Source organism: Macaca thibetana, chromosome 4 (assembly GCF_024542745.1).
Source record: "Macaca thibetana thibetana isolate TM-01 chromosome 4, ASM2454274v1, whole genome shotgun sequence".
Lineage (NCBI taxonomy): Eukaryota > Metazoa > Chordata > Mammalia > Primates > Cercopithecidae > Macaca > Macaca thibetana.
The window spans coordinates 130,489,024-130,561,112 of NC_065581.1; positions in this window are offsets into that span (position 1 = coordinate 130,489,024).

Consider the following 72,089-nt stretch of genomic DNA (forward strand, 5'->3'; position numbering starts at 1 on the left):
CTATCATGGGGAGGGGGGGAGGGGGGAGGGATTGCATTGGGAGTTATACCTGATGTAAATGACGAGTTGATGGGTGCAGCACACCAACATGGCACAAGTATACATATGTAACAAACCTGCACGTTATGCACATGTACCCTACAACTTAAAGTATAATAATAATAAATAAATTAAAAAAAAAAAAAAAAAAAGAATGATTTTTTGTTTTTCCCCCACATTCAGAGGAGTTGGAACATTGGGCAGGGGAATGTCTCTGGCATCAGAAAAAGGGAGAGCGGGCAGTTGGGGTTTGTTTGGAGACAGGTTTGCCTTCTCAACCTGCTAAAGGCCAAAAGGATCATAGCCGGAAATGCTTCCCCCCAACCTCTCCCCCAGCAGAAAGCTTTTTGAGCTTTGCTATAGAAAGAAGGGGAGGAAAGCCAAGAAAAACGCCTCACCAAAATGAGGCTTTTTCTTGGCTTTCTGAAATATCCATGCAAGTTGGTAGCTTTGTGAGCTCCTGGTCTGTGCATCCACTACATTAATGCCTTTAAAGCCACCACCTTCAGAGGCTTCATTGCCTTGCCTAGGTTAGCAGGGCTGGATGTTTACATTCAGGGCTCTGAATGAAAATGAAAGCATTGCCTGTGTTACATTTATTTATTTGTTTGTTTGTCTTGCTCTGTTGCCCAGGCTGGAGTGCAATGGCATGATTTTGGCTCATTGCAACCTCCACCTCCTGGGTTCAAGTGATTCTCCTGCCTCAGCCTCCCGAGTAGCTGGGATTACAGGCATGTGCCACTACAGCCGGCTAATTTTGTATTTTTAGTAGAGATGTGGTTTCACCATGCTGGTCATGCTGGTCCCAAACTCCTGACCTCAGGTGATCCGCCCACCTTGGCCTCCCAAAATGCTCAGATTATAGGCGTGAGCCACCATGCTTGGCCTATTTATTTATTTTTTTTGAGATCGGGTGTTTCTCTGTTGTCCAAGCTAGAGTGCAGTGGCATGAACCCAGCTCACTGCAGCCTCAATCTCCTGGCCTCAAGGGATTCTCCTGCCTTAGCTTCCCGAGTAGCTGGGACTACAGGCATGCACCACCATGCCTGGCTAATTTTTTTAATTGTCTTGTAGAAATGGGGTCTCACTTTGTTACCCAGGTTGGTCTCAAACTCCTGGGCTAAGGCCATCCTCCTGCCTTGGCCTCCCAAAGTGTTGGGATTACAGGCATGAGCCACTGTACCTGGCCCAGCTGTGTTACCTTTTGTTACCTGCATATACACAGGCCTCCAAGAGAGAACCTCTATATATCTGCATCTCACCTTTATTCCTGCAAAAAGGAAATTTTCATTGCCTGGAAGGACCTACATGGAACTTACAAGAGATTGGCCTCAAATCTGACAAGCAGGCCCCTGAACAAGCTTCATATCATTGAGTGAAGAAAAAAGTCAGCTGTTTGTTTTATTCCTTCATTAATATCTGCAAAGTTTGCATTTTGCCATTCAGGTTTTAAATAAATATACCCAGTGATGGACATTTACGTCAGTCACTTAAATTTTCCTCCGAGTATCTCAAGCCTGTGAAAGGGCCCAGAATGAAAGGCAACTGTTTATCAAGGTCTTTCGTCTCGGATTTTCTCAGACAGTCTCTGATCTGAGATTTACTGTGATATGAAAAACCAGCTCACAGTCATCTGGGGGTGCCGTGCCTCACTTTAAGAGAAAGGAGATGTCTCGATATCCTAACCTCGTGATCCACCCGCCTTGGACTCCCAAAGTGCTGGGATTGCAGGCGTGAGCTCCGTCTCTACTAAAAATACAAAAAGTTAGCCTGGCGTGGTTGTGGGCACCTGTAGTCCCAGCTACTTGGGAGGCTGAGTCAGGAGAATGGTGTGAACCTGAGAGGCGGAGCTTGCAGTGAGCTGAGATAGTGCCACTGAACTCCAGCCTGGGCGACAGAGCGAGACTCCGTCTCAAAAAAAAAAAAAAAAAAAAAAAAAAAAAAAAAAAAAAAAAAAAAAAGAGAAAGGAGATGTTAGAGCATTTCCAATAGACTTCTTTGCTTTAAAGGTATTCAGGACAGGTCTGTTCTAAATAAAGGTTCTCTTTTGCCTTTAGAGATCATTTGCATGTACTTTTTCATAAACGAGTTTACTAACTGTGTGCTGCTTAGACTCTAGAACTTCTGAGAAGAAAAAGACTGTACAAAAACTCTGGTGAATTCTAAGGGGACCCTTGTTGGGGGCCTTGTGGCTTAGTAATAAAATCCCCATTATCCTGCCCTCCTTCCTGGCTAGATATTTCCATCCTGACAGAGGCTTCTGAGAGCCTAGAGCAGGTGACGTGGGGAGGTGCAGCTGGAGAGCTGGGGTAGTGGTGCAAAGAGCCAGCCCGGTCATGGGCTTTGGCTGTCCTGAGGACTGAGCCTGCAACTACCACAAGCTAGATTTGTAGCCTTGGGTAACTTTTTCAACCCCGATGAGTCTAGGTTACCTCACGTGGAAAGTAGACCTGGTCACACATACTTCACATGGTTGTGGTCAAAAGTCAACTTCCCTCTCCCTCTCAATCCCTGGTTTTGCTTGGATAACCCCTCCCCAGCCTGTCTTCCCCTGCTGAAATGTCACTTCTTCCAGAAGCCCTTTCTATCTGGCTGAGAATCTCTCCTCCTCAGGACCCCAGCTTGACTTTCTCCTGTCATAGCTCCTTTCAGGCTATATTATATTATGTCTCTTGCCCATTAAACTCTGTGAAGACAGGAAACAGGTATGTCGTGTTTGCAGTTCCTGGCATTGTTGGCTCTTGCTATTTGTAGAATGGAGTTGAATGGACGCACGTGAAATAACCTAACAAACATGTGGCCTATGGTGGTGATCCCTCTCCTGTCCTTGCTCTCTCTTTAACAGGTTACAACTCTAGGCAGACAATTAATACTGTAGTAGTCACTTGCTCACACAGCTGGATTTCTCTTCTGACCAAATCAATACCTAAAGCTAGAACTTTTTGGTTTCTCTGTTTCTATAAGCTCCTGTCTGTATAAAATTCCTTCCTGTTTGCATCAAACAGCTTGGTTTTGGAGGTTTTCTGAAACTTTCTTAAAAACTGACCATTTGGGCCAGGCATGGTGGCTTACACCTATAATCCCAGCACTTTGGGAGGCTGAAGCGGGTGGATCACCTGAGGTCAGGAGTTTGAGACCAGCCTGGCCAATGTAGTGAAACCCCATCTCTACTAAAAATGCAAAAATTAGCTGGACATGGTTGTGGGTGCCTATAATCCCAACTACTTGGGAGGCTGAATCACTTGAACCCAGGAGATGGAGGTTGCAGTGAGCTGAGATTATATTATTGCATTCCAGCCTGGGAGAAGAGAGTGAAGCTCCATCTCAAAACACACAAACAAAAACCTGACCATCTGATGTGCTCCTCTGAGAGTGCCCATCTTAGGAACCAAGAAGGAGCTGGTTGTTTGGAGATAAGAACCTGGATAAGTCCGTCACAGTGGTGGGGAGAGGAGGAGAGGAGCAGGGCAGGGGCTGGGGGAGACACCATGTTGGATTGTGGGGGAGACACCATGCAGAGGGGAGGGGAAGATATTTGGCACGAGGGGTACTGACCTGGCATTCCCCATACATGTTTGACAAGTGGAAATACTGAAAATAAGATGATATGTGATGGTTCATCACAGCTGTTTTCTTCTGAATAAAAAGGGTGAGGACTAGGAAGAGGTAAAATAGAAGAGTTGTGGTCACAGGGAAGTGAAAACTATTGCTCTACCACCATCTGGCCTTAAAACCATATGGGACCTGTGCTGGAATAACAGTGCTGCTTATTTTTGTCATACTGCTTGGCCTCACCCGGGCCTGCCCATTCTTGTCACCTGGCTCCCATGGCTGCAAAACTTGGCTGGGTTGGAAGAGTTTAGAGTCAGTTCTATTGTCAATTCTTATTGTCAGTTCTTATTGTCAGTAATGATTAACTTCATGGCTAGCTATCACTGAGAGATGAAAATTCAAGTAATTCTCAGGCTAGTAAGGTAATCCCTACCTTTCACTATGGATTACTGGAAAAATTCAGTGAGGAAAGGTAAAGGGAAAAATGTAGATAAGTCAAAATTCCCTCGGAGGATGGAAAATGAAGGAGTTTCCCTGTCGCTACAATTAATAAACACCACCTACACTAAGATCTACGTGTTACGAAATGGTAGAAGTTGAGAAGCAACTTTTAGGATTCAGTGACCTGGATTTAAGTGAGCGGTGGCTGAGGGTTGGGTGGCGCATACTCAGCTGTTGACTGCGTATGAGCAAAGTGGCTTCATTTGGCAACGTGTCCCTTCACTCCCTGATATAAAAGCATAAAGGAAACAGCTCTCCTTAGCTTTCTTCACTCATGTTTCCCACATGCTTCTTTCTATCTCTGTTTTTGGTTGTTGTCTCACCAGTTTTACATGTACTGCTGAGTTAACTGATTTTCTTATAAATATTTGTGTATTCCAAGGACTGTGGCCACCCCCATCCCAGTACTCATTGTTATTCTCTCACCTTCACTGACTCAGTACAATTCCCTCCACTGTACTGGTTGAGATGTCTCCTTTAGAGGCTTGCTTCTCTGTGCTTAAGGCATTACATCTGGTGTAATACTTCCAGTGACCAACACCTTTAGCTCATCTCACTCATCTTCACCATAAATGAGCATGTTGGATAACCCAGGTCTGCATCCAGAGAGAAAGGGTGGGGACGAAGGGAAAGGGGAAGGTGATCTGAGACCCTGGAATTCTTCATATGACAGGTGCAGTGCAGAGTGGGAAGCACATGGTGTGCTCAGCATAACAACTGGGTGCCAGAGGTGGCCTGAAGCTTGGCCAGAGAGTACTGAGTGGGGAAATGAGGGCCAGCCTAGCAGGAAATGACACTGCCTTGCTGTCACCCCTGTGGACGGCCCTTCTCCTTTGGATTGGGAAGGGTTAAATGAACATTGCTTGTCTGACGACCTAGCTGCATTGTTTATCCGCCTGTGTTGAGAAAAATGTTCTTATGCCTTTGATCACCTCATCTTTTTCAAAAAACACTACTTAAAATGTTGAAGAGGTGTCTTCAGTTGAAGGGGATTCTGATTTATTTGTACTTGAAAAAGAATACGAAGGAGAACAATGTCAAGGTTCCCTGTGTAGAGATGAAGGCAGGAAAACAGGAAAATATGATGGATGTCTTCTAAATGAGTATCCCATGTTATCCTGCAGCTCTCCACAACTCTCACTGTAAGGGGATAGATAATGAGGAGAGAGAAGATTTAAGAAGATGAGAAAAAAAAGATCAGAGGGAAAAGTCCATGCCATACACCAGGGTGCGCAAAATCCCAGAATAAAATGCAATTCTCCCAATATTGGATATGATTTCATTGAGAGGCCTAATGCCCCTTAATGTAGCTCCTGTAAGTTTGCATCCTAGATAACTGCCTTGTTGTCATTTCTTAGTGTTATGGACTAAGGAGTGACAGCATTCTGCATTCCTTAGCATCATACAATGGTTTGTTCATATTCGTTGTTTACCAGTTAGTGGTAAATGCCCTAATTGCTTATGAAATCAAAGCACACCTTTCTAACTAAAATATTCTAACCAATATAAAGAATATAACTAAAAGAGTTTAAAATATAAATGAGAATTAGGTTCAAATCTCTCTCAGTTTCTACCATTTGGATCAAGGGGGAGGCAGACATCATGAAGCTTGTTATTGTATTCCCCAGGTTAAATTTTCATTTCTTCAGTCAACAAATATTTATTATGTGGGTAAGGACCTGGCACAGTACAAGGCACAGCGGTGTGCAAGCTGGACCCTTTGCTCACCCTTTTGTCACATATGTTCTGTTGGATGAGACAGACATTGATTAAATAATCACACAAGTCTATGATTACAAATGGGAGAATGAGCTATGAAGGGAAGGGCTATCCATTTATTTACTTCCCTACAGAAAAAGGTGCTGATGTTTCAGCAATGCCAGCCCTGAATGGAACAGGTTGGGCTCTGAGGAGACCTACATCTAATGATTACGCTTTCTGCTGCAAAGTTGGAAAGAGAGGAACGAGGATGAACTGAATTGCTGAAGACTTGATTGAACAGTAAGAATTTTGTTACACTCAGGGCAATGTTCTTTTGGCTAATAAAGCCGCTATTGGAATAAAGAAGTATTCCTCTTCTTGGGTCGCTGAGTGTTCAAGTTAAACTGACATTATTTTGGCTGCAAATCTATCAGGTTGAGGCATTTTTAAGATCCATCCTTGCAGAAAAATTAGCTTTACAAAGGCTCCACAGAATTTCAGATGATATTAAACTGCTTTCCATTCATTAAGTATAACATTTAATGCATTGAAATGAACACTAGTGATAAAAATTTAATTAAGATGATAATTAGCGTCACAGCCAAAATAAAAATATATAATTAACATTAAAGTCACTATAAACACATATTTTGACACTTCAGTGGGATTTTTAAAAATGTCTTCAATAAATTCTCAGGAAATTAGATTTCCAAATTTATGGCAAAATGATACTTTATTTATTTTTTGAGATGGAGTCTCCCTCTGTGGCCTAGGCTGCAGTGCAATGGTGTGATCTCGGCTCACTGCAACCTCTGTCAGCTGGGTTCAAGCAATTCTCCTGCTCTGGCCTCCCAAGTAGTTGGGATTACAGGTGCCTGTCACCACTCCTGGCTAATTTTTGTAGTTTTAGTAGAGACAGGGTTTCCCCATGTTGGCCAGGCTGATCTTGAACTCCTGACCTCAAGTGAGCCACTCACCTCAGCCTCCCAAAGTGCTGGGGTTACAGGTGTGAGCCACTGTGGCTGGCCTTGCAAAATGATACATTGTAAGTATATATACTTGATGAAATATTTTGTTAAGTGCCAGACTTTATACAGTAACTTTACTATAAATTGAAGTGGCCATCTGGAATTTTTCATACTTAAAACAAATACCAGAAAGTTAATTTGAAGACTAAAATCTATTACTTCCCTTAGGATCATATTGGCATAGAATTTTAGAAATTTAAATTTGTTATGTCTATATTTATAATTAATTGTTACCCCATGTCAGTTTTCCTATTTGGACTGTTAAAACTTTCTCTTTCTCCTGATGTAAGATCCCCACACCCACCACCTCTTCACTGTTTACCATCCCCTTTTGGGACTTCATGCACTCATCTGAATAACTTGATTTCAAAGGTCTGTAAAGTATTAATGCAGTAAAGGAATTTTGTAATTTATTCCAGTGACAGAGCCTTTATAGATATTTCTGTCTGTAAGAGGCATTAGTTTAGCGCTCAAATGAGGACTTAAGTCATAGCCACACACATCAGACTGGGCTCATTGAGTAACGTCTCATGGTTCTGTTTTAATAACTTCTTAGCCTTAGTAGATTTATGCTGGCCAGGCTGACGTTTTATTTATAGCCCGAATCATTTACACTAAGCCAGAAGGTCTGGACATTCTCAGGAGGCCATCAGTCACTCTAGTGACTAGGGCAAGTTTGACAATGTCTGTCATCTTTCACATTATCCAATCTCCAGTCTGTATATAAAGAAAGGAATGACTTGCTTTGTAAAAGATGAAAGGCAAAGGTGGTTTCCAATCATATAAGTAAGAGCAGGTTATAAGGATTTGGCCTTAAGATGGGATCCGGTTTCTTTAGTCACAGACCACGCCTATGAATTTTGTTTCTGTTGCAGTTTGACAGTGTTAGACAAGCTGTCAACAGTAGGCCTTTTCTTCTCAAAGAGTTTGTACATGCTTACCAGCAAGTCCTGGGTTCTAGAATTCTGGGTCCATCTACTCCTTTCCCACGCCAGTTCCCAGCTTTGGAGATACATACACCTATACTCATCACCAAATATGAAATTAAATCAGAGGAATGAATTGAATTGACAGAAAATATAGATATATTGTTTCTATTTTATTTTATTTTATTTTATTTTATTTTATGAGACAGTGTCTGGCTCTGTTGCCCAGGTTGGAGTGCAGTGGCACAGTCTCAGCTCACTGCAACCTCTGCCTCCCAGGTGATCCTCCTGCCTCAGTCTCCTGAGTAGCTGGGACTATAGGCAGGTGCCACTATGCCCAGCTAAGTTTTGTATTTTTTTTTTTGGGGGGGGGGTAGAGTTGGGGTTTTGCCATGTTGCCCAGACTGGTCTTGAACTCCTGGGCTCAAGCAATCAGCCTGCCTCAGCCTCCCAAAGTAGTGGGATTGCAGGTGTCAGCCACTGCCCCCAGTTATTTATTTCTATTTTTTATTTGTAGTAGTACTTTTGCCTATTATTGAAAGAAGCCACAAGAAATAGCCAATTAAGAGCCCTCCGCCACTAATATTAGGGGGTAGTCATGCATCATAATCCTCAGCATCAGATGAATAAATACTGAAAATATTTTGCTTTCTTTGGGAAACCAGGGCTTTTCTTCTGATGAACAATGTGGCGAAACAATGACATTGACAATATTTCCATTTTTACTTTGGGTCACAAGGAACTCAGACAATTTGCGAACCAACCCTTGTTATCTCTGGGCCTTTTGGCTTATGAAGTGGAGTCCTATTTTTCCCCCTCTGATTCTAACAATATAGTCTGATTTATAGCTTTCTTGATGTTTATTTTTATTTTACTCTTTTATGTATATATTGCTTTTAAAGTCACCTCAGAACCTTTGTGATTTAAGAAAGATTATCAATCAATCCATAAGTAAGGGTAGGAGTTTCCAATCATTCTCCTAAGTCCCATTTTCTGACACTATTTCTTTTTTTAATGTATCTATTTATGAGGTACATGTGCAATTTTGTTACATGCATAGATTGTGTAGTGGTCAAGTTGGGTCTTTGAAGATATTAGGCCGGACGCAGTGGTTCACACCTGTAATTCCAGCACTTTGGGAGGTCAAGGAGGGTGGATCATGAGGTCAGGAGTTGGAGACTAGCCTGACCAACATAGTGAAACCCTGTCTCTACTAAAAATATAAAAATTAGCCAGGCATGGTGGCACACACCTGTAGTCCCAGGAGGCTGAGGCAGGAGAATCGCTTGAACCCAGGAGGCGGAGGTTGCAGTGAGCCGAGATTGTGTCACTGCACTCCTGCTTGGGTGACAGAGCGAGACCTTGTCTCAAAAAAAGAAAAGATATCCATCACCTGAATAATGTACATTGTACCCATTAAGTAATTTCTCATCATCCACCCTCTCCCCACCCATTCCCTCTCACTTTGATGCCTCCATTGTCTATCAATCTACTCTCTTCATCCATGTGTGTAGATTTTTTAGAACTACTTATGAGTGAGAACATGCAGTGTCTGACTTTCTAGTGACACCGTTTCTTACAAATGGTCAGGTCCTATGTGTTTTTGGATCAGTATGTCAGGAGGAGGAGGCTGGGTGGAAAAAGTTGGATTTTCTTGAAGTTGGCTTCTCTTGACACCTCCCACTGTTTAAAGAGTCAGCTCATTTGTCTCGGAGCCAAACTGCTGAGATTCTCAGAGCCATTCCTCATTTTCTTGGAAGTGAAGGGATTCATGTTTGAAAGAGGCAATTTATCTCTAAAGGGGAAGCAAAAAGACATAACTTGTGTAGTATAAAATCTTGGGAAGTTCTAGGATTATTTCATATTCCTATTTCTACAGGCGACCAAATTCAAATAGTATGTTTTATTGAAAATAAGGTCAGATTTATTTTCATTGTTTTGTATCTTCGGTAGAGTTCCAGTTTCTTTTCTTTTCTTTTTTTTTTTGAGACAGAGTCCTGCTGTGTCACCAGGCTGGAGTGCAGTGGCATGATCTTGGCTGACTGCAACCTCTGCCTCCCAGGTTCAAGCAATTCTCCTGCCTCAGCCTCCCAAGTAGCTGGGATTATAGGCACGTACCACCACGCCCAGCTAATTTTGTATTTTTAGTAGAGACAAGGTTTCACCATGATGGCCAGGATGGTCTCAATCTCTTGACCTCGCGATCCACCTGCCTAGGCCTCCCAAAGTGCGGGGATTACAGATGTGAGCCACTGCGCCCAGCCGAGTTCCAGATTTTACAACGTAAAAACAACTGAAAGTATATTGGGTTCGCTTCTCGGCCTTTTGGCTAAGATCAAGTGTAGTATATTGGGTTAAGTGACAGCTTTGCATGTGCCAAATCCCAGGGCAGCCTCTCTTTTTCCTGTGGAAGTCCCTGCTCAACCTTGAGTATCTTTCCCCAGTCTCTCACCCACTCCATTCCCAGGGCCTTTTGCCTCAAATAGCAAAAAACACAATGACAGGTTGAAGAGAGACTACAGAAGAAAGTAGAAAGTGTTATATTTTACTATCCTTGAAGGCACTTTTTTCCCCCTGCTTTATAAACAAAGGGCCCTGTATTTTCGTTTTGCACTGGGCACCACAGATTATGCAGCTGGCCAGGCTGAGAACTTACAAGAAAATGCTATCTCCAGCCAGTGACCCGTCAGCTCTGTATAATCCTCCTACTGAAAAATATCTCCTAAAAAAGTCAAGAGCAGAAACTTTATTTATTTAATTTATTTTTTGAGGCAGAATCTCGCCCTGTCACCAGGCTGGAGTTCAGTGGCATGATCTTGGCTCACTGCAACCTCTGTCTCCTGGGTTCAAGCGATTCTCCTGCCTCAGCCTCCCAGGTAGCTGGGACTACAGGTGCCTGCCACCATGCCCAGCTAAGTTTTGTATTTTTAGTAGAGACAGGGTTTCACCGTGTTGGCCAGGATGGTCTTGATCTCTTTACCTCATGATCCACCTGCCTTGGTCTCCCAAAGTGCTGGGATTACAGGCATGAGCCACCATACCTGGCTATAATTGTTGTCTTTTGAGAAATATCTATTCATGTCCTTTGCCCATTTTTAAAAAATAGGATTCTTTGTTTTTTCTTTTAAATTTGTTTAAGTTTCTTGTAGATGCTGGATATTAGACCTTTGTAAGATGGATAGATTGCACAAGTTTTCTCCCATTCTGTAGGCTGTCTCTTCACTCTGATGATAGTTTCTTTTGCTGTGCAGAAGCTCTTTGGTTTAATTAGATCCCATTTCTCAATTTTTTGCTTTTGTTGCAATTGCTTTTAACATTTTCATCATAAAATCTTTGACTATGTCCTGAGTGGTATTGCCTGGGTTTTCTTCGAGGGCTTTTATAGTTTTGGGTTTTACATTTAAGTCTTTAATCCATCTTGAGTTAATTTTTGTATAAGGTGTAACGAAGGGATCCAGTTTCAATTTTCTGCATATGGCTAGTCAGTTCTCCCAGGACCATTTATTAAATAGGGAATCCTCTCCACATTGCTTGTTTCTGTCAGATTTGTCAAAGATCAGATAGTTGTAGATGTTCAGTATTATTTCTGAGTTTTCTATTCTGTTCCTTTGGTCTATGTGTCTGTTTTTATACCAGTATCATGCTGTTTTGGTTACTGTAGCCTTCTAGTATAATCTGAAGTTGGGTAGCATGATACCTCCAGCTTTGTTCTTTTTGCTTAGGATTGTCTTGGCTATATGGGCTCTTTTTTATTTCCATATAAATTTTAAAATAGTTTTTCCTAATTCTGTGAAGAATGTCAATGGTAGTTTAAGGGGAATAGCATTGAATCTGTAAATTACTTTGGGCAGTATGGCCATTTTCATGATATTGATTCTTCCTATCCATGAACTTGGAATGTTTTTGCATTTGTTTGTGTTCTCTCTCATTTCCTTGGAGCAGTGGTTTCTAGTTCTCCTTGAAGAAGTCCTTCACTTCCTTTGTTAGCTGTATTCATAGGTATTTTATTCTCTTTGTAGCAATTGTGAATGGGAGTCCATTCATGATTTGGCTCTCTGCTTGTCTGCTGTTGGTGTATAGAAATGCTTGTGATTTTTGTGCACTGATTTTGTATCCTGAGACTTTGCCAAAGTTGCTTATCAGCTTAAGAAGCTTTTGGGCTGAGATGATGTGATTGTCTAGATATAGGATCATGTCATCTGCAAACAAAGACAATTTGATTTTCTCTCTTCCTATTTGAATATGCTTTATTTCTTGCCCTTCTTGATTGCCCTAGCCAGAACTTTCCGATACTATGTTAAATAGGAGTGGTGAGGGAGGGCATCCTTGTCTTGTGCTGGTTTTCAAATGGAATGCTTTCAGCTTTTGCCCATTCAGTATGATATTGGCTGTGAATTTGTCATAAATTGCTATTATTTTGAGATATGTTCCCTCAATATCTAGTTTATTGAGCGTTTTTAATATGAAGGGATGCTTAATTTATTGAAGACCTTTTCTGCATCTATTGAGATAATCATGTGGTTTTGTCTCTAGTGCTGTTTATGCGATGACTTACATTTATTGATTTTCATAGGTTGAACAAGCTTTGCATCCTGGGGATGAAGCTGGCTTGATTTTGATGTGCTGCTGAATTTGGTTTGCCAGTATTTTATTGAGGATTTTTGCATTGATGTTCATCAGGGATATTGGCCTGAAGTTTTCTTTCTTTGTTGTATCTCTTCCATGTTTTGGTATCAGGATGATGCTGGCCTCATAAAATGAGTTAGGGAGGAGTCCCTCCTTTTCAATTGTTTGGAATTGTTTAATAAGAAATGATATGAACTCCTATTTGTGCCTCTGTTAGAATTCAGCTGTACATTCACCTGGTCCTGGGCTTTTTTTTTGGTTGTTAGGCTATTTATTACTGCTTCAATTTTAGAACTCATTATTGGTCTATTCAGGAATTCAACTTCATGCTGGTTTAGTCTTGGGGGGTGTATATGTCCAGGAATTTATCCATTTCTTCAGATTTTCTAGTTTATTTGTGTAGAGATGCTTTATAATATTCTCTGATGGTTGTTTGTATTTCTGTGGGGTCAGTGATGATATTCCCTTTATCATTTTTTTAATTGTATCTATTTAATTCTGCTCTCTTTTCTTCATTAGTCTAGTTAGTGTTCTATTTTATTAATTTTTTTTCAAAAAGCTCCTGGATTCGATGATTTTTTGAAGGGTTTTTGTGTCTCTATCTCCTTCATTTCCTGCTCTGATCTTGGTTATTTCTTCTGCTAGTTTTGGGGTTTGTTTTCTCTTAGTTCTCTAGTTCTTTTAGTTGAGATGTTAGGTTGTTAATATGAGATCTTTCTAGCTTTTTGATGTGGGCATTTAGTGCTATAAATTTCCCTCTTAACACTGCTTTAGCTGCATCCCAGAGATTCTGGCATGCTGTCTCTTTGTTCTCATTAGTTTCAAAGAACTTCTTAATTTCTGCTTTAATTTCATTATTTACCCAGGAGTCATTCAGGATTAGGTTGGTGCATTTCCATGTAGTTGTGTGATTTTGACTGAGTTTCCTTATCTTGAGTTCTAATTTGATTGTGCTGTGGTCTGAGACTGATATGATTTCAGTTCTTTTGCATTTGCTGAGGAGTGTTTTACTTCCAATTATGTGATCAATTTTAGAGTAAATGCCATGTGGTGCTGAGAAGAATGTATATTCTGTTGTTTTTTGGGTGGAGAGTTCTGTAGATATCTATCAGGTCCACTTGATTCAGAGCTGAGTTCAAGTCCTTAATATTTTTGTTAATTTTCTGTCTTGATGATCTGTCTAATATTGACGGTGCTGTGTTAAAGAATCCTACTATTATTGTGTGGGAGTCTAAGTCTCTTTGTAGGTCTCTAAGAACTTATTTTATGAATCTGGGTGCTTCTGTTTGGGTGTATGTATATTTAGGATAGTTAGCTGTTCTTGTTGAGTTGATCCCTCTACCATTATATAATACCCTTATTTGTCTTTTTTGATCTTTGTTAGTTTAAAGTCTCTTTGGTCGGAAACTAGGATTGCAACCCCTGCTTTTTTCTGCTTTCCTTTTGCATGGTAAATTTTCCACCATTCCTTTACTTTGAGCCTATGTGTGTCTTTTCATGTGAGATGGGTCTCTTGAATACAGCACACCTGTGGGTATTGACTGTTTATCCAGCTTGCCATTCTGTGTCTTTTAATTGGAGTATTTAGCCCATTTACATTTAAGATTAATATTGTTATGTGTGAATTTGATCCTGTCATCATTATGCTAGCTGGTTATTTTGCAGACTCGTTAATGTAGTTGCTTCATAGTGTCATTGGTCTGTATACTCAGTATGTTTTTAGTAGTGGCTGGTAACAGTTTTTCCTTTCCATATTTAGTGCTTCCTTCAAGACCTCTCACAAGGCAGGCCTGGTGGTGTTGAATTCCCTCAGCAGTTGCTTGTCAGAAAAGAATTTTATTTTTCCTTCACTTATGAAGCTTAGTTTGGCTGGATGTGAAATTCTGGGTTGGAAATTTCTTTAAGAATGTTGAATACCAACCCCCCAATCTCTTTGGGCTTGTAGGGTTTCTACTGAGAGGTTAACTGTTGGTCTGATGGACTTCCCTTTGTAGGTGATCTGACCTTTCTTTTGGGCTGCACTTAACATTTTTTCCTTTATTTGAACCTTGGAGAATCTGAGGATTATGTGTCTTGGAGTTGATCTTTTCATGGAATATCTTACTGGGGTTCTCTGGATTTTCCGAAGTTGAATGTTGGCCTGTCTTGCTAGGTTGGGAAGTTTCCCTGGATGATATCCTGAAGTATGTTTTCCAACTTTGTTTCATCTCCCTGTCTCTTTCAGGTACTCTAGTCAGTCATAGGTTTGGTCTTTTTACATGATACCATAGTTCTCAGTGTTTTTTTTTCTGGTCCTTTTCATTCTTTTTTCTCTAATCTCATCTCCCTGCTTATTTCAGCAAGATAGTCTTCAAGCTCTGAGATTCTTTCCTCCGCTTGGTCTATTTTGCTATCAATACTTGTTGCATTGTGAAATTCTCGTGTTGTGTTTTTCAGCTTCATCAGGTCATTTATGTTTCTCTTTAAACTGGTTATTTTGGTTAACAGATCCTGTAATGTTTTATCATGGATCTTAGCTTCTTTGCATTAGGTTAGAATATACTCCTTTAGCTCAGTGAAGTTCGTTATTACTGACTTTCTGGTACCTACTTCTGTCAGTTCATCCGTCTCAGCCTCAGCCCAGTTCTGTGCCCTTGCTGGGGAGGTGTTAGGCACTCTGGATTTTTGAGTTTTCAGTGTTTTTGTGTTGATTCTTTCTCATCTTTGTGAGCTTAACTACCTTTGATCTTTGAGGCTGCTGACCTTTGGATGGGGTTTTTGTGGGGTCTTCTCTGTTGATGTTGTTGCTTTCTGCTTATTTTTCTTTTAACAGGCCCCTTTTCCATTAGGCTGCTGTGGTTTGCTGGGGGTCCACTCCAGACCCTATTCACCTGGGCCGCTCCCATACCTGGAGGTGTCACCAGTAGAGGCTGGAGAACAGCAAAGATGGCTGCCTGCTCCTGCCTCTGGGAACTCTGTCCCAGAGGGGTACCAACCTGATGCTGGCTAGAACACTCTTATGTAAGGTGCTTGGTGACCCCTGTTGTGGGGTCTTACCCAGGAGGCATGGGATTAGGGACCGGCTTAACAAAGCACTCTGGCTGCCCCTTGGAGGAGTAGGTGCACTGCACTGGGGGGAATCCTCCAGATTGCCCAGACTCTTCAGAGCCCGCAGGTGGCAAAGACTAAGTCTGCTGAACCATGGCCACCCCTCCCGTCTGGGGCTCTGTCCCAGAGACATCAGAGTTCTGTCTGTAAACCCCTGGCTGGAGTTGCTGAAATTCCTGCAGGGAGGCCCTGCTTGGTGAGGAGGGATGGATCTGGGTCCTACCTAAAGAAGCAGTCTGGCCATGATCTGCCATAGCCAATGTGCTGTGCTGTGGGGATTCCTCCTGGTCCAAACTGCCCAGTCTCCCTGGCACCAGCAGGGGAAAATGGTCAACTGGAGCTGCAGTGATTTTGGTTGACCCTATCCCTGGGAACTCATTTGTCTTAAGCAGTCTCCCCACTGCTGCTCCTGGCCACAACCCAAGCGGCTGCTGAGGGTCTTCACAGCTCTGTGCTTGGGACCCAAGGGCCTGGTGGTGTGGGCTCACGAGGGGATCTTCTGATCTGCAGGTTGCACAGATCCATGGAAAAAGTGTGGTTCCCCAGGTGGGGTAGCACAATCACTCACACCTCCTTGGCTGGGGTGGGAGCTCCCCTTGCCCCATGCAATGTCCAGATGGGCGGTCACTCCACCCTGCTTTTCCTTGCTCTCCGTGGGTCATGCCAACTGCCTAGTCAGTCCCAATGAGAGAACCTGGATAACTCAGTTGAAAGTGCAGGATTCACTCACTGTTTTCATTCTTCTCGGTAGGAGCCACTGACCACAGCTGCTTCTAATCAGCCACCTTGACCCCTCCCAATAAATATATTTTAGATGTAATTTTACTGGTTTCTTTTTTACTCTTAAAAAGGATATTAGAACCTTTATATTACATAGTGGCTTGCATTTGTTACTCATATTTGTGCCTCACATTATATATATATTTATTACACATTTATTTATTATTACATTATTATTTATTATACATACATTTATTATATATACATTATATATTTATTTACTTATTATTTATTTTTATTTTCTTAAGGTAGAGTCTCTCACTGTTGCCTAAGCTGGAGTGCAGTGGTGCCATCTCGGCTCACTGCACCATCAAACTTGTGGGCTCAAGTGATCCTCCTGCCTTAGTCTCCTGGGTAGCTGGGACTACAAGCACATGTCACCATGCCTGGTTAATTTTTTCTGTTTTTTTCTAGAGACAAGATTTTTCCATGTTGCCAGGCTGGTCTTGAACTCCTGAACTCAAGTGACTCACCTGCCTCAGCCTCCCAATATGCTGAGATTACAGGTGTGAGGCACCACAGCCAGTTACACATTATATTTGTATTGGACAGCACTGGCCACATCCCTTTTCTACTTATTTTTCCATCTATGCTCATTATCCTCTGTCTTATTCTTTCAGGAACAGTTTAAGTGATTAATATATTAAAATTGCCAGTGATTCAGGCTACAGTATGTGTCAATCTAGTAATGCATCATGTTACCACTGCTAGTTAACACTGAATTTTAACTGGGATCCTTAATACCTTATTCTCTTGCAATGTTCTCTAAGTTTAGCTTACATCAGTATCCCCTGGAGGGCTTGTTAAAATGCAGATCAGATTGCTGGATCCTGCTTCTTAACTGTCTGATTCAGTTGGTCTGAGGTGGGGCCAAGAATTTTATTTCCAGTAAGCTGGTGATGCTAATGCTGGTTTGGGATCCACACTATGAGAATGTTCTTGTGACACTCAACCATGGCTGCACATCATAATCGCCTAAGTACCCTCAAAAAATTACCTATGACTGCCTAAGCCCCACCTCCAGAGACTGTAATTTAATTGGTTGGAATGGGGTTTGCACAGTGGTAGTTTTAAAAGCTCCACAGGTTAGCCTATCATGCAGCAGGATTGAGAATACATTCAAAAGCAGTAATAAGTGGGAGTTATAGGTATTGGGACAAGGCCAGAGTAGAGATGCTTTTCTTTACTCTTTTTTTTTTTTTTTTTTTTTTGAGATGGAGTCTCGCTCTGTCGCCCAGGCTGGAGTGCAGTGGCCGGATCTCAGCTCACTGCAAGCTCCGCCTCCCGGGTTTACGCCATTCTCCTGCCTCAGGCTCCCGAGTAGCTGGGACTACAGGCGCCCGCCACCTCGCCCGGCTAGTTTTTTGTATTTTTAGTAGAGACGGGGTTTCACCGTGTTAGCCAGGATGGTCTCGATCTCCTGACCTTGTGATCCGCCCGTCTCGGCCTCCCAAAGTGCTGGGATTACAGGCTTGAGCCACCGCGCCCGGCCCATTCTTTACTCTTTTTTGAGGGAGGAGGTGTTTACTCTTTACCATAACCTGGTGGGCAAATAGGTTGACTTGCACTTTTAATTTCATAGTAATAAAGCTGAGGTTAAGGAAAATACAATGATTTGCATTGCACAGGAAGATAACAGAAGCTCTATGCTCTCTCTTCCTTATTTTCCAACATTCCTGATAAACCACTGATATGAAAGAGGGTCAGGACCTAGGCATTTCAGGTTGCTCTTTCATATTTCCTTGTGTGGCTAACACCTTTCAGGGCCTTTTGAAACACATGGCTCTGTCTGAGCTCTGCAGAAATATCTGATTTACTTCAGGGAAGCTTGGCATCAAATGAAGTTACCATTTTTACTTTCCAGTCTGGTGTGTTTGTCAAGAAGATGCATTTTAAAAATAATTTAATCTCTTGTGTTTGCCTTCAAGCCTGGGGAAACATGAATATGAAATCATTTTAATGATGAATCATCAGATTAGCATAGCCTTGACTTTACTGAGTCACCCAGTGTGTGACTCGTGTTGTTGGATTTACATTGTTTGAAGATGGATTGCTGTGGCTTATGGAAGTGTTGTATATTCTTCTTAATGTTTGAAAACCATTCTTCTTAATGTAATCCCAGCACTTTTTGACCATCCTGGCGAACACGGTGAAACCCCGTCTCTACTAAAAAATACAAAAAACTAAACCATTGCTTACAGTTTAAATAAAAGTGAGCTGAGATCCGGCCAAAAGGCAATACTCCGTCTCAAAAAAAAAAAAAAAAAAAAAAAAAAAAAAAAAAAAAAAAAAAAAAAAAAAAAAAAAAAATGGTTACATAATGAAATAAATGTTATATTGTTATCGTATGTAGGTATACATTAACTCTGGCAGAGAGAAAGGCTGTAGTTGTTAAGGTTATGGCAGTTCTTAAGGTTTACTTGAAGTAGAGTAAGTCCTTCGTTTTGACTAGATCAATAATAAAGATGTTTTTTTCTCAACAAATATGACTGATGTACATGAACAGCCATCCCCAGGATGTTATTCTGAGTTGCTTCTCAATAGTTTGGATGAGTTTGAGTGATGGTTACCTTCTCCTTGCTTTTTTGGCCACTTGTCATTCTCAAGGCGACTGTGAAGATTAAGAATGTAAGCATTTTGGCTGGGCGCAGTGGCTCACGCCTGTAATCCCAGCACTTTGGAAGGCCGAGGTGGGTGGATCATGAGGTCAGGAGATTGATACCATCCTGGTTAACACGGTGAAACCCCGTCTCTACAAAAAGTACAAAAAAATTAGCCAGGCGTGGTGGCGGGCGCCTGTAGTCCAAGCTACTCCGGAGGCTGAGGCAGGAGAATGGTGTGAACCCGGGAGGCGGAGCTTGCAGTGAGCTGAGACTGTGCCACTGCACTCCAGCCTGGGTGACAGAGTGAGACTTTGTCTCAAAAAAAAAAAGTAGGCATTTTTTAGGCCAGGCATAAAAAATGGCTCACGCCTGTAATCCTAGCCTTCTGGGAGGCTGAGGTGGGAGGGTTGCTTGAGACCAAGAGTTCAAGACAAACCTGGCCAACATAGCGAGAGCCCACCTCATGAAAAAAAAAAAAAAAGAATGTAAACATTTAAAAATTCAAATTCCTTTGGCTTATTTCTTGAGTTTTACCTTAGATTACAGGGGTTATGCTAGTTCTCAATACTTAAAAACATTTTTAGGCCGGGCATGGTGGCTCATGCCTATAATCCCAGCACTTTGGGAGGCTGAGGAGGGTGGATCACAAGGTCAGAAGATCGAGACCATCCTGGCCAACATGGTGAAACCCCGTCTCTACTAAAAATACAAAACATTAGCCGGGCGTGGTGGCAGATGCCTGTAGTCCCAGCTACTGGGCTCAGGAGGCTGAGGCAGGAGAACCACTTGAACCCAGGAGGTGGATGTTGCAGTGAGCCGAGATTGTGCCACTGCACTCCAGCCTGGCAACAGAGTGAGACTCCATCTCAAAAAAAATATATATATATATATTATTTTCTCTTCTCCCTTAGATATATACGAATTAATTTCCATGTTTTCTAGGTTCTAAATTTAATATCACACCATTCCATTTGCCTGTCATTTTTTCTAGCAGACATGAGACGTAGACTTGGAGCCAGACACACTTGTTTATAGGTTGCTATAGCTGTGGTGCCACTCAGGACTTTGTTCTTTAGAACAATGATCACCTTTTACCTTAGTTATTACTCAAGATGCATTGAGAAGATATCTTCACCAACCAACAGTAGGCTATTGGATGATAGAAACCAATCTTGTAAGTCAAGGCATCCAAGGTAATATGCTGATAATTTTAACAACATCGATTAAAATGACCAGAAATAGATATTCTTTTCTTGGGACAACTTAATGAAAGATGTTTTAAAGTATCTGACCTTTCCACATGTTAGTGATGCACAGGAAATGAAACTGATTTGGGAATCTAAAATAAGCACCCTAATGAAGTAATGCATAAACTTACCGTCTCTAATATAGCGGGTAAATAAAATCTCTGAATACTCATTTTGACCCATAATATCCTCTCTTGACACACTGTTTCATGAAGTTAATAAAAACTGTGGGAATGATAGGTTTGAATTTTGTCCCTCTTTTATCCCTAAACTTTAACTGGTGAAGGTGCCATTGATCAGCAACATGTTTAAAAGGACTCTAGTAGTTATGCAAAGAGCCCACTTTTTTTTTTTAATGTATAATTGAGTTTAGCTGAAAGAATGGAGTGTGAAAAGACTTGGCAGACATCATCAAACCAACTCAATGTAAATAATTTGTGAATAACAGTAAGTCTGCTAAAACAATCTGGAAAATTTAAAAAATCTGTCTAAGACCTACATAACTGTATACACCAGCAGGTATCTTTAGATTTCCCCAGAATGCCGTTTGGTGTATGTGTCTTCTGGTCTGTAGTAGACAGGCACTCTTAGGAAACCCAGCGTGAATAACAGAAATCCAATACAAACTCTTTGTTTTTGAGATAGAGTCTTGCCCTGCCCTGTTGCCCAGGCTGGAGTGCAGTGGCGTGATCTTGGCCCACTGCAAACTCTGCCTCCCGGGTTGACACCATTCTCCTGCCTCAGCCTCCCGAGTAGCTGGGACTACAGGAGCACGTCACCACACCCAGCTATTTTTTTTTTTTTTGTATTTTTAGTAGAGACGGGGTTTCACTGTGTTAGCCAGGATGGTCTTGATCTCCTGACCTCGTGATCCACCTGCCTCGGCTTCCCAAAGTGCTGGGATTACAGTTGTGAGCCACTGCACCTGGCCACCCAATACAAACTCTTTAAAGCAGAAAAGAAAATGTGTGGAATCCAAGAGCCCAAATACTGTTTTCAGGGTTCTGCCTCTTTTCCTCTTGCTATTCCTGACTGCTTTTGCACATTAGCCTCATTTTTATCTATTGTAGATGACTTATTTCTAGGGTTAGGGACAATGGTTATAGGCAGCTACAGATTTCCTTTTTCTCAGAACTTGCCACCTTTGAGAGAGAAAGGCCCTTTCTTTTACAACTTTTACATGAGAAATCTCAGCCAAGACCCAGGCTGATCCGCACACACTCTGGCCTCCCGCCACGGGAGATAGGGAGAGGGTCGGGACAGCTGCATTGAAACCACATAAATTGCAGTCCTTTTGGGAAATAGCTGTGCTGGCTTCCAGAAAAGAGGGGTGTGCTGGAGGCACAAAATACAATAAACAGCCACTATTTGTCCATCTTATTTTCATTTTTATAAGCTATAAATTTAGTGGCAAATATGTTTGTCTGTTTAGTGATTTCTACATTGATTTTTGGATGTGTGTACATGCATGTTTTTGTTTTGCTTTATTTTGTTTTAGATCTATGATTTTGTTTTTTCCAGATAGGGTCTCACTGTGTTGCCCAGGCTGGAGTGCAGTGATGCAATCATGACTCACTTCAGCCTCGAACACCAGGGCTTGAGTGTTCCTCTTGCTTCAGCTTCCCTGGTAGCTGAGATCATAGGTGCATACCACCATGCCTGGCTAATTTTTTAAATTTTTCTTTTGCAGAGATGAGGACTTTCTGTGTTGACTAGGCTGCTTTCAAACTCTTGGGCTCAAGTGATGATCCTCCTACCTCGACCTTCCTAAGTGTTGGGATTGCAGGCATAAGCTACCATGCCTGGCCAATGGTTGTATTCTTTAAAGGAAGGTTCAGTTTTTACTGGGAAATATATTCGCCCAAATTCTGAGCTCAGTTTGTCCCCAGAGTTTGTCCTTGGAGATGCTTGGGCAGCTGTGAACTGGAAATAGTCTGGTGATGGAGACCATAGAGGTGGAGGCGAAAGAAGTGCAGATACAGTGTGCAAGTGGGGAGATGAATTCTTATTTTTATGACACTACATTAAAAAATCTTAAATGTGAGCAAATTGTTCTCTACTGATGCAAAAAAAAAAAAAAAAAGATATATGGACTATATTTTTAACCAAAATATATAAGTAATCTTAAATGTTACACAAATTTTTTATCTGACCTCACGACACTCTGGAACTCTGAGGAAGGTACATTTCATAAGTAGAACCTAGATGTGTTATGATGGCTCCATAAAAAGAAACTTTCTGATAAAGGAGGCAGGAAAACTAGGATGAAGAGTCAGAGTGGTTATAGGAACTCCTCAAAATAACTTGTCCTTTGGGAAAGGAGGCTGCTTTGCCAGTCTGGCAGTGGCAAATGTGAAATGAGATTATAGTAAAACGCCAGGGAAAACCCAGGGTGTTTGGTTTGAAATAAAATTGAATAATAGTAGGCCGGGCATGTTGGCTCACACCTGTAATCCCAGCACTTTAGGAGGCCGAGGCAGGTGGATCACCTGAGGTCAGGAGTTTCAGACCAGCCTGGCCAACATGGTGAAACCCCATCTCTATTAAAAATATGAAAATTAGCTGGGTGTGGTGGCACACGTCTGTAGTCACAGCTCTTGGGGAGACTGAAGTGGGAGAATTGCTTGAACCCAGGAGGCAGAGGTTGCAGTGAGCTGAGATCATGCCACTGCACTCCAGCCTGGGCCACAGAATGAGACCCTGTCTCAGAGAAAAAAAAAAAAAATCAACTATAATAATAAATTAATCTCTGCCTAAAAATTCAAGTTAAACTCCATCGAGCTCATGTAAGTAATTAAGTAATTGGAAACACCGGGCTCAATTGCATGTCCTGAATGTTTTTTTTTTTTTTTTTTTTTTTTTTTTGAGACGGAGTCTCTCTCTGTTGCCCAGACTGGAGTGCATTGGTGCAATCTCGGCTCACTGCAAGCCCTGCCTCCTGGGTTCAAGCCATTCTCCGGCCTCAGCCTCCTGAATAGCTGGGACTACAGGCACCCGCCACCATGCTCAGCTAATTTTTATTTTCAGTAGAGGCAGGGTTTCACCCTGTTAGCCAGGATGGTCTCTATCTCCTGACCTCGTGATCCACCCTCCTCGGCCTCCTAAAGTGCTGGATTATAGGTGTGAGCCATCACGCCTGCCCTCCTGAATGTGTTTTATTAACCTTAAAGAGACATATTTGTGGAATACAAAAACAGCATGGCGGCCTTGCCTATGCAGTGTGTCCATGTGGCAGTGATGGAGGAGTTGGAGGACAATGGAAACGTAGGAAGGGTGGAGAGGGTCTCACTATGATGCTGTACTTGTTCATGATAGTGCCTAAGTGCATATAAGAACTTATTCCAGAAACTTAACTTCAGATTTTCTTGTAAAACAGTTAAAAACTTAAAAAGAAAATGTTAGAAGGGCAACCCTACTTTTTAAAAAAATGTATTACCAGTTCTCAAATCTTGAGATAATTGTAGTAAATTAACAGAAACTGTTTTTGTAAAACAATCCAGAGTATTGAGAATAAATCCACATTAGTCACTTTCTGTAAAATAGAAGAAAACTTGAAAAATTGAGGACAGACAGGATAGTGAACCAGTGAGATTACTGAAAACTCAATGACATGAAAGGTCTGTTCATCAGGGTGTGTTCCTGTCCTTGAGGAAGGAAAAAGTGTTCCTCTTTCGTCTAATCTCAGTAGTCCTGCTCTAGACCCCATCTTTACTTAATTTCTCTGGAACGTGACTCCAATCATGATCTCTGTGACAGAGGCTGCTAGTTGCCAAGCCAATATCAATTTTCCTCATCTTTCTAAGGAGAAGAATCGATTCTGTCCCAGGAGGCAATGTGTTCAACTAGAAGACCTCATTTACTATCTACCTTGAGATTAGAGATAGCCAATGAGAGTAATTGTAACTTATTGGGTAGAGTTTGTGGGAAGCATTTTAAGAGGCAACATATCTGAAAAACACATTTCTGTCCTTCTCTTTTTCTTCTCTCTGGCTGGGGAGCTAGATGTTAGACTAGGATGCTAGCACACCTTGATGAAAAGACCTTTTATGTCACTGAGTTTTCAATGACCTCAGTGGTTCACTGTCCTGTCTGTCCTCAATTTTTCAAGTTTTCTTCTATTTTACAGAAACTGACTGGATCTCCAGCAGCCATTTTTGATGATTAGGGAAACTTAAAGATGGAAGATGTGCTAATGATGGAGAAATGGCAAGATGGAAGAGGCCTGGGTCTCTGACGACCATAGAGCAGCCAAACCTTTGTCTATGCTGATCATGTCTGAATCCCCAGGATATACAACAGTGTCAGTTACATAAGAGGTGCTCATGAATTTTTGAATGGATCAATAAATAAATGATGTGTGTTCACCTGGACCTCCTCCAAATGCCTGCAGCTGGTTCTGCTCCATCCTGTATATTTGATGATCTTTACTTTCCAGTTCTACCAGTATCTCCTTGAATGTACTTTTGTGTCTTAATTTTGATGCAACTTTGAACTTCTTTACGTCACTGTCCTTTTACCACCTGGAAAACTCTATCTGCCTGGACTTACACTTTTACTTAAATGGCATATAGTTTTAGAAAAAACAAGGCTTCATAGGAAGGGCCATCATAATTTTATTTATTTCTACAATGGAAAAAAAGTTAGATACTCTGGACTTTAGAACAATTTTCAAATGTACAAATAAATTTATTTTTCAGAAAAAGTGTCTGATTAGTTTCCATTTTCTACTGAAATTCAAAGTAGGAAGAAGAGATTTAGAGGGCTTTGAAAATAAGTGCTAACTGTATCACTTTCATCTGATGCTAGAACCATTTCATTTGGCTGTAACTTTGGTCCTACCTATCAGCTACTCTTTCAATACGGGAGCAAAACCAACATAACCAATACATCTGATTCTCAAATGTGTGCCTTGCTTGGTAGACAGATTACAAAGAAATGACATTCATTGGACATTTTATTCAAGATGTATCTGAAATATTTTAAGTATGTAGCCATAGTAAAAAGCATTAATATATTTATTCAAGAAGTTGATTAGGCACCTACTACATGTGAGTCTCTGGGAGTGGGTGCTGGGTTTAGAGTGGTAAATTAATCACATATGGTCCCTATCTTCATGGATCTTACAGTCTATTGGAAGACTTATACACTAAATAATCACACACAGGTACATGTTAGTTACAAACTGTGATAAGTACTATAAGTGAAGAGAACAGGGTGCTATCAAAGGGAAAAACCAGGGGAATCTAGTTTATATTTGTTCATCAGAAAAGGCCTCTCTGATATGGAAATTAAGACTTGAAAGGTGAGAAATATTTAGTGAGGAAAATGATTCAGGGAAGTGTATTCCTGACAAAGGAAAGAATGTGCAAATATGCTAGGCAGAAACAGTTCACGAGCATTTAAGGAACTCAAAGCATCCCTGGGGCATAGAAAGCCAGAAGAATGCCTGCTGCAGTTAGGCAGGAGACGCAGGCAGGACCAGATCATGCAAGGCTCTGGGTACCCTACTGTATCAGTGGTCTACTTCTGTGTAACAAACCATCCTAAAACGTAGTGGTTTAAAAGAACAGCCTGGCCAGGCACCGTGGCTCATGCCTGTAATCCCAGCACTTTGGGAGGCTGAGGTGGGCAGATCACCTGAGGTTGGGTGTTCAAGACAAGCCTGACTAACATGGAGAAACCCAGTCTCTACTAAAAATACAAAATTAGCCAAGTATGGTGGTGGGCACCTGTAATCCCAGCTACTTGGGAGGCTGAGGCAGGAGAATCGCTTGAACCCAGGAGGCAGAGGTTGCAGTGAGCCAAGATTGTGCCATTGCACTCTAGCCTGGACAACAAGAGGGAACCTTAGTCTCAAAAAACAAAACAAAACAAAACAAAACCACAACAACCCTTTATTTGCCCATGATTCCATAGGTCAGCACTTCAGGCTGAGTTCAGCTGGGTGGTTTTCTCCTGGTCTCACCTAGGCCTACTCAAACAGTTGCAGTCAGCTGGTGACTGTAATAGCCAGTGGTCCAAGATGGCATCCTTCCACCTGGCAGTTGGTGCCAGCTATGGGCAAGGCCTCCTTCTCCATGTTGTCTTTCATTCCCCTAGGAGGATAGCCTGGGCTTCTTGACATGGCAAATTCAGGGCAGCAAGAGAGCAGATCAGAAGCTACAAGGCCTCTTGAGGCCTTCCTTGGCCCCCCCCCCCCCCCCCCCCCCCCCCCCCCCCCCCCCCCCCCCCCCCCCCCCCCCCCCCCCCCCCCCCCCCCCCCCCAAGTTATACAATGCTACTTCCACCTTATTCTATTAGCTGAAAAATGTCACGGGGCCAGTTCAGATTCAAGATATGGGGAAATAGATTATAATTCCTGATGGAAGGAGCTGCAAAGCATCTATGACCATTTTTAATCCCTTAGACTTAAGATGTATAGATTTTAGGCTGGGCATGGTAGCTCATGCCTATAATCCCAGAACTGTGGGAGGCCAAGGCAGGCAGATTGTTTGAGCTCAGGAGTTCAAGACCAGCCTGGGCAACATGGAGAAACTCTGTCTCTACAAAAAAATACAAAGATTAGCTGGGCATGGTGGCATGTGCCTGTAGTCCCAGCTACTTAGGGGGCTGAGGTGGGAGGATCACTTGAATATAAAAGGTTGATGCTACAGTGAACCATGTTTTGGCCACTGCACTCCAGCAAGACCCTGTCTCAAAAAATACATAGATTTTATTTGGAGTATAAGGAAAAGCAATTACAAGCCTTTAGATAATGGAGTGGTGTCATCTGGTATATGTGGGGTGTTGCCTCTTCCTCCCTTCCTCCCCACTCTTGTCCCAGCTTTTGAATTTAAGAAGCCTAGATAATTAGGGAAGTGGAAAGGACTCATGATATAGGCTATAGCTTTGAGGAAATACATGATATCTAAAAGTGAGGTCATCCTGGTGGGAGAGCAACGAGAACTTGGGTGCTTATGGTTTACTTGGAATGGAATATTGAGTTTGCTCTCTCTGGAGGTCCAACAGGAATTGTAGTAGGCAATATCAAAATTATTATATACAGTTATAGGATAACTCAGTAGGAACCTGTGTTGTGCTAAAACCCCAAACAGTATGCTGGCATCTCAGCAGATACCAGCATGGATAGATGATAGACAAAAGTCAGGTACTCACATACCCCAATCTTTCTCCTAGATAGTCATCCAGAATTAGATGCACCCTCAGGGGCAAGGGAGTAGGGAATGCTTGAATATGAAGGATGGAACTCAATGCTTGAACTCAATATGAAGAATGGAACTCAAAGTAGAAACTGAGTTTATATTTTGTTGTTTGGCAAGCATATGTATACATATCTCTTGTTTATATAACAACAAGATAAATTACTAGATCATAGCATATGTATATATCAGCTTTAGTACATGGGCCAAATTATTTCACAAAGTGATGCTAATTTATACTCTTACCAGCAATTAATGAGAATTTCTGTTTTTTTTTTTTTTTTTTTTTTTTTTTTTTTTTGAGATGGAGTCTTGCTCTGTTGCTCAGGCTGTAGTGCAGTGGTGCAATCTTGGCTCACAGCAAGCTCCATCTCCTGGGTTCACACCATTCTCCTACCTCAGCCTCCCAAGTAGCTGGGACTACAGGCACCTGCCACCACACCTGGCTAATTTCTTTTTTGCATTTTTAGTAGAGATGGGGTTTCACCGTGTTAGCCAGGATCTCCTGACCTCGTGATCCGCCCACCTCAGCCTCCCAAAGTGCTGGGATTACGGATGTGAGCCACTGCGCCCAGTCAATTAATGAGAATTTCATTTGTTTTCCCATATTTACTAATACTTGCTATTGTCAGAGTTTTAAATTTTAGTTATTTTATAAGGTATGCACGTGTTACTTATTGTGTTTTTATATTTAGGATAATTAGCTCTTCTTATTGCATTGATCCCTTTATCATTATGTAATGCCCTTCTTTGTCTCTTTTGATCTTTGATGGTTTAAAGTCTGTTTTATCAGAGATTAGGATTGCAACCCGTGGTATTTTTTGCTTTCCATTTGCTTGGTAAATCTTCCTCCATTCCTTTATTTTGAGCCTGTGCATTTCTTTGCACATGAGATAGGTCTCCTGAATACAGCACACTGATGGGTCTTGACTCTTTATCCAATTTGCCAGTCTGTATCTTTTAATTGGGGGCATTTAGCCCATTTACATTTAAGGCTAATATTGTTATGTGTGAATTTGATCCTGTCATTATGATGCTAGCTGGTTATTTTGCCCATTAATTGATGCAGTTTCTTCATAACATTATTGGTCTTTACAATTTGGTATGTTTTTGCAGTGGCTGGTACCATTTGTTGTTTTCCATATTTAGTGCTCCCTTCAGGAGCTCTTGTAAGGCAGGCCTGGTGGTGACAAAATCTCTCAGAATTTGCTTGTCTGTAAAGAATTTTATTTATCCTTCACTTATGAAACTTAGTTTGGCTGGATATGAAATTCTGGGTTGAAAATTATTTTCTTTAAGAATGTTGAATATTAGCCCCCATTCTTTTCTGGCTTGTAGAGTTTCTGCAGAGCAACCCACTGTTAGTCTGATGGGCTTCCCTTTGTGGGTAACCCAACCTTTCTCTCTGGCTGCCCTTAACATTTTTTCCTTCATTTCAACTTTGGTGAATCTGACGATTATATGTCTTGGGGTGCTCTTCTCGAGAAGTATCTGTATGGTGTTCTCTGTATTTCCTGAATTTGAATGTTGGCCTGCCTTGCTAGTTTGGGGAAGTTCTCCTGGATAATATCCTCAAGAGTGTTTTCCAGCTTGGTTCCATTCTCCCCGTCACTTTCTGATACACCAATCAAACATAGATTTGGTCTTTTCACATAGTCTCATACTTCTTGGAGGCTTTGTTCATTTCTTTTCACTCTTTTTTCTGTAGTCTTGTCTTCTCACTTTATTTCATTGAGTTGATCTTCAGTCTCTGATATCCTTTCTTCCACTTGATTGATTCAGCTATTGATGCTTGTGTATGCTTCTTGAAGTTCTCATGCTGCATTCTTCAGCTCCATCAGGTCGTTTATGTTCTTCTCTAAGCTAGTTATTCTGGTTAGCAATTTGCCTAACCTTTTTTCCGGGTTCTTAGCTTCCTTGCATTGGGTTAGAACATGCTTCTTTAGCTCAGAGGAATTTGTTATTACCCATCTTCTGAAGCCTACTTCTGTCAATTGAAACTCATTCTCCACCCAGTTTTGTTCCCTTCCTGGCAAGGAGTTGTGATCCTTTAGAGGAGAAGAGGCATTCTGGTTTTTGGAATTTTTAGCCTTTCTGCACTGGTTTCTTCTCCCCATCTTCATGGATTTATTTACCTTTGGTCTTTGGTGTTGGTGATGTTGATACTATTCCTTTCTGTTTGTTAGTTTTCCTTCTAACAGTGAGGCCCCTCTGCAGAAGGTCTGCTGGAGTTTGCAGGATGTCTATTCCAGACCCTGTTTGCCTGGGTATCACCAGCAGAGGCTCAGTAGGAAATACAGGAATCACCTGCCTTCTGCATCGATCTCACTGGGAGCTGCAGGCTGGAGCTGTTCCTGTTCAGCCATCTTACCAGCTACTAGCTCTATTCATTGTGTTTTTAATTTGCATTTCCCTGATGATTAATGTGGTTGAGCATCTTTTCATGTGTTAAGAGGCCATTTGTTTATTTTATTCTGTGGTATGCATGTTCAAGTCTTGTGCTCATTTCTCTATAGGGCTCTCTTTCTTTTTCTTTTTTCTTTTTTTTTTTTTCCGATGGAGTCTTGCTCTGTCACCCAAGCTAGAGTGCAGTGGCCCGATCTTGGCTCACTGCAAGCTCCACCTCCTGGGTTCATGCCATTCTCCTGCCTCCGCCTCCAGAGTAGGTGGGACTACAGGCTCCCGCCACCACGCCTGGCTAATTGTTTTGTATTTTTAGTAGAGACGGGGTTTCACTGTATTAGCCAGGGTGGTCTCAATCTCCTGACCTTGTGATCCACCCGCCTTGGCCTCCCAAAGTGCTGGGATTACAGGTGTGAGCCACCATGCCCAGCCTCTTTCTTTTTCTTACAGATTTGCAGAAACACTATAAATTCTGGACACAAGACTATACACACACATAGCCGTACATATTTATGGCTTACTTTACCACAATTTTAATGGTATCATTGAAAGAAATGAAGTTCTTATTTCATTGTATTTTAATAGATCACTCTCTTATTTTTATTATTAGAGCTTTGTACATCTTCAAGATTCTCTTAGGTATTCTTGGTCCTTTGCATCTCCATATACATTTTTATTGTTTGTTTGTTTTTGTCTTTTGCATCTCCATATACATTTTACTGTTAGCTTGTCAACTTCCATAAAAAGCCTGCTGATGTTGGGATTGTTCTGAATCCAAATTTTAGGAAGATCTCTCTTACAGAATCACATTTAGGTTTAGATCTAAACGATTGGAAGGAGCTAGTTGTGTAAGGAGTGTGTAGGGTGGGGAAATGGAGAGTTTTCTAGAGCAAAGAGAACACTATGTGCAAAGACCCAAGGTATAAAAAAGCACAGCAAAGTCAAGAAATTGAAAGGTTGTTGATATGGCAGAAGGAAAGGGATTGAGGTGAGACTGGCATGCGGATCAAAGCCCAGATCCTACAGTCTTGATGCTGTTGTGAGCAGTTTAGATAAATAATGATCAGCAGAAACTTAGAAACTGTCACTCTGCTTTACTTGCTTGCTATTAAAACGTTTTTTGTTGAAACAAGATTTGGCCTTGACAGTTATTCAACACTTTTTTCTTAAAGGCTGTTTATTTTGAAAAGCCCTGGAAATTTACAAAGTTATAATTTGATTCTCTTTGACTGAAAACAAAAGTGTAATATAAGTTTTGTTAGATTCTTTGACTCACATTTGTGCTGAATACTTCCATGCATACTTTCTGCATCCATTTGACTCCCACAATTCCCTGTATTGGAACTCAGCATGCTAAAACATTTCTTTGAAAACAAAGCAAAAATGTTCCCCACATGACTCAGTATATGTTCACTTCATGCCTACTTTTATTTGTCTTTGTTCACCAAGAAGAGTCACAAAAGAGATGAGTCAACTGTAAGTGCAGGAGTGTGAATCTGTGCTCATTATCCTCAAGCATCCATGGAAGCACTTGTAGCTTAGAACTCTTATCAAAAGATCCTTTGTAATTTCAAGGGCAGCACTAACATCCACAATGACTATATGTTTTTGAATGCTTCAAAGAATCTTTGCTATTCTCTAGAAAGAATGCAGCTGCCTTAGCAATTGCAACACCACTCCATGTATAAAACACTTTGCAAGCTGGTTCAAGCTGTTATATTCATGTCAAATTGGGTAACCTTTACAATAGTACTTTATATCAGAGCAATTGCATATGGTTCTAGAAAGTAAGTCCTTGTACTTTGACTTGATACCATAAAAATGCAGTTCAATAAATAGCTAAGTACCACTCTGAGCAAGTTAGATTGTTAGATCCTTCTGAGGATGCAAAGATAACCAAGGCTGAAAAACAAGCATCGAGGACCCTATCTATTCCAGAGTGCGGGGGGGTGGGGGTCAGGTGCTCTTAAAGAAAACAATGTGGGGTAAAAAGAGAGGACATAAAAGAGTAACATGCAAGTAAGGGAGGATTTACCAAGCACAAGTGAGCTATGCATCAAATAATGGTGTCATTTTTTTATTTTCCTAGCTCTGCTTGGCCTTGGTAGCCCTGGCCTCATCAACAGGTGTGGTCTGAAAAATTCTTGTCACCTGAAGTCAATCACTTAGTAGGCAGAGACCAATTTCTTTACAGTGCATAGTTACTCTTGGATCTAAGCTCCACATAGAACTCCTGAGCCCTGGATAGGGGCTAGCCTCTTTTCTAAGGGTATGACTGTGCTCCCCAAATACTTAGTTACTGTCTGGGCTCTGTGATAAATGGGATGGGTCCCTGGGACTCCCGTGTTTCCTCTTGTGTTAGGCTGTTCTTGCATTGCTGTAAAGCAATACTAGTCGGGTGCAGTGGCTTACGCTTGTAATCCCCGCACTTTGGGAGGCCAAGGTGGGCAGATCACCTGAGGTCAGGAGTTTGAGACCAGCCCGGCCAACATGGGGAAACCCCGTCTCTACTAAAAATACAAAAATTAGCCAGGCGGGGTGGTGCAGGCCTGTAATCCCAGCTACTCAGGAGGCTGAGGCATGAGAATTGCTTGAACCCAGGAGGTAGACGTTGCAGTGAGCCAAAATAGCGCCACTGCACTCCAGCCAGGGCAACAGATTAAGACTCTGTCTCAAAAAAAAAAAAAAAAAAAGGCCAAGATGGGCAGATCATGAGGTCAGGAGATCGAGACCATCGTGGCTAACACGGTGAAACCCCGTCTCTACTAAAAAATACAAAAAACTGGCCGCCGAGGTGGCAGGCGCCTATAGTCCCAGCTACTCGGAAGGCTGAGGCAGGAGAATGGCGTGAACCTGGGAGACAGAGCTTGCAGTGAGCTGAGATCCGGCCACTGCACTCCAGCTTGGGTGACAGAGCGAGACTCCGTCTTAAAAAAAATACAATAACTTACTAGCACTTTGGGAGGCCAAGGCAGGCAGATTGCTTGAGCTCAGGAGTTAGAGACCAGCCTAGGCAGCATGGTGAAACCCTGTATCTGCAAAAAATGCAAAAATTAGCTGGGTGTGGTGGTGCATGCCCGTAGGTCCAGCTACTTATGGAGATTGAGGCATGACGAATGCTTGAGCGCAGGAGGTCAAGGCTGCAGTAAGCTGTGTTTGCACTACTGCACTCCAGTCTGGGTAACAAAGTAAGACCCTGTCTCAAAAAAAAAAAAAAAAAAAAAAAAAAAGTACTGGAGACTGGGTAATTTATAAGAAAATATATTTAATTGGCTCATGTGTCTGCAGGCTATACAAGAAGCATGGTGCCAGCATCTGCTTCTGGGGAGGCCTCAGGAAGCTTTTACTCATGGCAGAAGGCGAAGTAAGAGCAGCATTTCACATGGCAAAAGCAGAAGCAAGATGGGGGATAGGTGCCACACGTTTAAATGACTGAGTCTTGTGAAAACTCGCTCACTACAGTGAGGACAGCACCAAGCCACGAGGGATCTGTCCCCATGACCCAAACACCTCCTACCAGGCCCGCCTCCAACACTGGGGGCTCCCCTCAACATTTAGAGGGGACATCCAAACTATATCACCTCCCACTTGATTTCTGAATGCATTTCTGCCAAGGGGCTCACCCACTGCAGCCCAACTGCCAGGCCCAGGGCCTGTGAGTAGTGGTGCTGGCATATCCTGCATGGGTGGCCAAACTTCTATGGACACGTACATGCATGCATGGTAGGCATACTTCCTTGCAATGGAGCTAATATGGCAGCTTTGTTTGTCCATTAGCTCTAGACCCACCAGGTTCTACTTCTCTTTCCCTTCCTTAAGCAGTCTTGTTGAAGGCTTCTTGTTTCTGGTTTACACAAAGACAGAAAAGCTTAAGTTGTGTGTAAGGGAAGGGACCATTGGCCAGTTTTGGTTGAATGTAGAGGGAATGAAATAAATTGTGGCAATAACTCTGGAATGATCTGTTGGGATTGTTTAGCAGCAAAGGGGAGTGATACAACTGGAACTATAATTTAGCACTGATTGATACATAATGGGTAGTGCAGTCAACATTACACAATATACTAATGTGTAAAAAAAAGAGCAAACATTCTTTATTTTCTGGAACTGATTGAATTTTGCTCTCAAATCCTTCTTAATGGTAGAAAGGGAAGGGGACACTTAAACTTGCCAATTAAAGGGTCTATTCATCTCAACAAATCTTTTTAAGATGATCATATTCTGTTTTAGAAAAATATTCAGCTAAATTCATACTTTAAACTTCCTCTCTGGGCTATTCATCCTTTTCTCCAAAATAGTGTCTGGATATAGGAACTCTTTGTCTTCATGGCCACGACGTGTGGTAGTTTCACCTGTTAGTCCTTACGCTGACCTCTAGGTCTTCACTGGGCTTGTTTGGGATGTCTCTTGCTGGCTGACCTGTTGAAATCTGCAACTGGTTAAACTATTGGTCTATTCTCTTGAAATGTTTAAACCCTTATGATTCTTAAAACTTCTCTCACCCTATAATTCCACTGACTTGGCCCCATACTGAGTTTCCCTTGCATTATAGTTTCTTAGAGCCTTAGCCACACTTCTATTATCCTGCCTCTGGTTTGGTAGAATACATATCTATAGTGATTGGCAGAATGCTAACATTGTGTCTGATCCAGTGGATTATGGTCTATTATGAAACGGAGAGTCAAGAGGTAAAGATCTCTCTGCCGTTACCAATGCAGCTTGCAAATCAGAAGCAATAATATGGTCCTCAAGGAACTGCAGATACTATACCCAGCAAATACAAAATACTGGGACGTTGTTTCCTATTACTTTCCCTTTTAATTTCTCAATTCAGAACTTGCAGAATATGAATGGATCTTGGAGAATAACAATGGATGTTCACAAACGTAGTAATGTGGTGACCCTAAATACTACTGCTCTTCCAGAATTGGTCTTCTTCTACAGAAAAACAATGCTCTAAAACATGTCTGCTATGCAGTTATTGATACGGTTAATTTTTTTTTCCTTATTCTAACCAATAGGACTCACTTGCTTCATCTGACCTGGTGAGAAAGATCCCTTTACTAGCCTGTCTCTAGGATACATTAGTTTGCAGATTCTGTGCCACTTTTTAGTTTTCAGGGATGTTTTTGGCCTCACAGTACCATATGGCACCATGCTGCTATGCTATATTGATGACTTCTTCATGATAGGACTGAAAAGCAGGACGTGGTTGGTACTCTATATATCTTGGTAAAGGATATATATGGCAAGGTAGGAGGTAAGCTCCAGAAAATATACCAGAACCTAATGCCTCTAGTATCCCAGTTATCTAGGAGATATCCTGGGATTCCCCTTCCAAAATGAAGAAAGATGAATATAAATTGCCACATCAGTTAGTTCTCTGTCAGTGAGGAAAAGCTTGGTAGTGTGGGTGTGTGCGTCTCTGACCCAGCCAGGTGTTCTTCATGTCCAAACTTGGTGGTGACAGCAGTAGCAAACAACTCTGAGTGTCCCTCTGTTCCTGCCAATTTGATGCTACACCCTGGAAAGACCAGCTAGCCTCTGGGTTCCCCGATGGAAAGCCAACGATGGTGAGATATTCCATCATGGAGGGGCTGTCAATTTTTCTTTTTTTTTTTTTTTTTCTTTTTTTTTTTTTTGAGACAGAGTCTTGCTCTGTCACCCAGGCTGGAGTACAATGGCGTGATCTCAGCTCACTGCAACCTCCACCTCGCGGGTTCTATTGATTCTCCTGCCTCAACCTCCCTAGTAGCTGGGATTACAGGTTCCCACCATCATGCCTGGCTAATTTTTGTATTTTTTAGTACAGACATGGTTTCACCATGTTGGTCAGGCTGGTCTCGAACTCCTGACCTCAGGTGATCCACCCGCCTCAGTCTCCCAAAGTGGTGGGATTACAGGCATGAGCCACCGCACCTGGCCGGGGCTGTCAATTTATCCTTACTATAGTAGGTAATGATTCTGGATTTATATTTGTCTTTTTGGTTTCTGCCATAGATCTACAAAATGCTTCCTATATATTCTTGGAGTCCCACAAAGCACTGCTTTTGGTCCAGGAACTCACTGTATAGAAAAAGATATAAAGCTGATGTCCATAAGGTTCATTGGTCTTATGTACCCATCTCTTAGAAGCCCCTGGCCTTGCAGAACAGTGGAAAAGCCTATTGAAAACTTTGTTAAAATCACAGCTGGAAGATATTACCTTTCAGAGTTATTGTTTGTCCAGCCTGATGCAGCATATACTATGAATCAGTGAATGGTACTATTCTTCCAGAACCAGAAGACATAGGCAGGTGTACAAGGGATGTGAATTGAAGTTGTTCCTTACATGAAGCTCTTACAAAAGTCTTTTATCTAATCTCTGCAAGTCTGGGCTCAGCTGATTTAGAGAGTTCAGATCCCAAGAAAGATGTGCATCCACCAGCAGACACAATAATGTTTCCACTGAGTTGAAAACTGAGCCTCTCACCTGCCTATCTGGACTCTTTGTACTGCTAGGTGAACTGGCAAAAAAGGGACTGGTTGGGGTGAAAGGCTTTCATTTTCAGTTGAAAATATGGTTTTGCTCTAATATAGAAGCTAATAGGAATATTGAGAAGTAAATGGAGGGAACACGAAGGATCCCTTGGAAACCTTGTAAAACTACCATCCCCAGATGAAAAGTAGAGAAAACTTCAGCAACTCTATGTGGCGAGGACTAGCAGAGGTCTCAAATTCTTCAGGAATAGAAGTTTGGGTAAAGTCCCTCAACTGAGTGGAGTACTGGCATGAAAAGACTGGCTGACATAAACATGTAATAAATTGCAGCTGTGGCCCAGATCACTTGTCAGGGAACCTCTTTTCTATTTCTTTCATTGATGTATACTTTAACTATTATTACTGTTTTCTTTCCTCTCCCTTCTCCTACTATGTTTTGATGTTGATTTTACAACTTAGTCCATAGGTCCTGAAAACCAAAATAGAAAACTGGTGACAACTGGAGGAGGAATGGACAGAACATAGAAACTCTGGATTTGGTGTTGAATACAGGGACAGACACAAGCTATATTTTTCCTCCATCTGACAAAGGGGATTGATTGTGTTAGTCCATTTTCACACTACTATAAAGAAACACCTGAGACTGAGTCATTTATAAAGGAAGGAGGTTTAATTGACTCACAGTTCCACATGGCTGGGAAGGCCTCAGGAAACTTACAATCATGGTAGAAGGCGAAGGAGAAGCAAAGACCTTTGTGTGGTGGCAGGAGAGAGAATATTGAAGGAGGAGCTTCCAAACACTTACAAAAGCATCATATCTCATGAGAACTCACTCACTATCACGAGAACACCGTGGGGGAAACTGCCTCCATGATCCAAATCACCTCCCTCCCTCAACACATGGGGATTACAGCTCTCTTCCTTAACAGGTGGGGTTTACAATTCGAGATGAGATTTGGGTGGGGACAAAGAGCCAAACCATATCAGGGATAGTGCATTTTTGTACAGGGGTAGATTAGCATTATATTAGGTAGGAATGTTTATTATTTATTTATTTTTGAATAAATGAATTGGGAATGAAAACATAAGAATGTTGGGCAGTCGAAGGTGGGAGAGTAAGCTGGTCATACGTTGTGTTTTTGGCTGTCTAGCCATTCAGCACCCTTCTCATTTGGTAGAGGTTAGTATTGGGTTAATCTTGGTGAGGGTAGTACCCTGTTTCTCATTAAAGGGGCTGAGGGATAGCTCTTCCTTCCTGTACCATGAAGGCTGGTATGCAACATTGTGACCTGGCTCAACCAATCAGAAGCCTGCATCTCAATATGGACTCCTGAATAAGCGTGGGAAAGATGAGGTGATGGCCAGAATGCATTTGCAGAAGGGTGTTTCATATTGTAGTTATTTAAAAAATATGGACCAATGCAAGTAGTCTAGAAACCTATTTAATAACTCATATAAGATTATTCTATAGATTTTACATATTGGGAATATTTTTTGGTTGCCTTTCTCTTTAAAAACAACTATGATACCCCAATTTGCAGTATGTTGTACTCAAAATGATTATAGAATATTAATGATGTGTTGCTATGTTTTTCCCTCATTTATACCTAGCCCCTAATCTGACACACTGTAAGTGCCTAATAAATGTTTGTATGAATGGATTTCAGGAGAAAGGAAATATGGTATGTCAATTAAAAAACCTATTCTGTTGCATTCTTTGATAAAATTTCTAGTAATATAAAATATTGGCTATTTTATTTCAGCTTTACATATGTATTAGTAGTGTTATCACCTTTATATTAACCTTTGCTTATTTCTACAACCAATACCCCTTACTTGTTACTAATATTTTACTTTTCTGATTTGCCTGGTAGTTCCAATAAAAGTAATCATTTTTCTCCAGTTTCAAGATTAAACTGATGAAATTTCCTGTTGGAAATTTTTGAAACATGGATGACCCTGTGATACTACACTTTGACAAAACCATCACTAATTTGGAATCATCACTGGCGTGTCATTCTTGGTTGGTGTCATCAAGGGCTTTGAGGTTCACAGTTCATTGTCTTCAAAATTCTATGGGATAGAATTACAAAAATATTATAATGTAAAGAGTCAGAGCTGTGATCTGATTGACTATCCCCATCACCTCTCTGGAGACCTGCTTTCTTAGAAATGTAGAAGTATGCTATGTACAACCACAGTGTGTCAATCAGAGAAAATAAAAGGAACAAGAAGCAAGAATTGCAGTAGCTTTCTAAATCCCACTCATTTATAAAGTTTAAATATTTTCCTTTTGGAAAAAATGCTAAGATGCTAATTGTGGAAGGTGCTTTTCATGGCATATACAACCTAGTTGGCATCTTCTGGGACTATAAGAATACTATTAGTATAGAACCTTGACATGATAAATATTTAAAATGTGATTTCCCATCGTAAGATTAGTCAATATATCTGGAAACAGATACATGACTTGATTAGGAAGCTTATAGTTTTTTTCCTTCTTTTTGTGTTATGCTTTATTTTAAAGGGGATTTTGCAGACTTTTCTCATAAAGAATTGCTGGTAATTTTAGTGCCAATATTTGGCTGAAAGAAACAGCACATTTTTTTCTCATCCTACCTCATATCTAGCGCACATTTTACAAAGGTACCTGAGGGTTGAAGAGATTGGTAAAAAGCCAATAAACTTCATGACATGAATACACTTTTCCCAACAAAAGAAGTGATTGTCATGAAGCTAAAGCAATTTAATTCCAATCATGGAATTTGTTATTGAGCTGCTCCCTGATAACAGACGGCAACATTTGTAACAGGATTGGCAGGAAAGGAGCCAGTAGAAACCACTTCTGACTATCTGCAGTTACCTAGTAGATTCCTATTAAATTACTGCAGCTTATCTGCAAAATTTAAGCTTTCTTTTTAAAAGTGGGCAAGAGGAAAAAAGAACCAGTTAGAAGGAAAATGAAGGCTCCTGCAAGATCAGCCTTCAAATCTGAGAGGCACAGAGAGTCCATTGAAGGATTAAAGATGACCTTCTCTGAGGACACGTTCCTGTTCTCCTACACTCTGTCACACTGCCCCTGCAGAGGCAGAAGCAAGTCACAAGGTCCAGGTAATTCAAGTGCTGGGATGTAATGCTTTCATGGAATCATGCATAAAACCCCACTTGCTGACACTCAGGCCTCTGGGCTGAGTTGAGGGTCAGCACTTAAACTTACTTTCCTTTAGTTCTAGCTTTGTCCCTCTAGCTAGCTGCAGATCAATTTCTAAGAAGACTTGTTGTGAGGATCAGATATAAGGTACCTAGCACAGTGCTTGGAATCAGCAAAGTTTTGATAAATGATGATGATGACGACGATGAAGAGAAGGAAAAGGAGGAGGATTAAAAGAAGAAGGCATTGGCTAGAGTTAGCTTTTCCCTAAACTTTGAATGAACCCAACTCACAACCCAGATGAAGATATTTTCTTCTTGGCACTGGATTAGACATTACAATACACCTTCTTGTTTTTATAAGAAGATTTTACACACATGCATGCACACACACTCACACTCATCATTTCTGTCATTTCTAGCCTCACACCAAAGTTCTTAAAAACAAAGAATGACAGTCTTACAAAAAATGGAGGTATTACAAAACCTATTTGGATAATATCATTATAATTTTAAATTAGATTTTCTTCCTAAAAGAATGAGAGAGCATGCTATATTTTAGAGGAATTCAAACATCCTAAAAGAACAGAAAAACATGTAATGTAATTAGCACATGACCTTGAACTTTGGCTATTTTCTGCCTCAATATATAAAATCAATAAACATTTTTGCAGGTGGAATGTTACAAAAATGTTAAGCCGTACATAAGTCAAGATGATTTCTAGTACTATCTTTTTCTGAGATGTCCTCAAATGAAGACACTAGCTCTATCCTGTGGGTGGAGAAATTGAGGCTCAAAAGAGTGCTGAACAAACCTACTTGGGAGCTCTGCAGGAAAAAGAATATACCTATATGATCATATTGCAAATTCAACTGAATTTTACTCTACTCATATTGTTGCTCATATCTCCATTAGTGCCTGCCAAATGGCATCATAAAGAATTGTTTTGTCTTCCACTGGACTGCAAGTTTTACAAATTGTCTATCAGTGCAGGAGGAGGGAGAGGGGCTGCATGACAAAACTGTAGTCATTTCATTATTATGTTTCCTGTACTTTCTCTGGGCTGGCAAATAGTGCTCAATGGATGGTTGATGAATAATTGAATAGATAATTGAATGGAAGATTCCCTGTGAGAGACTTGAAGATATATGGTTTTTGAAATAAAAAGCAACATGCATTGCTTTTTCATTTCTTTCCTCAATTATATAATCTGGTCTATGGTTGGCTTAGGTAAGGGTGGTAGCAGCCCACAGTGTGTCTTGTCTGGGTCATCTTGCAACCAAATTGCTCGTGCATCAGGTCTGAAGCAGGCAGTGAATGCTCTTTGAGAATAAATACCAACACTGCTGAAAGCCAAGAGGTACAATTGATGGGGGGAGGCTTTAAGGAAATTTAATAATAAAATTCAAATTTTCCATCAAGTTTATTGACTCCTTAAAACTCAAGAAAATACCAATTTTCAAAAAGTTTTTCTTTGCAAATCTTATACTGGCAGTTGAGAATATAGCCATAAAATTGATCATTAAGATTAGTGGGAGAATAAAATTTGCATGTAGGGTTATACTTTAGAACTTTTTAAATGAGTAATGTACCCACAGAGATAAGCTTTATTGCAGAAAAGTGATTAACAAGTTTATCGTCTGTAGAGCACACTTTGTTCCTACATGCTGAGGCTACTGGAAAATAAGATGGAAAAGACATTTGAAGCATGTTCTTTTTTCGCATTCCCTGATTACATCTTGTTTGCCTGAAATCCTTACACATGGATAAGATCATATCTGGAAATTTCCCCTTCTAGATTTTGAGATACACTATGTTCTTACAGTGTATATAGTTCTTAGACCTTAACTTATGCTCTAGTTATAGTTCGGGGAACTGTATAAGTTATTTTGAATAAGTTTATCTTCTTCAGACCCTTTGTAAACTGATATCAGCTGTAAATCACTGCAGACTATATTTCAGGACTAAAGAAAAATAAATAAAGGTCAAATATAGAATGTGTATAATTTTTCTCAAGTGTCACATTCTTTCAAGTCAGGTATCTGTGTAGAGGATTTCTCAGTGAAAATGAATTCTGAAGACATTTCTGTGATTCTGAATCCCCTTTATCAAATGAGTGCAAAATTTGTACTGTCTCCAAAAGTGGAAGAGCTAAATATCTATCAGGGTATGCTTCAAGGTAGAACCGTTTTGTGTAGAAAGGTATGACTGTTCCCTCTCAGAGCAGAGTATTAGAAATATGGCTGGTCCCCCTCATTCTTGGGAGCAGTACTTGCTACTGCTTAACTTCCTTTGTGGAATGTTTTTTACACCATCAGATTTTCCACATGGTATTTCTTTATTGTCTCCCAGTGGCATAGCCATCTTGGAAGAAGATATAAGAGTCACAAAACAGAACCATGAGCCAAATTAATTCTATTAGGGCTCACTTTATGTAAGGTGACAACAAGCTAGGGGTAGAGGAAAAAACATCATCCTTGAGATTATTAAAAGGTCAAGAAACAACAGATGCTGATGAGGTTTTGGAGAAATAGGAACGCTTTCACATTGTTGGTGGGAGTATAAATTAGTTCAACCATTGTGGAAGACGGTGTGGTGATTCCTCAAAGACCTAGAGGCAGAAATACCATTTGACCCAGCAATCCCATTACTGGGTATATGCCCAAAGGAATATAAATCATTCTATTATAAAGATACATGCATGTATATGTTCATTGCAGCACTATTCACAATAGCAAAGACATGAAATCAACCCAAATGCCCATCAATAACAGAATGGATAAAGAAAATGGGGTATATATACACTATGGAATACTATGCAGCCATAAAAAGGAACAAGATCATGTCCTTTGTAGGGACATGAATGGAGCTGGAAGTTGTTATCAGAAAACCAAACACCACATGTTCTCACTTATAAGTGGGAGCTGAACGATGAGAACACACGGGCACAGGGAAAGGAACAATGCACACTGGGGCCTGTTGTAGGGGTGGGTTAGGGGAGGGAGAAAATCAGGAAGAACAGCTAATGGATGCTGGGCTTAGTACCTAGGTGGTGATGGGATGATCTGGGCAGTAAACCACCATGACACATGTTTACCTATGTAACGAACCTGCACAGGTACCCCTGAACTTAAAAGTTGAAAAAAAAATTAAAGTATCAGAGTTCTTCCCTAGTTTTGCCACCTGGAAACTTTGGGCAAGTCACTTAGACACTCTAAGACTGTTTCTCCATCTGCCCTTTCTACCCATTGGATTATCATGAATATTAAATGAGATAACCATATACAATTGCCTTGTGAAATACAAAAGATTGTATATGCGTAAGGTAATATTTTTCTCTCTAAGATATAGTGTATCTTATTTGGGACATACATTGAAAGACTACATAGGAATTTTTGTCAATCTAAAAACATTCAAAGTTTCCTCTTTTTGATACATCTACTTTACTTAAACAAGATTTCTTGGTGGTGTGGTTAGGACATTTTCAGAGTAGAACAAGAATGTTTTCATTTCTTTTAGGCTTTCGCAATCATCATGTGAGAAATATGTCCCCGGACCTGAGTCACAACCCTATAGAATTGGAAAAGGGGCTAAAAGACCTGGGTCTCTACCCAAATCTATCATTAACTGTATGGCTTTGGGTGGGTCCTAGCACCCATCTGAACCTATTTTCCAAACTATACTTAAAAAAAAAATTAGTGCTACCCAATTTGCTTATCTCACAGAATTATTGTGGAAAGCAAATGAGAAAATGTACATGAACCACTTAAAAAGCTTAATAAAACTCTGCTCAAACACAATACATTATTTCTGACATGACCAATAATAGTTTGATTATAGCTTTTCATTTTGGGGGCATTTTTCTCAAATGTACAGTTAAGTGGAACCATTACATTAATGTTTGCATATAAAGGCCAGCAGGCAATGGCACTGAATTATATAATATCTTCAGGGCAGTATCTACTCAAATGTAATTGGAATGCATTATGTCAAAGTATTGGAGGATGGACCATTAGCTGCTTGGTTATTATTGCTAAAAATAGCTTTCTCTGGATAAAAAATTATCTCTTGGGGTTGAAGTTCAATATCTTAAACAATCAGTTCCAAACTTTAAAACAGTTTGGTGTAGATAACTTAGCTGTTTTATACAACCTAAGATGAAATGAAAAAGGATCAATTCCTCAGAAAATACAGGCAGTTAATTTAAATAATTTCTCACTGTATTCCACCTATTAAAGTTTATAGCATTCGTTTAGTTGCCTGAATAACTGATTCAAACCACCATTCAAATGGCTCTTTAGGTTTCAGATTATTCAAACAGCCTATATTGATCCAATAAATCAGATACCTGGTGAGCAAACATCAAATTTTCTTTGTGCTGTGCTCATACCGCTTCAAAGGTGAATTGTATAACTGTCTATATAACTTCCAGAACAAAGAAAGTCTCCCAGAAAGAACAGCACATAAAGAAAATGTTGGCTGGGCACAATGGCTCGCTCCTATAATCCCAGCACTTTTGGATGCCGAGGCGGGTGGATCACCTGAGGTCAGGAGTTTGAGACCAGCCTGACCAACGTAGTGAAACCCCATCTCTACTAAATACAAAAAATTAGCTGGGCATGATGGTGGTGGGTGCCTGTAATTTCACCTACTTGGGAGGCTGAGGCAGGAGAATGGCTTGAACTGGGAGATGGAGGTTGCAGTGAGCCAAGATCATGCCACTGCATTCCAGCCTGGGCAACAAGAGGGAAACTCTGTCTCAAAAAAAAAAAGTTTATTCCCAAATATTCTAGACCTTTGACATTTTCATTTTAAGAAAAAAAAGTTAGTAAGTCAAAATTACATAGTCTTCTTTACACTGTGTGCTTCTAAAATAGTTTACTGTGAAAATGCCCTAAGGTAATAGGCTGACAGGTTCTGTTACTGAAAAAAGCTGTATTCTTATATGATAGTGAGCACCCTGCTATTTACTAATTTTCACTGGACTTTGTAGGAAAAAGCCACAAGCAGCATCAGAATGTTCTGAACTCTTAGCAGAGGAGCGAGTGGAATGTGAAGTAAACTGAAGGGCTCGTTTTGAATGTGGCGGTGTGTACCAGTTCAGTTCTCACAGAAGGAGTTCGTGATTTCCCTTCTTTTTTTTTTTTTGAGATGGAGTCTCACTCTGTCACCCAGGCTGAAGTGCAGTGGCATGATCTTGGCTCACTGCAACCTCTGCCTCCCGGGTTCAACCAATTCTCCTCTCTCAGCCTCCCGAGTATCTGGAACTACAGGTACCCACCACCACATCCGGCTAATTTTTGTATTTTTAGTAGAGATAGGGTTTCACCATATTGGTCAGGCTGGTCTTGAACTTCTGACCTCGGGTGATCCACCCACCTTGGCCTCCCAAAGTGCTGGGATTATAGGCGTGAGCCACCGCCCCCAGCCATGACCTCCCTTCTTATCAACCAGACCCTCTTTCCACTCTCTCTCCCTTGAATAGGCAAGCACCAGTCATAGAGACTCAATCCTCCCATCTGTGTCATCTTTGGTCACGAACAATGGTCAGCTAACCATTCACAAGCTGTACAGGCTTCAGAGAACAGAGTAGAACATGTTGGTGACAAAGTGGAACATTTGCTGAGTGCTAAAAAGAGTGTTCAATCAAGTTTAGCCTAAAGCTGCCTCCTTACATATTTAAGTTCAGTCTAAATGTTTCTCTGTCCATCATGAATTATAACAAGCAGAGGTGTAAACCGACCATTGCCCATACCTGTGCCAGTCACTGAATTTTGGGCAATCAAATGTAGCCAGTTGTTTGAACCGTGATTAAATAAGGCAAACGCTGAGTTGTAACCAATCCAGTGTTTCTGTACCTCACTACTGTTTTCTCTGTGTCCCTTTCCTTTTGCTGTCCGTAAATCTTCTATCACGTGGCTGCACTGGAGTCTCTCTGCATCTGCTGTGGTTCTGGGTGCCGCCCGATTCGCTTCTTGTCATTGCTCAATACAACTCCTTTAAATTTAATTTGGCTGAAGTTTTTCTTTTTACTGAGAGTCAGGAAATCGACCCTGGCAGCCTGAGATAGGAATGTCTCAAACACAAAGCAGGTCATGGTTGCGAGGAAAGGCCTCATGCTGGCAATAATTGGCATCTGGGGGAGGAGCAAACAAGCAAGGCTAAAAGCACTCTTTGGTCATGGCTATACATGAAAATCACAAAACTGAATGCATCTCTGACCACTTTGCAGGATAGAAAATGAGTACTTGGTTTGTCAAAGAATTGAGTAACTGGGGTTCACTCAATATATGGCCAAATCTGCTGATAAGCACTAAACTTGTCATCAAGTAGGTTTTCTTCTTTATTTTGAGACGGCTTTTTGCTCTGTTGGTCAGGCTGGGGTGCAGTGTCTCCATCTTAGCTCGCTGCAACCTCTGCCTCCCAGGTTCAAGTGATTCTCCTGCCTCAGCCTCCCAAGTAGCTGGGACTACAGGTGCGTGTCACCACACCCAGCTAATTTTTTTGTATTTTTATTGGAGATGGGGTTTCTCCATGTTGGCCAGGCTGGTCCCGAACTCCTGGCCTCAAGCAATCCACCTTTCTCGGCTTCCCAAAGTGCTGGGATTATAGGCGTGAACCACTGTGCCCAACCTGGGTTTTCGACTTATATCCCCAACTCTGAACTGCCAAAAAATAAAGACCATGTTTGAGCAATTCAGTGAGGCCGGAAAGTTGGCCACAAGAACTTTCCATATGATGGACACTAAGCAAGATCTGTTAGATGGATCCTTTCCCCGGATGGTGATTCTCAATTCTTGAAATGATTGAAATCGGAGGCTCTGAAGTGAAGAAGTATAATCAGAGTCATATTCTGTTACTTTCTTCCTTGTTTTTGTTTTGTTTTGTTTTTGGTCTTCACCTCGACAAGGGCTCACCAAAAGCAGAGCAGGAATTTAGTTACTTTATTTAGTTTGAGATAGTTGAAACCATACCTCTAGTTTAAAATACTCGTATTTATTAAAATCCTATGCCACTTACACCAAGTGAAACTTCATTATGGAATACCGCAGATGGCCTTTGGTCCCACTGGTCACCTTATTCAAGCTTCTGTCAGGGAAATTGTTTTGTCTTGTCCTGGGATTTCTATGACAAAACTTCTCCTAAAGCATTGCTTCTCGAACTTTCATGTGCATATGTATCTCCTGAGGCTTTTGTTAAAAGGAAGCTTGTAAGTCAGTAAGGATGGGTCTAAGAGTCTACTTCTCTAAGAAGCTTCTAGGGGATCATGCTGGTCCAAGAGTGTGCTTTATTTTATTTTTCTGAGATGGGTTCTCGCTCTGTCGCCTAAGCTGGAGTGCAGTGGCACAATCTTGGCTCGTGGCAACATCCACCTCCCAGGTTCAAGCAGTTCTCCCTGCCTCAGCCTCTGGAGTAGCTGGGATTACAGGCACCCGCCACCATGCCCAGCTAATTTTTTTATTTTTTAGTAGAGACAGGGTTTTGCCATGTTGGTCAAGCTGGTCTTAAACCCCTGAACTCAGGTGATCCACCCACCTCGGCCTCCCAGAGTGTTGGAATTACAAGTGTGAGCCACCACACCTGGCCCAAGAGTGTACTTTAAATATAATAGCAAGGCAATAAACTCTGACTGCTTTTCCCACCATTTACTCTACCTCATAGGAGGAAGACTGATTTATCTAATTGATGAGATAGCAAGAAAGTGACACTTATCCATGATTCTCCTGTGAAGGGAGCTATGGGAGCAGAAGCCACTTTTTGCATGTGGCCCACCTGTGCCTCCCTCTTCCTTTGCAGCTGCCCTGCCTAGGAGTGGTAGCTTTCATCTCCATCTGGCAGACCTCCCATGCAGTTTCTGTCTGTGGGTGCGGGAAACCTGCAGCTGGGCCTAGGGCAGAGTCAGGTGGAGAAAGTCGGTCCATTTGGTGAGGCTGCCCATTAGGAAGCCCCTTTGGCATCAAGTCTAAATAACTGTTCTCCATCCAGCTCCACCAGCAATAAAACTGATCTTTTGATCCTTCATTGGAATCTTGTATATGTTTCTCAGTTTGTTCTGAACCTGGTAGGGAGATAAGGGTAATTTGTCCTTTTAATTCCAATCCATACTGCTGAAACACCTGCCTTCTGATACAGGTGCTCCTTGTGGCCTCTGGGAGATGAGAGGGTAGATTATCTACTGTCAGGGATCTTTGGCTCCTTTTTCCCATCAGTGTCATGGAGAAGGCAAGGATGAGGGTTATTTTTTATAGGGTTTTTAAAAAGGGGTACACTACACAACTTTGTTGCTGGGATTGCTACATTGTCAGAACCTGTTGAGCTGGTTTAGGTTCTATTTAAAATACTGGAATTCAGATCAAAAGAGAGCCTGTTTGACCTATGGACTTTCTGGCAAAGCCATTGGGTTTGTGGCTTCTGTCTAGGGGAGAACAGGATGCTATTTATTATTATTTTTAGCGACAGAGTCTTGCTCTATCACCCAGGCTAGAGTGCAGTGGTACAATCATGACTCACTGCACCCTTGAACTGGGCACTAGTGATCCTTCCCCCTCAGCCTCTGGAGTAGCTATGACTACAGGAAGGCACCACTATGCCTGGCTTCTTTTTCATTTTTTGTAGAGATGGGGTCTTGCTGTGTTGCCATAGCTGGCCTCAAATTCCTAGCCTCAAGCGATCTTCCTGCTTCAGCCTCCCAAAGTGTTGGATTACAGGTGTGAGCCACCACTCCCGCTGCAGGAGGCTATTTTAAGGAGGTTAGGGGCTCCATAGGTTGGCTTCATCAGTCTTTGGTGAGTTGGGCCATAACAACAATGCCTCCGGTTTTATTTTGATCCCATTGGCTCTTCTCTTTGAATGCCTTGCAATGTGCAATTATTCCTTCTCCACCAGCTTGCAAGTTTGCCAGCCGCTTTACTTCACATGGTGATGTTGCTATTAACCCTTGTCTGACCAAAAGTCTAGACCTGAGGCAACCATCACTAATTGCTCAATTTTGTATTATCTTTTATGGGAATTATCTTGGCTTGAATGAGCTTGGAATGCAAGGATTTACGGAGTATTTGAAAGAGTATTGGCTATAGGATTAGAAAGACCAACATTCAGATATCAGCCCTGTCAATTCCTAGCTGGGTGCTTCAGAGTCTAGAGCGTATTTAACCTCTCTGAGCTCCCACTTACTTATCTAAAGGTGAGAAAAATGGCTAGGGTTAAACGAGATAGCATAAATAAAGTGCTGGCCAAATAAATGATGGCCACTATTATTAATACTATGGCATATCATACTCAATCTTCACTTCTTGCTCTTCTGCATGCTTTCAGAGAGCATTATCTACAATATCTACTTTCTGCTATAATCGCCAGGATAACACACACATGCACACATCTTAATTCCATTTCCTACCAATTTTAATATTAACTTACAAAACTAAAGTCAATGTGCTTCAAAACATCACGTACACAATTTGGGATTCTCTGTTGTATTAAGAGTTCTGGTGTTCTCCTCCACTCTCCTGATCTTTGATGTAGGGTAAACATATGCAAGGTGTCTCTGAGGACTTAGCATTTGAGGTCAAGAGCAAGCCTATGAACTTGAATCTTAATAGGTAGCTGATTCAGATGAACGAACTCACTCACCAAGATCATTTGGATCCTTCCACATTGAAACAGAACAGACACTCAAGCTTGGTAATAGGATGTTACTTCTTATGATAGAAAACATGAGGGAGATACTAAGATCATTAAGGTGTGACCTGGCAGGTTTTATAGTAATATGCAAAGTAATGTGTTACAGTAAGCCACATCTTTCTTTTCCTTCTTTAAGCACACTTTATATGGAAGTTACATATCCACTCTTCCAAACTCTTTGTTTCAATTCCTTAGAGAGCATTTGGAAGGCATGGCACAAAAGCCAGCTAGTATTTACTTGTCTTCCAGATTCATGCCTCTTTAAAATGAGATATTACCATAATTGAGTACTCCTGATGCCTGTGCTAATGGAGGCTGGTGAAGACGCCAGACCCTGCTCCCGTCTCTTACGCAAAGGGTCCTGTCAGCACAGAAGCAACACCCTTTGCATCTTTACAGTTCCAGGAGCTAGGTCTGGGTCCAGGATTGCTCCAAAGATCCTCTCTAGCTTGAAATCACCTAGGGAATTTGTTTCTTTCCAGAGTTTTTGCCCCAGATCTTGAAAATGAATAGAGCAGGTAACGTTTTAAGATGAGTACAGAGCCTCATTTGACTAGTAGGTTCTGAGATTCTTTTGGAAGTTTCTGATTACACCAGGACTCCTTCCCTGCAACTCTGGATCTCCCATCATGGACGAGCTAGGAGAGAGAGAAAGAGAGATGATGATGTTTGAGGGGACCAGAGCTGAACAAGAAAACCTAAAGCCACCTTAGCTTGTCTAGGTTTCCTGGAGGTATCCACGGTTTTGAAATAAAACCAGGAATGGCCAGCAGCCTTGCTATTGCAAGGCATTACTTCAAAGGTCCCTTTCTTTCTTTGTTTCTTTTTTTTTTTTTTTTTTTTGAGACGGAGTCTCTCTCTGTCACCCAGGCTGGAGTGCAGTGGTACGATTGGCTCACTGCAACCTCCACCTCCCAGGTTCAAGCAATTCTCCTGCTTCAGCCTCCTGAGTAGCTGGCACTACAGGTGTGTGCCACCATGCCTGGCTAATTTTTGTATTTTTAGTAGAGACTGGGTTTCTCCATGTTGCCCAGGCTGCTCTCCAACTCCTGGCCTCATGTGATCCTCCTGCCTCGGCCTCCCAAAGTGCTGGGATTACAGGTGTGAGTCACGACGCCTGGCCAGTCCCTTTCTTTACATAGTGCAACCAGAGACTTACTCATGATTCGTGAAGTGAGGCGCCCATCCTCTTGTTGCACCCTGTGTAAGGCTATTCTTGAATTGCTATAAATAAATAACTGAGACTGGGTAATTTATAAGAAGAGAGGTTTAATTTGGCTCACGGTTCTGCAAGCTGTACAGAAGACATAGCAGCATCTGCTTCTGGGGAGGCCTCAGGAGGCTTATATTCATGGCAGAAGGTGAAGTGGGAGCAGGCACGTCAGATGGCAAAAGCAGGACCAAGACAGAGAGAGAGAGTGAGGTGCCACATGGTTTTAAACAGACAGATCTTGGAAGAAGCCACTCACCATGATGAGGACAGCACCAAAGGGAAGAGGCTAAACCATTCATGAAAAATTCACCCTCATGATTCAATCACCTCCCACCAGGCCCCACTATCAATACTGAAGATTACAATTCAGCATGAGATTTGGGTGAGGACACAGATCCAAACTGTATCACACTCCTTTGGAGTTTTCATTTTCTAGGTCAGGTTCATGGGTCAGTACTTTGCTGCTACCCCATCTTCATGGTAAAGAACACCCATGGGAACCAATGATAGCACTGACTATTAAAAACTTTTGAGTTGGGCTGGGCGCGGTGGCTCATGCCTGTAATCCCAGCACTTTGGGAGGCTGAGGCGGGCCAGTCACTAGGCCAGGAGTTCAAGACCAGCCTGGCCAAGATGGTGAAACCCCCACCTCTACTAAAAAAACAAAAAAATTAGCTGGGCGTGGTGGCATGCGCCTGTAATCCAGCTAATCGGGAAGCTGAGGCAGGAGAATTTCTTGAACCCAGGAGACGGAGGTTGCAGTGAGCTGAGAGTGTGCCACTGACTCCAGCCTGGGCAACAGAGTGAGACTGCATCTCAAAAAAAAAAAAACAAAAAAGAATTTTGAGTCACTAAATATCAATGGTTGTAACTACTCAGATTCAAAGCTGTAATTTCATAGAAAATTAAAAGACATCTATATTTAACACGTTTTCTTTTTGGGGGTAAGGATAGAGAGGGTAGTGACATTTGATAAAGATCATGGTGAATATAAACATTTGAACGATTGGAAAAATAGCTTATTAAAAAAAATTTCTTCAAGAGAAAACAATTTAAAAGGAGTTGATTTAAGATAATTTGACAGTTGGCAGCCGGGCACGGTGGCTCATGCCTGTAATCCCAGCCCTTTGGGAGGTGGAGGCGGGCGGATCACGAGGTCAGGAAATCGAGACCATCCTGGCTAACACGGTGAAACCCCGTCTCTACTAAAAATACAAAAAACTAGCCGGGCGTGGTGGCGGGCGGCTGTAGTCCCAGCTACTCGGGAGGCTGAGGCGGGAGAATGGTGTGAACCCGGGAGGCGGAGCTTGCAGTGAGCCGAGATCGCACCACTGCACTCCAGCCTGGGTGACAGAGCAAGACTTCCATCTCAAAGAAAAAAGAAAGATAATTTGACAGTTGGCAAAAATGTGTGCTCCTTTAGGGCAGGGATCTTACTTCATTTTGTTCTCTAGGACTGCCTAGAACAGAACCTGACACTCAGCAGGCACTGAATAGGTACTTGCTTAATGAATTCACATACCAATGTTTTGTATATGACCAGTCATGCTATTAAATACATTACCAAAGCAAGAATTTATTATTGTTTAATCATTTTAAGGCAAAGAGCATTTAATCCATTTCCCACTTGCCAAATTGGTAGATTCTTTTACTCTTTTCCTAAAAAGAGAGGGAAAAAAGCAGTGTCCATTTTCATACATATAATGCCAACATTCATTCTTCTAAACGAAGAGAAACGTGAGGACACACTCAAATAAGTTCAAATCTCATTGCGCAACTTCATTCTTCCCTTGGCAGGTATGAGACAAGTTGGGCAAGTCTCCTCAGAGCCTCTCCTCCAATGGTGACTCAAGGATCTGAGCCGCTTTTACCTTAAAACTCTGTTCAATCTTGGATGATCTTTGCTTCTAATCATACAGATAGCAGGGAGTGTGGAGAACTCACAAACACTCTTATTTTTTATTTATTTTTATTGTTTTGAGACAGGGTCTTGCTCTGTCACTCAGGATGGAGTGCAGTGGTGTGATCATGGCTCACTGCAGCCTCAATATCCTGGGCTCAGGTGATTCTCCCTTCTCAGCCTCCCAGGTAGCAGGGACTACAGGTGTGTGCCACCACACTTGTCTAATTTTTTCATTTTTCATAGAGATGGCATCCCACTGTCTTGAACAGGCTGGTCTTGAACTCCTGGTGACAAGCAATCTGTTTGCCTCAGCCTACCAAAGTGCTAAGATTACAGGTGTGAGCCACCGTGCTGGGCTTCACAAATACTTTTAAGTTTTGTTAATTTTAATTTTTTTACTTTTTAAAAATTTATTTGCTTATTTTTGCCATTTCATTTGCTTGAATACACAAACACTTTTAAATGCCTTGGACCAGCAGGGCACACCACTTCAACTCACATCCCCATTGGTGAGGACTCAGTCACGTGATTTCTGCCTGACTGCAAGGGAGGCTGGGAAATGCAATGAACGTTAATTGTCTCTTCCACAGTGAGCATGGGTAACTTGGGAGCACGGATTTGATGTTAATATGTGGTTTAAAATATAAATGGTTGCATTTTGAGGGAGGAAATCTGGTAGTGGGCAAGGAGAAATACTGTATCATTTGTAATCTACTACTATATTTCATTTTCTTCAGCCAATTAAAAATGATTGTGGATTTTTATTCCCTCTGATTGGCATTTCTTTTGGTCCTGTTCAATGTATTCCTCCCAGTGGGTTAGTGGCTTAATAGCATTTCTCATTGTTTTTCCTCTATTTATTAACAGAGTAAGTTCTTTGATTTCCTTGATGCTGGTTTCAACCAGCCATCCTGGCATGCAATCTGGACAAATGTGTCATTAGTTTCCTTTAACTGATTCTCGACATTGACTAATTATGTTTTCAAAGTAGATATACTTTGCCTCGAGATTCTGGAATGAGAAACTAAGAGCATTTTACTCAGCAACTGAAACGAATATTCAAAGGTTAATAACAGCAGCAGGAACAAGAACAACAAGAACATATATTTCTTAGTTCTTGAAGGCATGAGGTCAGGGCACACCTTCCCTGGTGTTCAAGTAACTGCTTATCGTGTTATATACTGAATAAAATGGTGTGAGTGGTTTCCTAACTGATACCTATCTCAGCCTCAAACTATGGTTTTACAGGTTGCTTTGTCTTTTTATCAACAATCTGAAAACTTGTTTTCTATATTAATGGGACTGATTTCCAATGGAGATTAAACATATTTCCTCATCTAAGCAAAATCTTGATCAAATTATGATGTGATCATCATCCCTTTACCTTCTGTATAATTTTACTGATTGTGTAAAGAAGCACTTAGAGCCTTTTAGATAGTTCCTGAAATTGAGAGAATCTGATTTGCACAGGAAACTTTGCCTAAGTTAATGATTTGGGAAATGATCAACGACCTAAAGTATAAGGTCGTTGATCATTTCTTTTCCTGCTTTGCAGCAAGCCTTTGCACAAAGCCTTTCTCCTGTTTGTGTGATGTTACTTTGACTTTCCAAGCCCAACAACAATTTTTGCTGTAAGAATTTTGGCTTTAAACTTTCTGGATATTTTCTTGTTTAAAACAATTTTGAGCCTTGGATACTCAGGGCTATCTCATTTGGTTATGTTTTGAATATCTTCTAGATGAACTTGTACAAATATTTTGAATTAGATGCATGTCTATACATAGAAAACTTGCTGGCTTTCATGTTTTTTCACTTATTTTCCTTTTTAAAGTCAACACAATATTCTTACTTCTGGAGATTTCCTCTATCATGTATATTCTCTACATTGAACCATCTGTATTTTAGAGCATGTATCACGAGCTATCAGAAAGAAAAAGTAATTGTGATAGGCCACAATCTGGAATCCCCAGGGACCTAAAGATAGGGCACATTTACTTTTCTCAGCCTCAGAATAGTGATGGTGAAAAGAAAAGAAAAATTGAGAAACAATGTGATACATTTAACGTAGAAATGTGTTATGTGATGAAACTGATGAAAATGAATAGAAAAACTTTAAAGCTGTTGAAAAATGATAAATAACACAACATACAAGTCTATTTGAAAATGTTTTATGACTCAGAGATTATGGATTTTTTGATGTGCTAGATACAACATTTTTTTTTTAGATGGAGAACAGCAGATGGAAGGGAGATCAAGGACTAGAAGGGGAAGATGAGACCTAGCTACTTTCTAAGCAATATAAGATTGTTGTCTTGTTATATAAGATTACTGTCAGCCTATTCATCTTAATCTAATTTTAGCTATCACCAGACAAAACATATAGTATATGTTTCATTGTGTGCTAGTCAAGCCTAATTTACTTTATTGACTAGAAGGTCGATGGTAAACATGCTCGTTTCTTATGCTATGTCTATTTCCTCCATATTTTTTTTTTAGTGAATTTCATCGTTTTGCTTAATTGGCTATGTGCCTAGAATTGCTTGCAGGTGAGGTTGGCCATTTTACTCAATTTTAGCCAATAAAATGTAAGAACGAATCCAGTGAATAAAACCCTCCTGTTTCTAATAAAAGGAGGGAAACTCTGTTGATATGTATTTTTTGTTCTTTACCCTTCCCCCTTCTTTCTTCCTGGAATGATAAATTTATGCCTGAAAATACAGAGGCTATCTTGTGATCATAAAGAGAAAGGTCACATGTTAAGGTCGACAAAGCATGATACAGAAAGAGCTTGGTTCCCTGAACAGTTGTCTCATCTCTGGTCTCCTCACCCTTAGCGTCCTGGTAAAATGTGATTCAGGGCTTCCTGTTTGTTTAGGCCACTCTGGTTCATTTTTGCTCCATGCAGCCAAATGCAATCCTAAAATACCTAGCTTAATTAGACAGTGGTTTTCTAAATCCCTCATTCGAATCCTTCCAGCTACTTCCATGGTGAGACTGGAGACAAACTGTTGTATATTGTCTGCTTTTATCTGTGCTTAGAATTGGCATTATAAATATTAAAAGGTTAAAGTTATCTTGAGGGGTATCTCCTCTCAGGTAGGCTAAAATATTTGGTAGGAAGAAATGGAGAAGCAATGCTTTCTGTTGGTCGTTGTTTGATCCATTTCCTGCCTTTAATGCCCCTTAACTGCTCTTTTGGAAAATGCTTTGGGGTTTACTCCTTCCCTGTTCATATCTACCATATGCCATCCTCAACACCCCCTCCCATCCTGCCTGCCTTTCACTATGGGTTACCACAGATGCACAGCTCTCTGGACACATCTTACAATCTATTTTTATATTATTTTATTTTGTTATTATTTTTTTGAGACAGATTCTCACTCTGTCACCCAGGCTGGAGTGCAGTGGCATGATCTCGGCTCACTGCAACCGCTGCTTCCTGGGTCCAAGCGAGTCTCCTGCCTCAGCCTCCCAAGTAGCTGGGACTACAGGTGTGCCGCCACACCTGGATAGTTTTTGTATCTTTTAGTAGAGATAGGGTTTCACCATGTTGGCCAGGCTGGTCTTGAACTCCTGACCTCAGGTGATCTGCCTGCCTTGGCCTCCCAAAGTGCTGGGATTATAGGCATGAGCCACCATAACTGACCTTACAGTCTATTTTAGAGCTGAAAAACCTGAGAGATGGTTTACTTCAATTCTGTCAATCATTTCACTGAAGAGGAAACAAGAAGAAAAGATAGTAAAAAAAATTGCCCAGTTGAAAACTTTAAATATAGCAAGACTTGTTGGCAGTCAATTGTGTGTAACAAACACAAATTACAATGGTAAACATTTATGGCACATTTTCTATATGCCAGACCTAGTGCTAGACATCATTTATCAATATTTAATCCTCCCAATACCACCATGAGGAAGGACTCATAAGCATCTTCATTTTACAGATGAGGAAACTCATGCACAGAAAGGTGAAATAACTTCTCAAGGTCACATACCTAGATCTGCTTCCCTTCAGGAGAGGCTGAGAGGTGGAGTAGTGAGTTGCTCAGCCTTCAGCATGAAGGATGTCAAGCAAATCAACCCGTGGCATTTGTCAGAATGGAGACTGAAGCCAGGTGTGGTGGCTCATGCCTGTAATCCCAGCATTTTGGGAGGCTGAGGCGGGAGAATTGCTTGAGCTCAGGAGTTCGAGATCAGCTTGGGCAACATGGAGAAATCCCGTCTCTACAAAATATACAAAAATTAGCAGGGTGTGGCGGTGCATACCTGTAATCTCAGCTACTTGGGAGGCTGAGGCAGAAGAATTGCTTGAATCTGGGAGATGGAGTTTGCAGTGAGCCAAGATTGTGCCCCTGCACTCAAGCCTAGGCAACAGAATAAGACTCTGTCTCAATTAAAAAAAAAAAAAAAGGAGATGGAAATAATAATTAGTTTATCACAGATCAATAAAAATTTTAAAAAATTATTCGGTCACATATTAATCACTTATAGGTAGTTTGAGGGCAGTAAGATTTTTATTCATTCACTCAACAAATGTGAGGCTATTATATTTCAGGTATTAAGCCAGGCCCTGGGAATATAACACGATACAAGTTCCAATTCTTTCCTTCGAGAGACTTACAGTCTATCGGTAGGGGGTGAGAAGTAAATAGGCAATGGTTGGGCGTGGTGGCTCATGCCTATGATCCCAGCACTTTGGGAGTTCTGGGCAAGTGAATCATCTGAGCTCAGGAGTTCAAGACCAGTCTGGGCAACATGGTGAAGCCCCGTCTCTACCAAAACTACAGAAAATTAGGGCATGGTGGCATGTTCCCATAGTCCCAGCTACTCAGGAGGCTGAGGGGAGGATCACTTAAACCCGGGAGATGGAGGTTGTAGTGAACAGAGATCATACCACTGCACTCCAGCCTGGGCGACAGAGTGAGACTCTCAAAAAAAAAAAAAAAAAAGAAGTATTCTTATTTTGGATTTGAAACAGAGCAATATGTTGAATTTACTGCATTCGTGTGCATCTGCCTGTGTTTGTTGAAAACCTTTTATGGCTGAGTAGGATGTGCAATAGAGTTTGTGCTGACAAATAATGCACTTCATTTCCTGGGCTTATACATACAAAACTAAAACTGTTCCTGCCCTTTCTAGAAGGTCAAAGGCGCCACTCTGAAGGACATCTCTCTAAGCCCAATTACAAGACAATTTTACCACAGTTGAAAGCATTTTTCTAAAAATATAAAAAACATTGCAGCGACTGCTCTGTGCCACATTAAAGTTGTGACACAAACATAATGGCAGGTAATTATGTAAATGGAAGCTCCTCCAATTGTGCTAAATATTAATGATGGTCCTTGTGTTCTTTGATTCATTTTTGTGCTCAGATCCATTAACATGTTTGTGACTGCCCTTTTTAGACAAATGTGGAGGAAAAACAAGCCCCACTTTCAGCATCATCTCCGATAATAATGAGTCTCTGCAATAGGGTTCAGAATATGACACAAAGTACATATGCAATAAATATTAAAAAAAATAGGCATGCTGAAAAGATGAGTCTCTTTTTACTCGTTAATACTGAATTTATCTGCAACAAATAGAGAACATTTAACTTGATCGAATTCCAAGATTTCAATTCCTGAGTCTGATTGTGATCTACATTTGACTTCTCCAGATGACACATTTATCAATTACTTAGAGTATTAGAAAAAGTCGTGAGTTAATTCTATTTTTTTTTTTTTTTCGGGATGGAGTCTTGCTCTGTCACCTAGGTTGGAGTGCAGTGGTATGATCTCGGCTCACTGCAGCCTTCGTCTCCTGGGTTTGAGCAATTCTCCTGCCTCAGCCTCCTGAGTAGCTGGGATTACAAGTACCCGGCACCATGCCCAGCTAATTTTTGTATTTTTTTTTTTTTTAGTAGAGATGGGGTTTCACTACGTTGGCCAGGGTGGTCTCGAACTCCTGCCCTCATGATCCACCCGCCTTGGCCTCCCAAAGTGCTGGGATTACAGGTGTGAGCCACCACGGCAGGCCTCTATTTTTTTAAATGCTGTTACCTTGTTGAGAGGAAAAAGTAGTTCCATGTGATTAACTCTATTGAATGCAAAGTTATTGTTAAATTAGTGAATTTTTCTTAAAGTTCATAGCTGGTAAATGAAAATAGTGTATGTGGTTCCTATTCTTCACTGTGAACAGTAATGATTTATTATTTTTAGTGCTTTTCTTCCTCTTCCTCTTCCTCCTCCTCTTCCCTTTTCTTCTTAAGATCTGTCTGTGCCATTTAGCATCAGTGTGACTTTGAGCTATTCATTCTCCCTAAGATCCCATTTTCTACACTTAGAATCTATAAAATGTAGGCAAGTAATTCTACCGCAAGGGATTGTTATGAGGATCAAGGCATATATACACCATGGAATACTATGCAGCCATAAAAAAGGATGAGTTCATGTCCTTTGCAGGGACATGGATGAAGCTGGAAACCATCATCCTCAGCAAATGAATACATGAACAGAAAACCAAACACTGCATGTTCTCACTCATAAGTGGGAGTTGAACAATGAGAACACATGGACACAGGGAGGGGAACATCACACACCCAGGCCTGTTGGGGGATGGGGGCCCAGGGGAGGGATAGCAGTAGGTGAAATACCTAATGTAGATGGCAGGCTGATGGGTGCAGCAAACCACCATAGCACATGTATACCTATGTAACAAACCTGCACATTCTGCACGTGTGTCCCAGAACTTAAAGTATAATAAAAAAAAGATAATATGAGTGAAAGCATTTTACACAATATTGGGCATATATTAAGTTCTCAGTGGAACATAAACTAAGTCACTGTTCTTTAGAAAGCAGAGGTAACATCTCAAAGTTAGGTGAAGGTAAGAATGGTGACAGACATTAAGTTCTTTTCATGATATGATGTTTTTGTTCCTTTCCTCTAAAGTGGGAACTGTCAACAAGATTATAACTGTCTTTACACACATAATTTCAGGAAGGTTAATGAGGATTTGAAAGAAATTTAAAGTAGCAAAATGAGTGATTGCTATATGCTATATTATTATGCTGTATTTTTCCTTTCTGATAGAATTTTCCTTTCTACGTTTTAATAGTAAGAGATCCCACATTACTTTACTTTAAAAATGTCAAATTAAATATGGTTTCGAGCCTCCAGTCTCTAAGGTTGGCAGGCTGTGAATCTGTAGGATCATCCACGGACCTATATAAAAAAATGAGACTTTGAAGCATGGTTGCAACTGTGTTTGCCACTGCTGCTTTCAGGCTCTGCCTTCCTCTCTATGGGAACTAAACCTTAACTTTTCAGATTCTCTGAATTGTCTTCTCCTTTATCTCGCTTGGCTGGTGCCTCACCTGAACCTCATTGCCCCTCCATTTCAGGTTTGAATGGTACACCATCTGGCAGTGTGTGGGATTTGATTGCCTGAGTGCCACCGACAGGCTAGACGGTGGTGAAATACCAAAGTTCAGGAGTGTTAGCTCTTTATGGAGTGAACCTTGACCAATAGTAAGTAGGAGACAGGAGGAGCCAGGAAAAACAACCTGTTTTTTGCTTTTGTTTTTGTTCTTTGGTTCTTGTGGATGGCTATAAGGTACAATTCCTTCTTTGCAGACCATATTGGAAAAGACTCACATACCAGATGAACAAACTTGCAGAGCAGCCTGCAATCTCTCTTCATGATTTATGAAATGGTATCCAGCTATTAACTTATGGCTTTATGTAGTTTCACATCTTTCCCAGCCTCCTCTCCCTGTTTTCCTTACCTTTATTTGCATCTCCTAAATAAAGTCTTACCACCTTAATCTTTGCCTTAGGTTCTGCTCTATGGAAAACTGGGCTAAGACATGACATCCCACAGTCATTCCCCTATCAAGTGCAACAGGGAAGTGGGGCATGAATCTTTGCTATAAGAGGGAATGCCTCCCACTGGGTTGCTCCCTTCCTAGTCTTGGAATATTCATCCTTCCGACATGAATAGATAATTCTCAAAAGAAGATATACAAATGGCTAAGAAACTTATGAAAAAATGCTCAACATCACTAATGATCAGGGAAATGCAAATCAAAACCACAATGCAATACCACCTTACTCCTGCAAGAAAGGTCATAATGAAAAAAATTAAAAAAGAAATAGATGTTGGCATGGATGCAGTAAACAGGGAACACTTCTACACTGCCGGTGGAAATGTAAACTAGTACGGCAGCTGTGGAAAACAGTGTGGAGATTCCTTAAAGAACTAAAAGTAGAACTGCCATTTGATCCAGCAATCCCACTACTGGGTATCTACCCAGAGGAAAAGAAGCCATTATACGAAAAAGATGCTTGTACATGCATGTTTATAGTGGCACAATTCACAATTGCAAAAGTGTGGAACCAACCCAAATGCCCAGCAATCAATGAGTGGATAAAGAAACTGTGGTGTGGCCGGGCACAGTGGCTCATGCCTGTAATCCCAGCACTTTCGGAGGCTGAGGCAGGCAGATCACCTGAGGTCAAGAGTTCAAGACCAGCCCGGCCAACATGACAAAACCCCATCTCTACTAAAAATACAAAAATTAGCTGAGTGTGGTGGTGGCTGCCTGTAATTCCAGCTACTCGGAGGCTGAGACAGGAGAATCACTTGAACCTGGGAGGCAGAGGTTGCAGTGAGCTGAGATTGTGCCACTACACTTCAGTCTAGGCAACAGAGCAAGACTCTGTCTAAAAAAAAAAAAAACTGTGGTCTATCTGTCTCTATCTATCTATCTGTATATGATGGAATACTACTCAGCCATAAAAAAGAATGAATTAATGGCATTTGCAGCAACCTGGATGAGACTGGAGACTTTTATTCTAAGTGAAGTAATTCAGGAATGTAAAACCAAACATAGTATATTTTCACTCATAAGTGGGAGCTAAGCTATGAGGATGCAAAGGCATAAGAATGATACAATGGACTTTGGGGACTCAGGGGGAAAGGGTGGGAACGGGGTGAGGGATAAAAGACTATAAATTGGGTGCAGTATATACTGCTCAGGTGATGAGTGCACCCAAATCTCACAAATCACTACTAAAGAACTTATGTAACCAAACACCTCCTGTTCCCCAATAACCTATGGCAATATTTTTTTTAAAGAATGTTTATCTTTTCAAGAGTAGAACAGGTTCTTTCCTCTACCTGAACCCTCAGCACCAGCCTTTCTTAATGAATTCAGATTCCCAAACAAAGCCTGTGTGAAGACTTGTCATCAAGGGACTTCACACGATCTATTTTTACCCCTGAGCACCAAAGTCATGAATTACTTCTTGTGGTAGAGAAGATCAGACTTGGGACTCAAGCTTAAACATTGTCTTAAGGTGAAGAAGGGAAAAAATACTTGTTTCTTATATCTCTGAGAATACAACAGAAAAGAATTTCTCCTTTGGTTATCTTGCTATATGAGCAGCTCTCTGTTTCAGTGCCCCACATAGGAATGCAAGCAACTGATGAATAAAAGAAATTCATTTAAATCCCACAGAATGCTTCAAAAGTGCCAGTAGTTTTCCCTAGCTTTCTGGGACTCAAAAATGTGTACTTTCTCTATGGAAATAGAAACTTTAAATGTAATTTGCCAAAGCTGCATAGGAAAGAACTGCTTCTCTGTTCCTTTTCTCCTCAAAGGTAGGATGAGAAAGTAATCTAGAAAAGAGGAGCAAAAACTCCATATCACAAAAAGATCAATTCTCTCTACATTTTTGGATCTATTCAAACTAATTCTAAAGTTCATGTGAGAAAACAAACATTCAAGAATTGCCAGAATAATTTGGACGGGAAGGCATAAGAAAACTCACGCAACCTAGAAAAAATAAAGCTCGTCTCAAAGTTACAGTCATTTAGTAGTGTGATACATGCTGGTAGAACAGGCAAGAGTCCAGAAATAAAGTCAGATCCATGTGGGGGAAATAAGCCCTTTTAAGTGTGGCTGGTCCTGATGCAAACTGAGACAACCTCTTTGGAGGACAGTTTCTGTTTTTTTTTTTTTTTTTTTTTTAAGCAATATCTAGCTAACTTAAAAATGTACATGTTCTGTTTAGCAGTTTTATTTTTAGGAATTTTTCATATACGTATACTCAGAAACATTCAAATATGTCTAGTATGTACAGATGTATTTGTTATAACATTTTTGTAATAGCAAAATAACAAAAAAATAAAAGCCAACAAAATGTAAATGTCCTAAAGCAGACAACTATTAGGTTAAACAGTTAAGTAAATGATGAAATAGCCATACGATGGTATATTAAGCAGCCATTTAATAATTTATGAGGCAGCTTTACAGACATTGATATGGCTTAACTGCCAAGAAAGTTTCAGTGAACAAACCAAGGAGCAGAACATATAAAAAGAAACACACACACGCAGACATATATATACATACACATACATATATACATATACACACAAATATATACATGTGTGTGTTTAAGGCAGTCAGACTTTCCTGTTCTTAGATGAAATGAGTTGAAAACATTCCTAGGAATTTCCTTTTGATAGCTCTAGCAAAAGCCTCTAGTTCACAGCCAGCCATTCTTGTTCTCTACCCCTGAATCTCACACCTTTGGGTTGGTAACTAAATATGTAAGTATATTCATATTTCAAAGAGATGAAGCAAATTTGCCTTGTTAAAAATCTCAAGCTTATATAAATATTTCAAGTAACAATGCTTACATTATGGGCTTATCTTGGTTTACAACATATATTAAATAGCAAAAACACTGGAAAATATTTGTATCTACATTTCTGAAAGTATTTCTTTGTTAAGAGATTAAAAACATTTCCCATTTCTTTGCAAGAGAACAATTTATTATCCTTTAAAGTTTGTTGTTTTTCATATTTCCTTTTGTAGATTTTAAGATTTCAGAATCACATTACTCAGCCTGTTTATGTGGCTTAGTTTTTTTTTTTTTCCTTCTCATATTGCTACATTTTAAAAAATAAGCCAGAAAGACTATCTGCTGATATTTGAAATGAGATGTCGGTGACCATCTTAAGGAAGGGAGCATATTAATACATGAACTAATGAGGAAGGACCTATCACTGGGAATAGCATAATAAAGTAAATAATTCTTATTTATAATCTTATATCAAATATGTAATTTTTCTGAAGCTATATATAAGTTGATTAAGCACATCAAAATCTCAATTGCAATTTGCCCTGGGTTCTCGCATATCTGCAAAGTTTTACTCAACCACATTCAGTACTTTCCAGAAACTACTGTTTTTGGAAGCACTGACCTCAGGCAAATGATGGTTTTCTGGTCAATTATTAGACCAAAGTTTAATTGCTTCATATCATTTCCCATTTTTGGTTCAGTTTTTCTGATGTAGTCTCATTTGTCATTTAGTACTATCATTAGCTGAGTAAGTAGTACAACCTAAAAATAATGGAACTGAAGAAAATGTTAAGAATTCTTTTCTTAAAGCCTCATCTTGAATAGAAACCACACAGGTAGTAATTGTCTAATCTAATATTTATTGTGGAGCATATGTCTTACGAGTTGTTAATAAGCGTCCATAATAAAAGAGTTTCATGGTGAAATTGTCTCTTGCCAATTTGAAATTCACAATAGCATACTAAAGGTGCTGAGATATTCTGTACAAAGAAATCAATCTTTGTTTAACTGAATTTTCTTCGTATTTATTTGGCCATGGAAATCCTTGTTTTTTTTTTTCTTTTCTTTTTTCTTTTTTTTTGGGGACAAAGTCTTGCTCTGTCACCCAGGCTGGAGTGCAGTGGCGCAATCTGGGCTCACTGCAACCTTTGCCTCTCAGATTCAAGAGATTCTCCTGCCTCAGCCTCTCGATAGCTGGGATTACAGGTGCCTGCCACCATGCCCAGCTAATTTTATTTTGGACTTTTAGTAGAGACGGGGTTTCGCCATGTTGCCCAGGCTGGTCTTGAACTCCTGAACTCAAGTGATACATCCACCTCGGCCTCCCAAAGTGCCTGAGATTACAGGTGTGAGCCACCACACCTGGCCCACCATGGAAATCCTTTTCTGCATCAGGAAACCTTTTGGAAACATGCTGTGGTCTCATTAAGTGTAAATATCTGCAGTCTTCCGTATATTCTGCTACCATGTCCATTTATCATGCATTATGACTCGACTGCTGATCTAGTCTGACATTTTTTGTGTCCAGCTGTCCTCCCTCACCCTCGTCCCATCACTACCCCTAAAATGACATTCTTCTTCAATAGATCATGCACTAAGATGCGCACTTTCCTCAATGTGAGATCCCTGCTCTCCGCTGACATCTTCTTTCAAATATCAGCAGTCTTTTTGGCTCGTAAAAAATGGAAAAATATGGGAAATGACAAAAACTCTGACTCCCATCTGCTTTTGCTGTCACACTGTCACTGGAGACTGTTTGTCACTGGGAACGTGATGAGCATACTCAGCTGGTGCTGCAGAACGCCTGGCCCTGTGCTCCCCACCTACTGGCCATCTGAGGCAGGCAGCAGAGGTGAGCCCCAGATTATATCCTGAGAGGCGGCATTCGCTGTGGTTAGAGCTCCTGGCAATACATATAAAACAACTCTGATTTGAATTTCATGTTTTATATGTTGTCTGCTGACCTCACTTTACAATTAGGCGGAAGTGTGCGTGGGTATAATGTGACACTAAACTTCGGTCCTGCAGCCTGAAGAGGTGGGTTGGAAGCTGAACTTGTGCTGAACTTGTCTGCTTCCTGTTCAGTTGGTATGAATATGCTATTGAGCAGGAAAAAAAGACACAAAAGAAACAACAACAAAAATCACCAACAAAAATCCCTTTCCATTGAGATTTAAGTGGCCTGACTGAAATCTAGCCTGGTCTTGCCGCTGCCAGGACCTCCACACAGCGTCTGTGTGTGTCCACCCCTGGGGTATCCTCCACTGGCTTTTGGCAGGATGGGCTGTGTTAGGGAAGTGGCCAAAGAAACCAAGAAGGGGTGATGGACAGGAAGTATCTAACTGTGAGGACCTACGTAAGCCACTGGATTTCCCTTGTCATCTTCACTCTCTGACCTCTAAAAAGTCCCTTCCATCACTCTTTCTGCTGTGATCTTCAGACAGATATCCCATCTCATTATCCATCACTTTCCTGGACCAGCCCACTAAAAATCTTGTTTTGATGTCTCTGCCAAGGCATAGCTATGACTCACAGATAACAGACGTTATAAATCATACACTTAGTATTTTTCAAGTGAGAAAGTGTCTGGCACCGTGGAGCTCTCTCTCAAAGCTCCATTTGACTAAATCTAGCTAGAAGGATTCATCTGAGAGTTTCTTTTTTTTTCTTTCTCCTATTAACAAGAAAATTATCTTAAGCATCAATTTTAAGAATCAAATAAGCTGAAGAAGGAATTAAAATAGCATCAACATATGTAAAGATTGGGAGGGAAGTAGGAAATGTCAAAAATTGGAAGTTGTGTAAAAAATTTGGTAACCTGCAAGTATTATGTAATCTAACGCAGTGTCGAATGCTGTGTCTGCTTGAATGAAAACTGAGGTTGCGATGTCAACCAATCTCAGTGCTTGCTGTTTTAGAAATATCACCTGCAAAACCGGTCTTGGTAGGAACTTCAACCATAGTAATAAACCACCTGATTACTTGTTTGTATCCATACACCAAGTTGGAGATGCCTGGGGCTCTCTGTCACAGTTTTCTTCCCCTTCTGATACAGAATGAAAAGAAAAGCAATGGAAGTTTGTTTCAGTCTGCAAGTGCTCCTAGCACTCCACATAACATGATCCAGTGAAATATGGAATTTGATATGGGATTTCCCATTTGAGCCCTTGCTCACCAGGTGCAGTGAGAAGGCCTTGTCATAACTCAACCTGAGTTTTTCCTTTGGTTCTTTTTTCACTGCTATCATATTATTAGTGGCTTTATGTTTTGCATCTGTAGTTTCCCTCTTCATAGCTAATGATTATGAAATCATGTACTTGGTCAATTTCCTAGAAATTTGGCATGAGCATGATTCAGACTAAGAAAAGTAAGTTTTCTTTCCTCTTCAATGTTAACATACAGAAATCTTTTCTCACTTAATACATAGCTTTAGAGATTTTCACTTACCTACACAGTAACATTTTACAGTGCAGGTGAAAAAGGTCCATTTTGCTGAGCAGAGAAAGAGGAGATATGGACCCTAGAGGGAATTCTTTCTTGAGTGGTGTGTGGTCAGCCTTATTCAATTACTATGAAGAGAGAGGAGTTTGGCAGGAGGTGACTCAAATGGTGTTAAGCATCTTCCAGTCTGTAGGAGGGAAATATGCTTCCTCTTAAGAAGTACAAATGCTCCTTGCCTTATCAGTTATGTCTTGATAAAACCATTTGTAAGTTGAACACATTGTAAGTAAAATATGCATTTAATACACCTAACCTACTGAAAATCATAGTTTAGCCTAGCCTACCTTAAATGTGCTTGGAATGCTTACACTAGCCTACAATTGGGCAAAGTCATCTAACACAAAGCTTTTGTTATAATAAAGTTTTGAATGTTAAGTCACTGTACTGAAAGTGAAAAATAGAAGTTGTATGGGTGTTCAAAGTACAATTTCTACTGAGCACATTTTGCTTTCACACCATTGTAAAGTTGAAAACTCCTGTCAATCCATTGTAAGTCGGGGACCATCTGCATTTGAGGTAGAACCTCAAACATGGATAGTAATGATGGGAATGAATGAGCACTCAGTTCCCATCATGAGTTGTAGTGTCTGCTTCATATTTCTGCATATTTATTTATTTATTTATTTAACTGACAAGTTTTGCCAACCTTTAATTATTTCCTGGGTTTTTACATAGAAGATAGAGCATTCTGTAGATAAATATAGGGAATAATTTTTTTTTTCTTATTTTTAAATTATACCTTAAGTTCTGGGGTACATGTGCAGAACATGCAGGTTTGTTACATAGGTATACATGTGCCATGGTTGTTTGCTGCACTCATTAACCCGGTTCCTGCATATTTGAAGATAAGTATTCCTGGTATTACTCCAATGGCTAAGAAGAGAATCTGCCTGAAGGCAATGCTTGAAGGTTGGGCAGGACAGTGAAAAGGAGGTAGGAGTTTAGGAGGAGAACTTGATTCCTTCTCTGAGGTTAGGGAAAAACACTTAAACATTATGCTAGAGACTGATGTTGGAGAAGCCCAGAGTTTTCTCATTGGGTGGGGAAAGCTCTGGGCTTGGCACTTAGGAGGCTAAGATTCTAGTCCTGGATCTACCACTGGCTAACTGTGAGCCCTAACTTCCTGCTTATGAGATAAGGAGATCCAAGGAGAATGATCATCAAGATTTCTGTAACTTTTGTTTTTCAGCACAACTATGTGGCTGTGTGGCAAATAGAGCTACACAATTTCCAGATTTGCTCTCTATATGGCCAGTGAGAAATCTGTATTGTTCTTCTAACAGACAAAAAACAACAAAAAAAACACGCTGATTTCCTCAGAGATTGAAATTGCATGTATAATATTTATTTTGTCACAATTTCTCATTTCAGATGAGATCCAGGGCATAAATACTCACATGCAAATAGGTCTAAGTTTTAGTAGAAAGTATCATACTGAGAATCTTACTAGTTGCCTGTAATCCCAGCACTTTGGGAGGCCAAGGTGGACAGATCACGAGGTCAGGAATTTAAGTCCAGCCTGGCCAATATGGTGAAACCCCATCTCTACTAAAAATACAAACATTAGCTGGGCCTGGTGCACATGCCTGTAGTCCCAGCTATTCAGGAGGCTGAGGCAGAAGAATTGCTTGAACCTGGGAGGTGGAGGTTGCAGTGAGCCGAGATCACGCCCCACTGCACTCTAGCCTGGGCAACAGAGTGAGACTCCGTCTCAAAAAAAAAACAAAAACAAACAAACAAACAAACAAAACAAACAAAAAAATGGTGTCAATGAAAATTTAAGTGAGAGAGATCCAGTAGATTTTAATTAGATAAATAACATAGATTTATAGCTAGCCACAAATGAAAATTTGAGAGTAATTACTAAAGTAAAATAAGCATCCATTTTTATCTTTTAGTGTTTATTTATCACTGTAAATAGTATTCTCTTGCGGATACTTTTGTTCTCTTTAAGTTCGCTATGTATAGGACTTGGCAGGCTGCATTTTTTTTCCCTGGAATTGCAAATTTGCTTTATTCAAAATCTAAGTATAATGAAATTTACTTCTATATACCTTTTCAGTACCCAAGAGAATTTTGGTTCCAAAAGATATTAATTGCACAAGATCACAAAATCTCTCCTGTGAGAGGTGAAACACATGCTTTACTAGCTTTTCCTCCCTTGACTTTAAACTTCTGGAAAGTTGATTCCCTGTCCTCCCAACTATTTCTGGTAGTCCCCAAGGGGAGTTACTTATATATGTTGTGTTCAGTTTCCATGTGTCTTTCTCCCTGATTCTCATCTTTTCTTCTTTCTTCTTTTTTTTTTTTTTCCTATTCCAACATCTTCGTGCTGGGTATCTCCGTCTCTGACAGCCACTGTGCTTGATATTGTGGGGCCTCTTAGTCACTTTTGCTACTCCTGGGAGGATGATGGTCTTCTGTTGGGAACTGCCTTTGCTGAATTACTGGAGCCCATAGGTGCTGCAGGAGGTGGTGTTCTGTTGTGATCATATGTCAGAGAGTGCTATTTTCCTTTTATGGTCTAAATGTTTGTGTCTTCAAGAATTTATATGTTGAAACCTAATCCCAATATAATAGATATTTGGAGGTGGGACCTTTGGGAGTTCATTAGGCCATGAGTATGGAACGCTCATGAATGAGGTCTGTGTCATTGTAAGAAGATGCCACGGAGCTAGCTAAGTCTCTTTCTGCCATGTGAAGATACAAGGAGTACGCGGCAGTCTGCAACCCAAAAGAGAGCCCTCACTAGAACCTGACCATGCTGGCACCCTGATCTTGGACTTCCAGCCTCCAGACCTGTGAGAAATAAATTTCTGTTCTTTTTAAGCCACCAGTCTATGGTAATTTGTTAAAGCAGTCCCAGTGGACTAAGGCATGCCTCTGTGGATGTTACTGTCTGTTAAACTGGTACAAAATCACCGCTGCTTGTGCCCCAACAGAACTCTTGGTAAAAAAAAAAAAGTATTTTTTAATTTCTTGAGTGCTACCTTTCACTATAAGACTCGGGCACAAGTCTACCGGGGATTAGACTGAGAGGTATATGCTGTGTTAGAGTCAAAAACTGTTTCTCCTCTCTGACAACCAAATCATTGTCACACCTAACTCTTCTCTTAGATTTGGAGGCTTCTCAGGTCCCCAGTCACATAAATTTGAGGCATACCCTTCTTCCCAGTCCACAGACGTGGATAATGTGTCTGAAATTCATGGAAGCAGACAATTTATAATACAATCTGAAGCCCCCTTCTTATACAAAGATAAATAGAGAAATGAAGAAAAAAGATGTCGACTGCAAAGGTGGTGAAGCATACGGCAGAGAAGCAGAAGAGCGTTCTGCAATAATGGCACCTGAAAGATCAAAAATGTTTCGGGAATATTACTCTTAGAACATAAATCTAGAGACAGCTGGGAGGGGAGAAAGAGGGAGTGTTTGAGAGACACCAGCTGAGACAGATCAAGAGGAAGGGAGTGGGAGGCAGGATATATATTGGAGGTGAGACTCGGGGTATAGGAGTCAGTAATTCCTGGGTCTTGCAATTATAAAAGGATTGATGATCCACCGTTATTCACTTACCAATTGACAAAGATTCAAGAAGTAATAATACTCAATTTGGCGAAGGGTATGGTAAGAGGAACTCTCCTTCACAGCTAATTTATGGGTTTGCTTTGTAATCCCTTTGTTTCCTTTCAATTTTCATTGATAACACTTCTTTTATACACGATAGAAAGTTAGAAGTAAACTATTTCTCTATGCATTATCCCAGGCAGAAATTTAGGTCAGAGCTTTACCAAAGCAGATGCTTTTGTTTGATCTTTTCATATATTTAACAGTGTTCTATGAATAATGACATGTCTATAACTGGGAGAAATATTAACTGATTTTCACATGTGGTGGATGACTGTGCTGTGTGCTTCTTCCGCTTCTCTGTAGAAAGCACTGTGAGTCAGACTCAGTTTCTTGAAAGCATTTAGAGCCTTAGGAACACATTTCTCTTTAGGCTTTTGGTTCTAACAGAATAAAGTAGATAGAGAATTGTAATGGCCTCCATTAAATTGTCTGTGATTAAATAAATGGCTTCACAAATACCATTTTCTAATTATTAAGGAAATTGCTTAAATAATTTACTTTCAGATATGATTCAGAAAGAAACATTTGTGCCATTGCACTGGAATAAAAATAGTTTCTGTTGTTAATATGATGGTGCCAAAGGGTTTTTTCCTTAGGCATTTAAAACCAATTTTGCAGATTTGCTTAGTTCATTAATTGATTCCCAAATACGGCTTTCTGAGTGGGAGAAAATCAGAAATGCATTATATTTTAATGACTGGATGAGAAAGGGAAGGACTCCAAGAGTAAATTGTAATGGGTGTTATCTACATTTATCAAGTGAGCACATTCATTCTTTTATAAATAGAATCTTTAACTTTATTTTCTTGGCAATAAATAAATATAGAAAGAAAAGAATACTTACTGAAACAAATGAGTCCATATATATCACTCTAGAATATGTCCAGAATATGGTTAGTATCATATTGCTCCGTGTTTATTTGGGAAAGGAAAGGAATACTTTTTCTTTTTTTTTTTTAAGACAGGGTCTCAGTCTGTCATCGCCCAGGGTGGAATACAGTGGTGCGATAAGGGCTCACTGCAGCCTCAATCTCCCGGGCTCAAGCGGTCCTCCCACCTCAGCTTCCCAAGTAACTAGGACCACAGGCATGTGCCAGTGGATTTAATTTTTAAGTGTCAATTTGACTGGATTAAGGAATATCTGGAAACCTGGTAAAGCATGGTAAAGCATTATTCCGGTGTGTCTGTGAGGGTGTTTCTGGAGGAGATTGGTGTGTAAGTCTGAGTAGATTAAGTAGGGAAGATCTCGCTGCAGTGTTGGTGGGCACCATTCAATTGTCTGGGAGCCTGGAAAAACAAATACAAGAGGTGAATTAGTCTCTGTTTGAGAGCCAGGATTGACTTGCTGGCCTTTGAACTCCAGGACTTACATCAGTGGCCACTCTGATCCTGAGGCTTTTGGCCTGAGCTATGCTACCAGCATCCCAGGGTCTCCAGCTTTTAGATGGCCTGTCATCGATCTTTGCAGCCACCACAATCACATGAGCCGCCAATTCCCCTAATAAACCCTCTCTCATATATATACATTCCTATCCTATTGGTTCTGTCTCTCTGGAGAACTCTGACTAATACAAATTTGGTACTGGGGAAATCAAATACCATTTCTTTGTCAACCTAAGTAACAGAGAGAGGCTCTCTGAAAGAAAAGATGTTCATTTGGGAACAGAGCTTGGCAACGTGAACATGCATGCCACAGAATACTATGTGTGTATTCAGGGAGGTAAAGGAAGACACAGATTTTTAAAGGAAAAAAATGTGGAGGTTTACATAATTGTTTTGAAATAATTATCCTTGACTACAAAGATCAATAACAAGTGTGACGCCAGTCTGAAGTCAAGTAGGCAATTTCTGGGCAGATGTCCTTGCAGAAGTACTTTGTGTTTAAAGTTGTAATGACTTTTGTGCAACTTTGTGGTTTTTGTAGTCTTTTCCATGATCAGGCGTACAAGCTTGAGAACCCTCCTTTCATGGTCTTCCCTGGCTGTGTTTGTTAGGGTTTTGTTGACATGAGTGACTCCATTTGATTCTGACAACTTTCACAACCTACTTAATGTATTTCTTACAACACAATGAAAGAGATTTGTGAAACTGTTCCTTTGTAGGAAGGCTGTGATAAGTATATGAGGCTACTTAATGATGAAAGAAAAAAGTTTAAAAGCTAATCATTATTGGTGCCATGAAAGCAGAAAATCACTTAATTATGACAGCCAAG